Source organism: Hibiscus syriacus, unplaced genomic scaffold (assembly GCF_006381635.1).
Source record: "Hibiscus syriacus cultivar Baekdansim isolate YM2019G1 unplaced genomic scaffold, ASM638163v2 tig00110450_pilon, whole genome shotgun sequence".
Classification (NCBI taxonomy): domain Eukaryota; kingdom Viridiplantae; phylum Streptophyta; class Magnoliopsida; order Malvales; family Malvaceae; genus Hibiscus; species Hibiscus syriacus.
Window position 1 is genome coordinate 4,979,757 of NW_024062743.1, and position 72,089 is coordinate 5,051,845.

General features: G+C 33.4%; 1 protein-coding gene and 2 long non-coding RNA genes across 5 annotated transcripts; all 3 read right to left on the reverse strand.

Annotated features, from left to right (window-relative positions):
• Positions 1–16,762: 16,762 nt before the first annotated feature.
• On the reverse strand, positions 16,763–28,944 carry LOC120126149. Its single transcript, XR_005516435.1, has 3 exons — positions 28,933–28,944; positions 25,553–25,619; positions 16,763–16,818 (listed from the first exon to the last, which is right to left on the reverse strand). It is a non-coding gene; the product is annotated as an uncharacterized LOC120126149 (long non-coding RNA).
• Positions 28,945–37,783: 8,839 nt separating this feature from the next.
• Positions 37,784–42,216, reverse strand: LOC120126097. 3 transcript variants are annotated; one of them, XR_005516429.1, is made up of 5 exons: positions 42,066–42,216; positions 41,572–41,657; positions 41,378–41,475; positions 38,986–39,056; positions 37,784–38,041 (listed from the first exon to the last, which is right to left on the reverse strand). It is a non-coding gene; the product is annotated as an uncharacterized LOC120126097 (long non-coding RNA). The 3 variants fall into 3 exon arrangements; XR_005516430.1 differs by lacking the exon at positions 38,986–39,056 and having other exon boundaries at positions 37,966–38,041; positions 41,577–41,657; XR_005516428.1 differs by lacking the exon at positions 38,986–39,056 and having other exon boundaries at positions 37,966–38,041.
• A 3,507-nt stretch (positions 42,217–45,723) lies between these two features.
• Positions 45,724–46,410, reverse strand: LOC120126174 (protein SHI RELATED SEQUENCE 3-like). The gene is made up of 2 exons (XM_039144446.1): positions 46,059–46,410; positions 45,724–45,989 (listed from the first exon to the last, which is right to left on the reverse strand). Exons 1-2 carry the CDS (start codon positions 46,408–46,410, stop codon positions 45,724–45,726), a joined length of 618 nt encoding a protein of 205 aa, XP_039000377.1.
• Between the last annotated feature and the right edge of the window lie 25,679 nt (positions 46,411–72,089).

The following is a 72,089-nucleotide window of genomic DNA, read 5'->3' on the forward strand; positions in this document are numbered from 1 at the left end:
AGGTAATTTTGATATTAGCTCTTAACTAAAATAATTATAATTTAAAGATACTATGGTTAATTGTTTTCCCGAACATTCTCTAATCTTGAAATGATTCCTTAACAGATTTCTAGCATATCGATCAAACCCTCTTGGGGTTAAAAACCGGTTATCAACATTTCCTAAGAAAAACTAACATTTATTATGCATGCACATCAGTAATTTTTACCGGATCAATATGTATTTTTAGAGTTATTAACCAACTTCCAGGGACAATTCTTGTCATCTTACAATATAAGGGTATTTTCGTAATTTTACCCAACCAGAGTATTCTCATAAATTCTCATCCGAGTACCTTTAATATTTAACCTTTTTTGATATAAAATATAAGTTACAAATCCAGGGATGATTCCTTTATCACTAATCATAAAACTTGTAATTTAATTCTAACAATCTCTCAATCTCCTATATTAATCATCTGAACCATAATCAGTTGTCAAATTTCTACTGTGTTCGGATCGAGTGTAGAAATTCATTAACTACAAAAATGAGACCAACATTATCTTATTAATGCATATATCAATATTCACATGTTCCATAGAGCATAAATAGGCAGTAAAGTATTACCTCGATTTTTATGTCATACTAATCGACCATTAAATTCCATTCAACCTCCCTCGATCTTGAAATCATCTTCCAATAATTCCTCAGATGCATATCAATAGAAATTACGTAAAAAACAGAGCTTAATTCTGAAAAACGGATCGAATCGGATGATAAATCAATGAGAAACAATTTACCGAGTTCGAATTTGGCGAAACGAACTTCAGATTTAGGACGTCGAAAACATAAAATATGACTTTTCAAAAATTTTGAATTTTCAATCAAAGTCAACGGGTTTGACTGGCAATTTTGAGGCCTTCGGGTCTGAATTTTGAAAAACAGACTACGAAATCGGACTCGAACCGTCGAAAAACGTCAGGATAGGTATATCCGGTCAAGTTAATGGTCGTTTAATGCCCGGTCAACGCCGGTCAAAGTTTTTGTCAGCTGTGGTCAACGCCGTTCAGCGCCGGTCAACGGTCAACGTAGGTCAATGGTAAACAATCGACCAATTTACACAAATATCACCCTAGCATAAATTAATTACAAAATTAGCCACCTTGTATAAATATTTACGAAACTAACAACCGAATTTTATACAAATAGCACCCAAACAGAAATTAATTACAAAATTAACACCCAGACAATGGCCACTCTCGGCGGGTGGAGCGTGCGGCGTGTGAACAGTGATACTGTGTCAGAAAATTCCAGGAAAAATTCCTAAAAATTATTTTAAGGCATTTTGATACACTTACCAAGCTCGGTTCACAATTTTGATTGGCGGAGAGCTCGATTCTTAAACGTTGGAAACTTTGACGGCCTCACCCATCCACGCGCCGGCGACGACGGAGAAACGGAGAACACCGGTGGGCTCAGAACGATGCAAGGAACATGATGGTGCAGGAGGAGTCGTAAACAGATGACCGGATCGTCGTGAATCGACGAAAAACCAACTGAAATTGAGTTATTACCGACGATACTTCTGACTGAAATTAACGACGAACATAGATGATTCAAGACAAGAGGTTTGAAGGGGTTTGTTCTTCGGTCAACAACAAACACGATGGTGGTTTCGGTTTGTCGATCGAAGGTCGGACGGTAAGTAGATTGGAGTTGAAAGTAGGGTTGTTGGAGAGGGAAAACTGGAAAATTTTTTATGCTGAACCTGCACATGGGGGAGTTTATAATTTATCATATAAAAAATGGTTAAATCATGGGTTTAGTCACTAAATTTCCTGTAATTCTTAAAATGGTCTGCTAACTTTGAAATTTTACAATTTAATCCATTGTTTCTTTCAAAATACCAATTAAATCCACCACTTTATAATTTTATAAATCTTTAGCCCCTAAATTGGGGTGTTACAATTCTCCTCTCCTTAAAAGAATTTCTTCCTCGAAATTCATTCATGTCACATAATTGCATAAATGAAACTTCCATTAGTTTTTTTTCATAGCTTCAAGTACCTTTTACAAAAGTACGTGTCCTCTACTAATCCTTAACTAGCTGAGTATAAATTGTCATCAGAATTCTCCCTCAGTCCAAGTAAATAATCAAAATAACTTTATCCTTGTGAAATCAATTCAGCCTTGGTTACGTGAATAGGCTCATAGAGCAGCAGCATATCTCAATTTCATTTCTGGAGTCTGGATAGCATTTCTGGGATAATTAACTCTCACATGGCTCGTGAGGTAATTTACAGCGTTTAGAAAGATGTTACTGATTTTTCTTTTTGTACAAGTATATCCTTAACAGATATAAACTTCAGTTTACTCGTTACAGATAGGGACTCAGCCCTGGAATTCCGGCTCATAGAGGTACGATTGAAGTTTAGGGGTATGTACTGATCAGACATATTTTACCATTCCACCGACTGATCTATCTTGAAAAATTTTGACTCAAACCATAGCTTTGATATCACTAAATGTAACCCCCCCCAGACCGGTGCGGGTAACCTGATCCAATCTGGAGTGTCACATTAGGGCTACCGGAGCGACCCATTATAAAAACAGCGGAAAATTTAAAAATAAAACTTATTAAAACATGTAACTTATAAAATGATTTATCAGTATGCAAAAATCAAACAGATTTTCAGTCTCGTATATAAAACAAAATACAATTAGATGCCCCCTAATCACATGTACCATACTCTGCAAGCAACGCCGGAAAACATCCCTTACAGAAGTTGATAGCTACACTGGTACAATTCTTTTAACCTGCAATGTTGAGTAATAGAGTGAGCTTCGGAAAGCTCAGTAATACAAAACTACCAGATGATGCTGAAGAACGTTCAGATACAGATAAACATATCTTTCCTTATTGGTTCTGAACATTTACAGATTTTTATGCTGAGCGGAGATACTATTGATATTTCAGGTAGTAACGGACAATGAGCTTTTATTTCAGAGAAATATTTTGGATGACTGAGTTCAAGAGATCATAATAGGTTATCTAGTGTGTTCCCTCAAAACCAGTGAAAAGATACAGATTATTTTAAAACATATTTTTTTAAAAATTCAAAAACCATAGTAATTTCCTCATCCGTCATGAGCAAAATGTGTAGGTTAGCATACAACCCGTCACGAACAGTAAGGCCCTGAGCACAAAGCCAAGGAACCTGCAAGTATTCAACCCCGTCACGAACAGTAAGGCTCTCAGCACAAAGCTGAGGAAACTGCAAGTATTCTTCCTCCAACTATACCCCCAATAAAACATGTTCCGTCCGTAAACGGATATATTAAAAATCAAAACCTAGGTCAAGTCAAGTATCATATTAGAATCCATGTCAGGTATCATAACAGAATTCAAATAAGAAATCAGATAAAATATTCATGTGATTAGGGAACACACCAGAGTTTACAGATATTATTCAGAGGTACTGGATAATCTAATCAAGTAGAGAAACACAGATCTTCAGTATGTCGATAGAATATCAGAATTTAGAATCACGATTGGAAGAGATCAATAACTGATGGAATCATCAGTTATTCAAAATGAGACTTGAGCTGATAAGGAAGAAATAAAGGTACATGACCTTTACAATCTACTTCAATTACTCGGATTATCGAACAACTCTAGATGAATAGCTCCCATAACTAATACTTATCAACTTGTCAATTCAATATCCTTCCAAATTATTTACTCTTTAATACCAAATATTCTTATCCATAGATCATCTTCTGAGTAATCATTGAACAGATCTTAAGGAGATGAACATATATTCTAATGGTCTTTATTTCATTTCCATATTTTAACTGTATCAGGAAATGTCGACGTACTTGATTTGTGGATCATAATCCATAGGGATGATACATCACGTAAGTTCATCCGAGTTTTCAGACTTATTCCAATCTCTTACTTCAGAATTTTCCAGAGTAATTTCGGACGTTTCTGAATTTCGGATACATATTGTTCTTCTGTTTAGTTCAGTTTGGTCTTCGTGGTTGATTTGTCGAACAAATACCCAATTCTTAGTACCGAATGCAATCTAGAGTTGAGTTGAGGTAAATACTTCTAAAATTATCATTGATCTAAACTTGAGTAGACGAACACACATTTAAATAATATCTATATAGTTCAGGTACTGACATATGATTAAGGTTGATCGGCTCACTTAAGCTATATTCCATAACTTTTATAGGTAGTCCAATACCTTTTCTTATTTGGATTCCTTAATTAATCCAAGACATTTACTTAGTATAGGCCATAAGGGTATTTTGATAATTTTGGTGTTCAATTTTATATCATTCATTTCAGAGCTCGAAGATATCCAATCATTCCTGAGCTTGGTGATATTCTTGGGCCATTTCCATTACAGGGGTATTCTGATCATTCTATAGATCTGATGTATTTCAATTATTTCCTTTCATCATGTCTTATTATTTAATTCCAATTTATCATTTATTTTAGTCCCTTCGAACAATTCTGATAAAAGAGCACCCCGATAAATTGTTCTTCAGGTATTTACTCGTAACTCGAATATTTTCGGGTCAAGTGCCTTCTCATATTTTTACCAACGGAATATCAAGAATTTTTCTGCACTAAGTCAGGATCTTAACAATCAAATTCGTACTTAATCGAGTTAAGTACAAATCTTTAAAGTACTTTCTCATTCAGGGTCAACTCAGACTATTTTACCTCTCAAGGGCATTTTCGTAATTTCTTAACCAGATGATTTCGATATTAGCTCTTAACGAAAATAATTATACTTTAAAGATCCTATGGTTAATTGCTTTCTCGAACATTCTGATCTTGAAATGATTTCTTAACAGACTTCTAGCATCTTGTTCAAACCCTCTTAGGGTTAAAAACCGATTATTCACATTTCCTAAGCAAAACTAACATTTTTTATGCACATCAGTAATTTTTACCGTATCAATATGTCTTTTCAGAGTTATTAACCAACTTCCAGGGAAAATTCTTGTCATCTTACAATATAAGGGTATTTTTGTAATTTTACCCAACCAGAGTATTCTCATAATTTCTCATCTGAGTACCTTTAATATCTAACCTTTATTGATATAAAATATAAGTTACAAATCCAGGGTTGATTCCTTTATCACTAATCATAAAACTTGTAATTTAATTCTAACAATCTCTCAATCTCCTATATTAATCATCTGAACCATAATCAGTTGCCAAATTTTTACTGTGTTCGAATCGAGTGTAGAAATTCATTAACTACAAAAATGAGACTAATTATATTTTATTCATGCATATACCAATATTCACATGTTCCATAAAGCATAAATATGTAGTAAAATATTACCTCGATTTTTGTGCCATACTGATCGACCATTAAATTCCATTCAACCGCCCTCGATCTTGAAATCATCTTCCAATAATTCCTCAGATGCATATCAACAGAAATTACATAAAAAAACAAAGCTTAATTTTGAAAAACGGATCTAATCGGATGATAATTCAGTGAGACACAATTTACCGAGTTCGAATTTGGCGAAAAGAACTTCGGATTCGAAAGATAAAATATGACTTGTCAAAAATTTTGAATTTTCAGCCAAAGTCAATGTCAACGTGTTTGACTGGCAATATTTAGGCCTTCGAGTCCGAATTTCAAAAATCGGACTCGGAACGTCGAATAATGTCAGGAAACGTATTTCCGATCAAAGTCAAAGGTCGTTTAATTCTCGGTCAATGTCATTCAACGCCGGTCAATGGTCAACGCATGTCAATGGTCAACAATCAACCATTTTACACAAATATCACCCTAACAGAAATTAATTACAAAATTAGCCATCTTTTGTAAATATTTACGAAACTAACACCCAAATTTTACACAAATAGCACCCAAACAGAAATTAATTACAAAATTAACACCCAGACAATGCCCACTCTCGGCGGGTGGAACGTACGGCGTGTGAACAGTGATACGATGTCGGAAAATTCCAGGAAAAATTCCTAAAAGTTATTTTAAGGAATTTTGAGACACTTACCAAGCTCGGTTCACAATTTTGATTGGCGGAGAGCTCGATTCTAAAACGTCAAAAACTTTAACGGCCTCACCCCTCCACGCGCCGGCGACGACGGAGAAACGGAGAACACCGGTGGGCTCAGAACGATGCAAGAAACACGATGGTGCGGGAGGAGTCGTAAATAGATGACTGGATCGTCGTGAATCGATGAAAAACCAACTGAAATCGAGTTATTACTGATGATACTTCCGACTGAAATTAACGACGAATGGAGATGATTCACGACGAGAGGTTTGAGGGGTTTGTTCTTCGGTTAACAACGAACACGATGGTGGTTTCGGTTCGTCGATCGGAGGACGGACGACAAGTAGATTGGAGTTGAAATGAGGGTTGTTGGAGAGGGAAAACTGGAGTCACTAAATCTTTAGCCCTTAAATTGGAGTTGAAATGGTTAAATCATGGGTTTAGTCACTAAATTTCCTGCACTTCTTAAAATAGTCTGCTAACTTTGAAATTTTACAATTTAATCCACCATTTCTTTCAAAATACCAATTAAATCCACCACTTTATAATTTCTTAAATCTTTAGCCCTTAAATTGGAGTGTTACAATTCTCTCCTCCTTAAAAGAATTTCTTCCTCGAAATTCATTCATGTCACATAATTGCATAAATGAAACTTCCATTATTTTTTTTTCATAGCTTCAAGTAGCTTTTACAAAAGTACGTGTCCTCTACTAATCCTTAACCAGCTGAGTATAAATTGTCATCAGAATTCTCCCTCAGTCCAAGTAATTAATCAAAATAACTTTATCCTTGTGAAATCAATTCAGCCTTGGTTACGTGAATAGGCTCATAGAGTAGCAGCATATCTCAATTTTATTTCTGGAGTCGGGATAGCATTTCTGGGATAATTAACTCTCACATGGCTCGTGAGGTACTTTACAATGTTTAGAAAGATGTTACTGATATTTCTTTTTGTACAAGTATAGCCTTAACGGATAGAAACTTCAGTTTACTCGTTACAGATAGGGACTCAGTCCTGGAATTCTGGCTCAGAGAGGTACGATTGAAGTCTAGGGGCATGTACTAATCAGACATATTTTAACATTCGACCGACCGCTCTATCTTGAAAAATTTTGACTCAAACCATAACTCTGATACCACTAAATGTAACCCCCCAAACCGATGCAGGTAACCTGAACCGATCTGGAGTGTCACATTAGGGCCACCGGAGCGACTCACGATAAAAACAGCGGAAAATTTTAAAAACTTAATAAAACATGTAACTTATAAAACGATTTATCAGTATGCATAAATAAAACAGATTTTCAGACTCGCATATAAGACAAAATACAATTACATTCCGCCTAATCACATGTACCATACTCTACAAGCAACGTAGGAAAAACTCCCTTACTAAAGTTGATAGCTGCACTGGTATAATTCTTTTAACCTGTAATGTTGAGTAATAGAGTGAGCTTCGAAAAGCTCAGTAATACAAAACTACCAGATGATGCTGAAAAACGTGCAGATACAGATAAACATATCTTTCCTTATTGGTTCCGAACATCTACAGATTTTTATGCTGAGCGCAGATCCTATTGATATTTCAGGTGGTAACGGACAATGAGCTTTTATTTCAGACAAATATTTCGGATGACTAAGTTCAAGAGATTATAATAGGTTATGTAGTGTAGGTTCCCCATACCCATACAACCCCGTCACGAACAGTAAGGCCCTAAGCACAAAGCCAAGGAACCTACAAGTATTCAACCTCGTCACGAACAGTAAGGCTCTCAGCACAAAGCCGAGGAACCTGCAAGTATTCTTCCTCCAACTATACCCCCAATAAAACATGTTCCGTCCGTAAACGGATATATCAAAAATCAAAACATAGTTCAAGTCAAGTATCAGATCAGAATCCATGTTAGGTATCATAACAGAATTAATATCATAAATCAGATAAAATATTCATGTGATTAGGGAACACACCAGAGTTTACAGATATTATTCAGAGGTACTGGATAATGTTATAAACCATAGAAACACGGATCTTCAGTATGTCGATAGAATATCGGAATTTAGAATCACGATTGGAAGAGATCAATAACTGATGGAATCATCAGTTATTCAAAATGAGACTTGAGCTGATAAGGAAGAAATAAAGGTATAAGACCTTTACAATCTACGTCAATTACTCAGATTATCAAACAACTCTAGATGAATAGCTCCCAAAACTAATACTTGTCAATTCAAAAACATTCCAGGGTATTTACTCTTTAAAACCAAATATTCTTATCCATAGATCATCTTCTGAGTCATCACTAAACAGATCTTAAAGAGACGAACAAATATTCTAATGGTCTTTATTTCATTTCCATATTTCAACTATATCAGGAAATGTCGAAGTTCTTGATTTGTGGATCATAATCCATAGGGATGATACATCACGTAAGTTCATCGGAGTTTTCAGGCTTATTCCAATCTCTTACTTAATCCTCAGTCCTTGAGGTTACCTAGTTCATTTAGAAGTCAAGTCTATTCCAATTACTTCAAAATTTTCCAGAGTAATTCTGGACGTTTATGATTTTCAGATTCATATTGTACTTCCCTTTAGTTTAGTTTGGTCTTCGTGGTTGATTTGTCGAATAAATATCCAATTCTTAGTACCGAATGCAATCAAGAATTGAGCTGAGCTGAATACTTCCAAAAATATCATTGAGCTAAACTTGAGTAGACGAACACACATTCAAGTAATATCTATGTCGTTCTGGTACTGACATATCATTAAGGTTGATCATCTCACTTGAGTAGTCCAATACCTATGCTTATTTGGATTCCTTAATTAATCCAGGGCATTTACTTAGTATAGGCCATAAGGGAATTTTGATAATTTTGGTGTTCAGTTTTATTCCATTCATTTCAGAGCTAGAAGATATCCAATCATTCCTGAGCTTGGTGATATTCTTGGGTCATTTCCATTACAGGGGTATTCTGGTCATTCTACAGATTCGATGTATTTCAATCATTTCCTTTCATCATGTCATATTATTTAATTCTAATTTATCATCTATTTTAGTCCCTTCGAACAATTCTGATAAAAGAGCACCATGATAAATTGTTCTTCAGGTATTTACTCGTAACTCGGATATTTTCGGGTCAAGTGCCTTCTCAGATTTTTACCAACGGAATATCAATAATTTTTCTGCACTAAGTCAGGATCTTAATAATCAAATTCGTACTTAATCGAGTTAAGTACAAATCCTTAAAGTACTTTCTCATTCAGGGTCAACTCGAAATATCTTACCTCTCAAGGGCATTTTCTTAATTTCTTAACCAGATAATTTCGATATTAGCTCTTAACGAAAATAATTATAATTTAAAGATCCTATGGTTAATTGCTTTCCCTAATATTCTCTGATCTTGAAATGATTCCTTAACAGACTTCTAGCATCTTGTTCAAACCCTCTTGGGGTTAAAAATCGGTTATCCACATTTCCTAAGCGAAACTAACATTTCTTATACACGTCAGTAATTTTTACCGGATCAATATGTCTTTTCAGAGTTGTTAACCAACTTTCAGAGACAATTCTTGTAATCTTACAATATAAGGGTATTTTCATAATTTTACCCAACCAGAGTATTCTCATAAGTTGTCATCCGAGTACCTTTAATATTTAACCTTTGTTGATATAAAATATAAGTTACAAATCCAGGGTTGATTCCTTTATCACTAATCATAAAACTTGTAATTTAATTCTAACAATCTCTCAATCTCCTGTATTAATCATCTGAACCATAATTAGTTGCCAAATTTCTACTGTGTTTAGATCGAGTGTAGAAATTCATTGACTAGAAATATGAGACCAACATTATCTTATTCATGCATATATCAATATTCACATGTTCCATAAAGAATAAATAGGTAGTAAAGTATTACCTAGATTTTTGTGCCATACTTATCGACCATTAAATTACATTCAACCACCCTCGATCTTGAAATCATCTTCCAATAATTCCTCAGATGCATATCAACAGAAATTACATAAAAACGGAGCTTAATTCTGAAAAATGGATCAAATCGGATGATAAATTAGTGAGAAATAGTTTACCAAGTTCGAATTTGGCGAAACAGACTTCGGATTCGGATTCAGAATGTCGAAAACATAAAATATGACTTTTTAAAAATTTTGAATTTTCAGTCAAAGTCAATGGGTTTGACTGGCAATTTGAGACCTTCGTTTCTGAATTTCGAAAAACTGATTGCAGAATCGGACTCGGAACGTTGAAAAATGTCATGATAGGTATATCTGGTCAAAGTCAAAGGTCGTTTAATGATCGGTCAACGCCGGTCAAAGTTGTGGTCAGCAGTGGTAAATGCCGTTTAACGCCGGCAACGGTCAACGTAGGTCAATGGTCAACTATAAACCATTTTAAACAAATATCACCCTAACAAAAATTAATTACAAAATTAGCCACCTTCTATAAATATTTACGAAACTAACAATCTAATTTTACACAAATAGCACCCAAACAGAAATTAATTACAAAATTAACACCCAGACAATGCCCACTCTCGGTGGGTGGAGCGTGCAGCGTGTGAACAGTGATACTATGTCAGAAAATTAACACCCAGCATTTTGAGACACTTACCAAGCTCGGTTCACAATTTTGAACGGCAGAGAGCTCAATTTTGAAACGTCAGAAACCTTGACGGCCTCACCCCTCCACGCACCGGTGACGACGGAGAAACGGAGAACATCGGTGGACTTGGAATAATGCAAGGAACACGATGGTGCGGGAGGAGTCGTAAACAGATGACCGGATCGTCGTGAATCGACGAAAAACCAACTGAAATCGATTTATTATCAACGATATTTCCGACTGAAATTAACAACGAATGGAGATGATTCACGACGAGAGGTTTGAGGGGGTTTGTTCTTCGGTCAACAACAAACACGATGGTGGTTTTGGTTCGTCGATCGGAGGACAGACGGCAAGTAGATTGGAGTTGAAAGGAGGGTTGTTGGAGAGGGAAAACTAGAAATATTTTTCTGCTAAACCTGCAAACGGGGGAGTTTATAATTCATCATATAAAAAATGGTTAAATCATGGGTTTAGTCACAAAATTTCCTTCACTTCTTAAAACAGTCTGCTAACTTTGAAATTTTACAATTTAATCCACCGTTTCTTTCAAAATACCAATTAAATCCACCACTTTATAATTTCTTAAATCTTTAGCCCCTAAATTAGGGTGTTAAATTTCTCCCCTCCTTAAAAGAATTTGTCCTCAAAATTCATTCATGTCACATAATTGCATAAATAAAACTTCCATAAGTTTTTTCATAGCTTCAAGTAGCTTTTACAAAAGTACGTGTCCTTTACTAATCCTTAACCAGTTGAGTATACATTCTCATCATAATTCTCCCTCAGTCCAAGTAAATAATCAAAATAACTTTATCCTTGTGAAATCAATTCAGCCTTGGTTACGTGAATAGGCTCATAGAACAGCAGTATATCCTAATTTCATTTCTGGAGTCGGGTCGGCATTTCTCGGATAATTAACTCTCACATGGCTCGTGAGGTAATTTACAGCGTTTAGAAAGATGTTACTGATTTTTATTTTTGTACAAGTATAGCCTTAACGGATAGAAACTTCAGTTTACTCGTTACAGATAGGGACTCAGCCCTGGAATTCCGGTTCAGAGAGGTACGATTGAAGTCTAGGGGTATGTACAGATAAGACATATTTTAACATTCGACCGGGCGGTCTATATTGAAAAATTTTAACTCAAACCATAGCTCTGATATCACAAAATGTAACCCCCAGACCGATGCGGGTAACCTGATCCTATCTGGAGTGTCACATTAGGGCTATCGAAGCGACCCACTATAAAAATAGTGAAAAGTTTTAAAAAAAAACTTATTAAAACATGTAACTTATAAAATGATTTATCTGTATGTAGAAATAAAACAGATTTTCAGTCTCGTATATAAAACAAAATACAATTACTTGCCCCCTAATCACATATACATACTCTGCGAGCAACGCCGGAAAAAAATCCCAAACAGAAGTTGATAGCTGCACTGGTACAATTCTTTTAACCTGCAATGTTGAGTAATAGAGTGAGCTTCGGAAAGCTCAGTAATACAAAACTACCAGATGATGCTGAAGAACGTTCAGATATAGATAAACATATCTTTTCTTATTGGTTCCGAACATCTACATATTTTTATGCTGAGCGGAGATCCTATTGATATTTCAGGTAGTAACGGACAATGAGCTTTTATTTCAGAGAAATATTTCGGATGACTGAGTTGAGGATATCAAAATGGATTATCTAGTGTGTTCCCTCAAAACCAGTGAAAAGATACAGATTTTTTTAAAACATATTTTTAAAAAATTAAAAAACCATAGTAATTTCCTCATCCGTCACGAACAAAACGTGTAGGTTCTCAATAACCATACAACCCATCACGAACAGTAAGGCCCTGAGCACAAAGCCAAGGAACTTGCAAGTATTCAACCCCGTCACAAACAGTAAGGCTCTCAGCACAAAGCCGAGGAACCTGCAAGTATTCTTCCTGCAACTACGCCCCTAATAAAACAAGTTCCGTCCGTAAAGGGATATATCAAAAATTAAAACATAGTTCAGGTCAGGTCAAGTATTAAATCAGAATCCATGTCAGGTATCATAACAAAATTCAAATAAGAAATCAGATAAAATATTCATGTGATTAGGGAACACACCAGAGTTTACAGATATTATTCAGAGGTACTGGATAATCTTATCAAGCTGAAAAACACAAATTTTAGTATGTCGATAGAATATCGGAATTTAGAATCACGATTGGAAGAGTTCAATAACTGATGGAATCATCAGTTATTCAGAATGAGACTTGAGCTGATAAGGAAGAAATAAAGGTACGTGACCTTTACAATGTACATCGATTACTCGGATTATCGAACAACTCCAGATGAATAGCTCTCATAACTAATAATTGTCAACTTGTCAATTCAATATCCTTCCAGGGTATTTACTATTTAATACCAAATATTCTTATCCAAAGATCATCTTCTGAGTCATCACTGAACAGATCTTAAGGAGACGAACATATATTCTAATGGTCTTTATTTCATTTCCCTATTTCAATTGTATCAAGAAATGCAGACGTACTTGATTTGTGGATCATAATCCATAGGGATGATACATCACGTAAGTTCATCCGAGTTTTCAGGCTTATTCCAATCTCTTACTTAATCCTCGGTCCTTGAGGTTACCTAGTTCATTTAGAAGTCAAGTCTATTCCAGTTACTTCATAATTTTCCAGAGTAATTCCGGACATTTCTGAAATTTTGGATACATATTGTACTTCCGTTTAGTTCAGTTTCGTCTTCGTGGTTGATTTGTCGAACAAATATCCAATTCTTAATACCGAATGCAATATAGAGTTGAGCTGAGGTGAATACTTCCAAAATTATCTTTGAGCTAAACTTGAGTAGACGAACACGCATTCAAGTAATATCTATGCCGTTCAGGTTCTGACATATGATTAAGGTTGATCGACTCACTTAAGTTGTGTTCCATAACTTTTAAAGGTAGTCCAATACCTATGCTTATTTGGATTCCTTAATTAATCCAAGGCATTTACTTAGTAGGCCATAAGGGTATTTTGGTAATATTGGTGTTCAGGTTTATTCATTCATTTCAGAGCTCGAAGATATCCAATCATTCCTGAGCTTGGTGATATTCTTGGGTCATTTCCATTACAGGGATCTTCTGGTCATTCTACAGATTTGATGTATTTCAATCATTTCCTTTCATCATGTCTTATTATTTAATTCCAATTTATCATCTATTTCATTCCCTTCGAACAATTCTGATAAAAGAGCACCCCGATAAATTGTTCTTCAGATATTTACTCGTAAGTCAGATATTTTTGGGTCAAGTGCCTTCTCAGATTTTTAGCAACGGAATATCAAGAATTTTTCTGCACTAAGTCAGGATCTTATCAATCAAATTTTTTCTTAATCGAGTTAAGTACAAATCTTTAAAGTACTTTCTCATTCAGGGTCAACTCGGAATATTTTACCTCTCAAGGGCATTTTCATAATTTCTTAACCAGATAATTTCGATATTAGCTCTTAACGAAAATAATTATAATTTAAAGATCCTATGGTTAATTGCTTTCCCGAATATTCTCTGATCTTGAAATGATTCCTTAACAGACTTCTAGCATCTTGTTCAAACCCTCTTGGGGTTAAAAACCGGTTATCCACATTTCCTAAGCAAAACTAACATTTCTTATCTGCATCAGTAATTTTTACCGGATCAATATGTCTTTTCAGAGTTGTTAACCAACGTTCAGGGACAATTCTTGTCATCTTACAATATAAGGGTATTTTCGTAATTTTATCCAACCAGAGTATTCTCATAATTTGTCATCCGAGTACCTTTAATATTTAACCTTTGTTGATATAAAATATAAGTTACAAATCCATGGTTGATTCCTTTATCACTAATCATAAAACTTGTAATTTAATTCTAACAATCTCTCAATCTCCTATATTAATCATCTGAACCATAATCAGTTGCCAAATTTTTACTGTGTTCGAATCGAGTGTAGAAATTCATTAACTACAAAAATGAGACCATCATTATCTTATTCATACATATACCAATATTCACATGTTCCATAAAGCATAAATATGTAGTAAAGTATTACCTCGATTTTTATGCCATACGGATCAACCATTAAATTCCATTCAACCGCCCTCGATCTTGAAATCATCTTCCAATAATTCCTCAGATGCATATCAACAGAAATTATATCAAAAACGGAACTTAATTCTGAAAAATGGATCGAATCAGATGATAAATCAATGAGAAACAATTTACCGAGTTCAATTTTGGCAAAACAGACTTCGGATTCGGATGATAAAATATGACTTTTCGAAAATTTTGAATTTTCAGCCAAAGTCAAAGTAAACGTGTTTGACTGGCAATTTTGAGGCCTTCGGGTCTGAAATTCAAAAAACGGACTGCTGAATCGAACTCGAAACGTCGAAAAATGTCAGGATACGTATATCTGGTCAAAGTCAAAGGTCGTTTAATGCCCGGTCAACGCCGTTCAACGCCGGTCAATGGTCAACGCAGGTCAATTGTCAACAATCGGCCATTTTACACAAATATCACCCTAATAGAAATTAATTTCAAAATTAGCCACATTCTACAAATATTTACGAAACTAACACCTGAATTTTACACAAATAGTACCCAAACAGAAATTAATTAAAAAATTAACACCCAGACAATGCCTACTCTCGGCGGGTGGAGCGTGCAGCGCGTGGACAGTGATACGGTATCGTAAAATTCCAGGAAAAATTCCTAAAAGTTCTTTTTAAGGCATTTTGAGACACTTACCAAGCTCGGTTCACAATTTTGATCGGTGGAGTGCTCGATTATGAAACGTCAGAAACTTTGACGGCCTCACCCCTCCACATGCCGACGACGACGTAGAAACGGAGAACACTTGTGGACTCGGAATGATACAAGGAACACGATAGTGCGGGAGGAGTCGTAAACAGATGACTGGATCGTCGTGAATCGACGAAAAACCAACTGAAATCGAGTTATTACCGATGATACTTTCGACTGAAATTAACGACGAACGGATATGATTCATGGCGATAGGTTTGAGGGGGTTTGTTCTTCGGTCAACAACGAATAAGATGGTGGTTTCAGTTCGGCGATCGGAGGTCGAACGACAAGTAGATTGGAGTTGAAAGGAGGGTTGTTGGAGAGGGAAAACTGGAAATATTTTTCTGCTGAACCTGCGCACGGGGGAGTTAATAATTCATCATATAAAAATGGTTAAATCATGGGTTTAGTCACTAAATTTCCTGCACTTCTTAAAAATATTTGCTAATTTTGAAAATTTACAATTTAATCCACCGTTTCTTTAAAAATACCAATTAAATCCACCACTTTATAATTTCTTAAATCTTTAGCCCCTAAATTGGGGTGTTACAATTCTCCCCTCCTTAAAAGAATGTCATCCTCGAAATTCATTCATGTCACATAATTGCATAAATGAAACTTTCATCAGTTTTTTTCATAGCTTCAAGTAGCTTTTACAAAAGTACGTGCCCTCTACTAATCATTAACCAGCTGATTATACATTCTCATCAAAATTCTCCCTCGGTCCAAGTAAATAATCAAAATAACTTTATCCTTGTGAAATCAATTCAACATTAGTTACGTGAATAGGCTCATAGAGCAGCAGCATATCTCAATTTCATTTCTGGAGTCGGGATAGCATTTCTTGGATAATTAACTCTCACATAGCTTGTGAGGTACTTTACAACGTTTAGAAAGATGTTATAAATATTCCTTTTTGTACAAGTATAGCCTTAACGGATAGAAACTTAAGTTTACTCATTACAGATAGGGAGTCAGCCCTGGAATTCCGGCTTAGAGAGGTACAATTGAAGTCTAGGGATATGTACTGATCAAACATATTTTGACATTCGACCGGCCGGACTATCTTGAAAAATTTTGACTCTAACCATAGCTCTGATACCACTAAATGTAACCCCCCGGATCGATGCAGGTAACCTGATCCGATATGGAGTGTCACATTAGGGCCACCGGAATGACCCAATATAAAAACAAAAAATTTAAAAAAACTTATTAAAACATGTAACTTATAAAACGATTTATCAGTATGCAGAAATAAAACAGATTTTCAGACTCGTATATAAACAAATACAATTAGATGCCCCCTAATCACATGTACCATACTCTGCAAGTAACGTAGGAAAAACTCCCTTATTAAAGTTGATAGCTGTACTGGTATAATTCTTTTAACCTGCAATGTTGAGTAATAGAGTGAGCTTCGAAAAGCTCAGTAATACAAAACTACCAGATGATGCTGAAGAACGTGCAGATACATATAAACATATCTTTCCTTATTGGTTCCGAACATCTACAGATTTTTATGCTGAGCGCAGATCCTATTGATATTTCAGGTGGTAACAGACAATGAGCTTTTATTTCAGACAAATATTTCAGATGACTGAGTTCAAGAGATCAGAATAGGTTATCTAGTGTGTTTCCTCAAAACCATTAAAAAGATACAGATTTTTTTTTAAACATATTTTTTAAAAAAATTCAAAAACCATAGTAATTTCCTCATCCGTCACGAACAAAATGTGTAGGTTCTCTATACCCATACAACCCCGTCACGAACAGTAAGGCCCTAAGCACAAAGCCAAGGAACCTACAAGTATTCAACCTCGTCACGAACAATAAGGCTCTCAGCACAAAGACGAGGAACCTGCAAGTATTCTTCCTCCAACTATACCCCCAATAAAACATGTTCTGTCTGTAAACGGATATATCAAAAATCAAAACATAGTTCAAGCCAAGTATCAGATCAGAATCCATGTCAGGTATCATAACAGAATTAATATCAGAAATCAGATAAAATATTCATGTGATTAGAGAACACACCAGAGTTTACATATACTATTCAAAGGTACTGGATAATCTTATCAAGCAGAGAAACACGGATCTTCAGTATGTCGATAGAATATCGGAATTTAGAATCACGATTGGAAGAGATCAATAACTGATGAAATCATCAGTTATTCAGAATGAGACTTGAGCTGATAAGAAACAAATAAAGGTACAGGACCTTTACAGTCTACGTCGATTACTCGGGATTATCGAACAACTCTAGATGAATAGCTCAAATAAGTAATACTTTTCAACTTGTCAATTCAATATCCTTCCAGGGTATTTACTCTTTAATACCAAATATTCTTATCCATATATCATCTTCTGAGTCATCACTGAATAGATCTTAAGGAGACGAACATATATTATAATGGTCTTTATTTCATTTCCATATTTCAACTGTATTAGGAAATGCCGATGTACTTGATTTCTTGATCATAATCCATAGGGATGATACATCGCGTAAGTTCATCCAAGTTTTCAGGCTTATTCTAATCTCTTACTTAATCCTTAGTCCTTGAGGTTACCTAGTTCATTTAGTAGTCAAGTCTATTCCAGTTACTTCGAAATTTTCCAGAGTAATTCCGGACGTTTCTGAATTTCTGATACATATTGTACTTCCGTTTAGTTCAGTTTGGTCTTCGTGGTTGATTTGTCAAACAAATATACAATTCTTAGTACCGAGTGCAATCTAGAGTTGAGCTGAGGTGAATACTTCCAAAATTTTGAGCTAAACTTGAGTAGACGAACACGCATTCAAGTAATATCTATGTCGTTTAGGTACTTACATATGATTAAGGTTGATCGGCTGACTTAAGCTATGTTCCATAACTTTTAAAGGTAGTCCAATACCTATGCTTATTTGGATTCCTTAATTAATCCAAGGCATTTACTTAGTATAAGCCATAAGGGTATTTTTGTAAATTTGGTGTTCAGTTTTATTCCATTCATTTCAGAGCTCGAAGATATCTAATCATTCCTGAGCTTGGTGATATTCTTGGGTCATTTCCATTATAGGGGTATTCTGGTCATTCTACAGATTCGATGTATTTCAATCATTTCCTTTCATCATGTCTTATTATTTAATTCTAATTTATCATCTATTTCAGTCCCTTCGAACAATTATGATAAAAGAGCACCCCGATAAATTGTTCTTCAGGTATTTACTCGTAACTTGAATATTTTCGGGTCAAGTGCCTTCTAAGATTTTTACCAACGGAATATCAAGAATTTTTTTGCACTAAGTCAGGATCTTAACAATCAAATTCGTACTTAATCGAGTTAAGTACAAATCCTTAAAGTACTTTCTCATTCAGGGTCAACTCGGAATATTTTACCTCTCAAGGGCATTTTCATAATTTCTTAACCAGATAATTTCGATATTAGCTCTTAACGAAAATAATTATAATTTAAAGATCCTATGGTTAATTGCTTTCCCGAACATTCTCTGATCTTGAAATGATTCCTTAACAGACTTCTAGCATCTTGTTCAAACCCTCTTGGGGTTAAAAATCGGTTATCCACATTTCCTAAGCAAAACTAACATTTCTTATGCATATCAGTAATTTTTACCGGATCAATATGTCTTTTCAGAGTTGTTAACCAACTTTCAGGGACAATTCTTGTCATCTTACAATATAAGGGTATTTTCGTAATTTTACCCAACCAGAGTATTCTCATAATTTCTCATCTCATTACCTTTAATATTTAACCTTTGTTGATATAAAATATAAGTTACAAATCCATGGTTGATTCCTTTATCACTAATCATAAAACTTGTAATTTAATTCTAACAATCTCTCAATCTCCTATATTAATCATCTGAACCATAATCAGTTGCCAAATTTTTACTATGTTCGAATCGAGTGTAGAAATTCATTAACTACAAAAATGAGACCATCATTATCTTATTCATACATATACCAATATTCACATGTTCCATAAAGCATAAATATGTAGTAAAGTATTACCTCGATTTTTATGCCATACTGATCAGCCATTAAATTCCATTTAACCGCCCTCGATCTTGAAATCATCTTCCAATAATTCCTCAGATGCATATCAACAGAAATTATATCAAAAACGGAACTTAATTCTGAAAAACGGATCGAATCGGATGATAAATCAATGAGAAACAATTTACCGAGTTCAAATTGGCAAAACGGACTTCGGATTCGGATGATAAAATATGACTTTTCGAAAATTTTGAATTTTCAGCCAAAGTCAACGTGTTTGACTGGCAATTTTGAGGCCTTCGGGTCTGAATTTCAAAAAACGGACTGCTGAATCGGACTCGGAACGTCGAAAAATGTCAGGATACGTATATCCGGTCAAAGTCAAAGGTCGTTTAATGCCCGGTCAATGGCGTTCAACGTCGGTCGATGGTCAACGCAGGTCAATTGTCAACAATCGGCCATTTTACACAAATATTACCCTAATAGAAATTAATTTCAAAATTAGCCACCTTCTACAAATATTTATGAAACTAATACCCGAATTTTACACAAATAGCACCCAAACAGAAATTAATTACAAAATTAACACCCAGACAATGCCTACTCTCGGCGGGTGGAGCGTGCGGCGTGTGGACAGTGATACGGTATCGGAAAATTCCAGGAAAAATTCCTAAAAGTTCTTTTTAAGGCATTTTGAGACACTTACCAAGCTCGGTTCACAATTTTGATCGGCGGAGTGCTCGATTCTGAAACGTCGAAAACTTTGACGGCCTCACCCCTCCACACGCCAACGACGACGTGGAAACGGAGAACACCGGTGGACTCGGAAAGATACAAGGAACACGATGGTGCGGGAGGAGTCGTAAACAGATGACTGGATCGTCGTGAATCGACGAAAAACCAGCTGAAATCGAGTTATTACCGACGATACTTTCGATTGAAATTAACGACGAACGGATATGATTCATGGCGAGAGGGTTGAGGGGGTTTGTTCTTCGGAACAATGAATACGATGGTGGTTTTGGTTCGGCGATCGGAGGTCGAACGACAAGTAGATTGGAGTTGAAAGAAGGGTTGTTGGAGAGGGAAAACTGGAAATATTTTTCTGCTGAACCTGCGCACGGGGGAGTTAATAATTCATCATATAAAAATGGTTAAATCATGGGTTTAGTCACTAAATTTCCTACACTTCTTAAAAATATTTGCTAACTTTGAAAATTTACAATTTAATCCACCGTTTCTTTAAAAATACCAATTAAATCCACCACTTTATAATTTCTTAAATCTTTAGCCCCTAAATTGGGGTGTTACAATTCTCCCCTCCTTAAAAGAATATCATCCTCGAAATTCATTCATGTCACATAATTGCATAAATGAATCTTTCATCAGTTTTTTTCATAGCTTCAAGTAGCTTTTATAAAAGTACGTGCCCTCTACTAATCATTAACCAGCTGAGTATTCATTCTCATCAGAATTCTCCCTCGATCCAAGTAAATAATCAAAATAACTTTATCCTTGTGAAATCAATTCAACCTTGGTTACGTGAATAGGCTAATAGAGCAGCAGCATATCTCAATATCATTTCTGGAGTCGGATAGCATTTCTTGGATAATTAACTCTCACATGGCTTGTGAGGTACTTTACAGCGTTTAGAAAGATGTTATAAATATTCCTTTTTGTACAAGTAAGCCTTAACGGATAGAAACTTCAGTTTACTCATTACAGATAGGGACTCAGCCCTGGAATTCTGGCTTAGAGAGGTACAATTGAAGTCTAGGGATATGTACTGATCAAACATATTTTGACATTCGACCGGTTGGACTATCTTGAAAAATTTTAACTCTAACCATAGCTCTGATACCACTAAATGTAACCCCTCAGACCGATGCAGGTAACCTGATCCGATATGGAGTGTCACATTAGGGCCACCGGAACGACCCACTATAAAAACATCGAAAAATTTAAAAAACTTATTAAAACATGTAACTTATAAAACGATTTATCAGTATGCAGAAATAAAACAGATTTTTAAACTCGTATATAAAACAAAATACAATTACATGCCCCCTAATCACATGTACCATACTCTGCAAGCAACGCCGGAAAAACTCCCTTATTAAAGTTGATAGTTGTACTGGTATAATTCTTTTAACCTGCAATGTTGAGTAATAGAGTGAGCTTCGAAAAGCTCAGTAATACAAAACTACCAGATGATGCTGAAGAACGTGCAGATACAGATAAACATATCTTTCCTTATTGGTTCCGAACATCTACAGATTTTTATGCTGAGCGCAGATCCTATTGATATTTCAGGTGGTAACAGAGAATGAGCTTTTATTTCAGACAAATATTTCAGACGACTGAGTTCAAGAGATCAGAATAGGTTATCTAGTGTGTTTCCTCAAAACGATTGAAAATACAGATTTTTTTAAACATATTTTTAAAAAAATTCAAAACCATAGTAATTTCCTCATCCATCACGAACAAAATGTGTAGGTTCTCCATACCCATACAACCCCGTCACGAACAGTAAGGCCCTAAGCACAAAGCCAAGGAACCTACAAGTATTCAACCATCACGAACAGTAAGGCTCTCAGCACAAAGACGAGGAACCTTCAAGTATTCTTCCTCTAACTATACCCCCAATAAAACATGTTCTGTCTGTAAACGGATATATCAAAAATCAAAACATAGTTCAAGCCATGTATCAGATCAGAATCCATGTCAGGTATCATAACAGAATTAATATCAGAAATCAGATAAAATATTCATGTGATTAGAGAACACACCAGAGTTTACATATATTATTCAAAGGTACTGGATAATCTTATCAAGCAGAGAAACACGGATCTTCAGTATGTCGATAGAATATCGGAATTTAGAATCACGATTGGAAGAGATCAATAACTGATGAAATCATCAGTTATTCAGAATGAGACATGAGCTGATAAGGAAGAAATAAAGGTACAGGACCTTTACAGTCTACGTCGATTACTCGGATTATCGAACAACTCCAGATGAATAGCTCAAATAAGTAATACTTGTCAACTTGTCAATTCAATATCCTTCCAGGGTATTTACTCTTTAATACCAAATATTCTTATCCATATATCATCTTCTGAGTCATCACTGAACAGATCTTAAGGAGACGAACATATATTATAATGGTCTTTATTTCATTTCCATATTTCAACTGTATCAGGAAATGCCGATGTACTTGATTTGTTGATCATAATCCATAGGGATGATACATCACGTAAGTTCATCCAAGTTTTCAGGCTTATTCCAATCTCTTACTTAATCCTTAGTCCTTGAGGTTACCTAGTTCATTTAGTAGTCAAGTCTATTCCAGTTACTTCGAAATTTTCCAGAGCAATTCCGGACGTTTCTGAATTTCTGATACATATTGAACTTCCGTTTAGTTCAGTTTGGTCTTCGTGGTTGATTTGTCAAACAAATATACAATTCTTAGTACCGAGTGCAATCTAGAGTTGAGCTGAGGTGAATACTTCCAAAATTATCTTCGAGCTAAACTTGAGTATACGAACACGCATTCAAGTAATATCTATGTCGTTTAGGTACTTACATATGATTAAGGTTGATCGGCTGACTTAAGCTATGTTCCATAACTTTTAAAGGTAGTCTAATACCTATGCTTATTTGGATTCCTTAATTAATCCAAGACATTTACTTAGTATAAGCCATAAGGGTATTTTTGTAATTTTGGTATTCAGTTTTATTCCATTCATTTCAGAGCTCGAAGATATCCAATCATTCTTGAGCTTGGTGATATTCTTGGGTCATTTCCATTATAGGGGGTATTCTGGTCATTCTACAGATTCGATGTATTTCAATCATTTCCTTTCATCCTGTCTTATTATTTAATTCTAATTTATCATCTATTTCAGTCCCTTCGAACAATTATGATAAAAGAGCACCCCGATAAATTGTTCTTCAGGTATTTACTCGTAACTTGAATATTTTCGGGTCAAGTGCCTTCTCATATTTTTACCAACGGAATATCAAGAATTTTTCTGCACTAAGTTAGGATCTTAACAATCAAATTCGTACTTAATCGAGTTAAGTATAAATCGTATAAATCCTTAAAGTACTTTCTCTTTCAGGGTCAACTCGGAATATTTTACCTCTCAAGGGCATTTTCATAATTTCTTAACCAGATAATTTTGATATTAGCTCTTAACGAAAATAATTATAATTTAAAGATCCTATGGTTAATTGCTTTCCCGAACATTCTCTGATCTTGAAATGATTCCTTAACAGACTTCTAGCATCTTGTTCAAACCCTCTTCGGGTTAAAAACCGGTTATCCACATTTCCTAAGCAAAACTAACATTTCTTATGCACATCAGTAATTTTTACCAGATCAATATGTCTTTTCAGAGTGTTAACCAACTTCAGGGACAATTCTTGTCATCTTACAATATAAGTTTCGTAATTTTACCCAACTAGAGTATTCTCATAATTTCTCCCAGTACCTTTAATATTTAACCTTTTTTGATATAAATATAAGTTACAAATCTGGGTTGATTCTTTATCACTAATCATAACTTGTAATTTAATTCAACAATCTCTCAATCTCCTATATTAATCATCTGAACCATAATCAGTGCCAATTTTACTGGTTTCGATGTAGAATTCATTAACTACAAATGAGACCATCATATCTTATTCATACATATCACATATTCATTCCATAAAGCATAAATATGTAAAGTATTACCTCGATTTTTGTGCTATACTGATCGGCCATTACTTCCATTCCAACCGCCCTCGATCTTGAAATCATCTTCCAATAATTCCTCATGCGGGAGGAGTCGTAAATAGATGACTGGATCGTCGTGAATCGACGAAAAACCAACTGAAATCGTATACTGACGATACTCTCGACTGAAATTAACGACGAACGGATATGATTCATGGCTAGAGGTTTGAGGCAGTTTGTTCTTCGGTCAACAATGAATACGATGGTGGTTTCGGTTCGGCGAACGGAGGTCGAACGACAAGTAGATTGGAGTTGAAAGGAGGGTTGTTTGGAGAGGGAAAACTGGAAATATTTTTCTACTGAACCTGCGCACGGGGGAGTTAATAATTCATCATATAAAAATGGTTAAATCATGGGTTTAGTCACTAAATTTCCTGCACTTTTTAAAAATATTTGCTAACTTTGAAAATTTACAATTTAATCCATCGTTTCTTTAAAAATACCAATTAAATCCACCACTTTATAATTTCTTAAATCTTTAGCCCCTAAATTAGGGTGTTACAATTCTCCCCTCCTTAAAAGAATGTCATCCTCGAAATTCATTCATATCACATAATTGCATAAATGAAACTTTCATCAGTTTTTTTCATAGCTTCAAGTAGCTTTTACAAAAGTACGTGCCCTCTACTAATCATTAACCAGCTGAGTATACATTCTCATCAGAATTCTCCCTCGGTCCAAGTAAATAATCAAAATAACTTTATCCTTGTGAAATCAATTCAACCTTGGTTACGTGAATAGGCTCATAGAGCAGCAGCATATCTCAATTTCATTTCTGGAGTCGGGATAGAATTTCTTGGATAATTAACTCTCACATTGCTTGTGAGGTACTTTACAGCGTTTAGAAAGATGTTATAAATATTCCTTTTTGTACAAGTATAGCCTTAACGGATAGAAACTTAAGTTTACTCATTACAGATAGGGACTCAGCCCTGGAATTCCGGCTTAGAGAGGTACAGTTGAAGTCTAGGGATATGTACTGATCAAACATATTTTGACATTCGACCGGCCGGACTATCTTGAAAAATTTTGACTCTAACCATAGCTCTAATACCACTAAATGTAAACCCCGGACCGATGCAGGTAACCTGATCTGATATGGAGTGTCACATTAGGGCCACTGGAACGACCCACTATAAAAACAACGAAAAATTTTAAAAAAACTTATTAAAACATGTAACTTATAAAACGATTTATCAGTATGGAGAAATAAAACAGATTTTCAGACTCGTATATAAACCAAAATACAATTACATGCCCCCTAATCACATGTACCATACTCTGCAAGCAACGCCGGAAAAACTCCCTTATTAAAGTTGATAGCTGCACTGGTATAATTCTTTTAACCTGCAATGTTGAGTAATAGAGTGAGCTTCGAAAAGCTCAGTAATACAAAACTATCAGATGATGCTGAAGAACGTGTAGATACAGATAAACATATCTTTCCTTATTGGTTCCGAACATCTACAGATTTGTATGCTGAGCGCAGATCCTATTGATATTTCAGGTGGTAACAGACAATGAGATTTTATTTCAGACAAATATTTCAGACGACTGAGTTCAAGAGATCAGAATAGGTTATCTAGTGTGTTTCCTCAAAACCATTGAAAAGATACAGATTTTTTTTAAACATATTTTTTAAAAAAATTAAAAAACCATAGTAATTTCCTCATCCGTCACGAACAAAATGTGTAGGTTCTCCATACCCATACAACCCCGTCACGAACAGTAAGGCCCTAAGCACAAAGCCAAGGAACCTACAAGTATTCAACCTCGTCATGAACAGTAAGGCTCTCAGCACAAAGACGAGGAACCTGCAAGTATTCTTCCTCCAACTATACCCCCAATAAAACATGTTCTGTCTGTAAACGGATATATCAAAAATCAAAACATAGTTCAAGCCAAGTATCAGATCAGAATCCATGTCAAGTATCATAACATAATTAATATCAGAAATCAGATAAAATATTCATGTGATTAGAGAACACACCAGAGTTTACATATACTATTCAAAGGTACTGGATAATCTTATCAAGTAGAGAAACACAGATCTTCATTATGTCGATAGAATATCATAATTTAGAATCACGATTGGAAGAGATCAATAACTGATGAAATCATCAGTTATTCAGAATGAGACTTGAGCTGATAAGGAAGAAATAAAGGTACAGGACCTTTACAGTCTACGTCGATTACTCAGATTTTCGAACAACTCCAGATGAATAGCTCAAATAAGTAATACTTGTCAACTTGTCAATTCAATATCCTTCCAGGGTATTTACTCTTTAATACCAAATATTCTTATCCATATATCATCTTCTGAGTCATCACTGAACAGATCTTAAAGAGACGAACATATATTATAATGGTCTTTATTTCATTTCCATATTTTAATTGTATCAGGAAATGCCGATGTACTTTATTTGTTGATCATAATCCATAGGGATGATACATCACGTAAGTTCATCCAAGTTTTCAGGCTTATTCCAATCTCTTACTTAATCCTTAGTCCTTGAGGTTACCTAGTTCATTTAGTAGTCAAGTCTATTCCAGTTACTTCAAAATTTTCCTGAGTAATTCGGACGTTTCTGAAATTCTGATACATATTGTACTTTCGCTCAGTTCAGTTTGGTCTTCGTGGTTGATTTGTCGAACAAATATCCAATTCTTAGTACCGAATGCAATCTAGAGTTGAGCTGAGCTGAATACTTCCAAAATTATCATTGAGCTAAACTTGAGTAGACGAACACGTATTCAAGTAATATCTATGTCGTTCAGGTACTGACATATCATTAAGGTTGATATGCTCACTTAAGTTGTGTTCCATAACTTTTCAAGGTAGTCCAATACCTATGCTTATTTGGATTCCTTAATTAATCCAAGGTATTTACTTAGTATAGTCCATAAGGGTATTTTGGTAATTTTGGTGTTCAGTTTTATTCCATTTATTTCAGAGCTCGAAGATATCCAATCATTCTTGAGCTTGGTGATATTCTTGGGTCAATTTCATTACAGGGGTATTCTGGTCATTCTACAGATCCGATGTATTTCAATCATTTCCTTTCATCCTGTCTTATTATTTAATTCCAATTTATCATCTATTTCAGTCCCTTCGAACAATTCTGATAAAAGAGCACCCCGATAAATTGTTCTTCAGGTATTTACTTAACTCGGATATTTCGGGTCAAGTGTCTTTTAGATTTTTACCAAGGAATATCAGAATTCACCAAGTTGGCTTATTCAATCTCTACTTAATCCTTAGTCCTTAGTACTTTCATTTAGGTCAACTCAGACTATTTTTCATGTAATTCCGGACGTTTCTGAAACTGATAATTTGATTTTAGCTCTTATGAAAATATCCAATCTTAGTACCGAATGCAATCTAGAGTTGAGCTGAGCTGAATACTTCAAAATTATCATTGAGCTAAACTTGAGTAGACGAACACGTATTCAAGTAATATCTATGCGTTCAGGACTGACATATCTTAAGGTGATATCACTTAAGTTGTGTTCCATAACTTTTCAAGGTAGTCCAATACCTATGCTTATTTGGATTCCTTAATTAATCCAAGGTATTTACTTAGTATAGTCCATAAGGGTATTTTGGTAATTTTGGTGTTCAGTTTTATTCCATTTATTTCAGAGCTCGAAGATATCCAATCATTCTTGAGCTTGGTGATATTCTTGGGTCAATTTCATTACAGGGGTATTCTGGTCATTCTACAGATCCGATGTATTTCAATCATTTCCTTTCATCCTGTCTTATTATTTAATTCCAATTTATCATCTATTTCAGTCCCTTCGAACAATTCTGATAAAAGAGCACCCCGATAAATTGTTCTTCAGGTATTTACTTGTGTAACTCGGATATTTTCGGGTCAAGTGTCTTCTTAGATTTTTACCAACGGAATATCAAGAATTTTTATGCACTAAGTTAGGATCTTAACAATCAAATTCGTACTTAATCGAGTTAAGTACAAATCCTTAAAGTACTTTCTCATTCAGGGTCAACTCAGACTATTTTACCTCTCATGGGTAATTTTGTAATTTCTTAACCAGATAATTTCGATTTTAGCTCTTAACGAAAATAATTATAATTTAAAGATCCTATGGTTAATTGCTTTCCCGAAAATTCTCTGATCTTGAAATGATTCCTTAACAGACTTCTAGCATCTTGTTCAAACCCTATTGGGGTTAAAAACCGGTTATCCACATTTCCTAAGCAAAATTAACATTTCTTATGCACATCAATAATTTTTACTGGATCAATATGTCTTTTTAGATTTATTAACCATCTTCCAGGGACAATTCTTATCATCTTACAATATAAGGGTATTTTTGTAATTTTACCCAACCAGAGTATTTTCATAATTTCTCATCCGAGTACCTTTAATATTTAACATTTGTTGATAAAAAAATATAAGTTAAAAATCCAGGGCTGATTCCTTTATCACTAATCATAAAACTTGTAATTTAATTATAACAATCTCTCAGTCTCCTATATTAATCATCTGAACCATAATCAGTTGCCAAATTTCTACTGTGTTCGGATCGAGTGTAGAAATTCATTAACTACACAAATGAGACCAACATTATCTTATTCATGCTTTTACCAATATTCACATGTTCCATAAAGCATAAATAGATAGTAAAGTATTACCTCGATTTTTGTTCCATATTGATCAACCATTAAATTCTATTCAAACGCCCTCGATCTTGAAATCATTTTCCAATAATTCCTCAGATGTATATCAACAGAAATTACATCAAAACGGAGCTTAATTCTAAAAAACGATCGAATAGGATGATAAATCAGTGAGAAATAGTTTACCGGGTTCGAATTTGGTGAAACGGACTTCGGATTCGGATTTAGGAAGTCAAAAACATAAAATATGACTTTTCGAGAATTTTGAATTTTCAGTCAAAGTAAAATTCTACGGGTTTGATTGGCAATTTTGAGGCATTCGAGTCCGAATTTCGAAAAACGGACAACAGAATCGGACTCGGAACATCGAAAAATGTCAGGATAGGTATATCCGGTCAAAAGTTCTGATCAACAGTGGTCAACGCCGTTCAACGCCGGTCAACGGTCAACGCAAGTCAGCGATCAACAATCGACCATTTTACACAAATATCACCCTAACAGAAATTAATTACAAAATTAGCCACCTTCAGTAAATATTTACGAAACTAACGTCCGAATTTTACATAAATAGCACCCAAACAGAAATTAATTACAAATTTAACACCCAGACAATGCCCACTCTCGGCGGGTGGTGCATGCGACGAAGACACAAATAGCACCCAAACAGAAATTAATTACAAATTTAACACCCAGACAAATTTTAGGGCATTTTGAGACACTTACCAAGCTCGGTTCACAATTTTGAACGGGAGAGCTCGATTTCGAAACGTCGAAAACTTTGATGGCCTCACCCCTACACGCGCCGACGACGGAGAAACGGAGAACACTGGTGGACTCGGAACGATGCAAGGAACATGATGGTGCGGGAGGTGTCGTACACGGATGATCGGATCATCGTGAATAGACAAAAAACCAACTGAAATCGAGTTATTACCGATGATACTTCCGACTGAAATTAACAACGATACTTCTGACTGAAATTAACGACGAACGACGATGATTCACGACGAGAGGTTTGAGGTGTTTTGTTCTTCGATCAGCAACGAACACGATGGTGGTTTCGGTTCGTCGATCGAAGGTCGGACGGCGAGTAGATCGGAGTTGAAATAGGGTTGTTCGATAGGGAAAACTGGAAATTTTTTTCTGCTGAACCTGCGCACGGGGGAGTTTATAATTCATCATATAAAAAATGGTTAAATCATGGGTTTAGTCACTGAATTTCCTGCACTTCTTAAAATGGTCTGCCAACTTTGAAATTTTACATTTAATCCACCTCTTCTTTCAAAATACCAATTAAATCCACCACTTTATAATTTCTAAATTTTTTAGCCCCTAAATTAGGGTGTTACAGTTTGCTAAAGAATAAAATAAAATAAAAATAAAATGAATAAAAATAAAATAAAAAATATAACGAATAGGTTGTCTCCCATTAAGCGCTTTTGGTTAACGTCGTTAGCTCGACGACCTGATTCAGACTATAGGTTTCGAAAGAAATACTTCCTCCACTTCATACGCTTTCTCCAATTAAGAACTTCTTTATGAGAAATTCTATGATCGTATAATTCTTTTATTTTTTTTCTTGTAGATTTTGACTTTCTCATAGGCATTTCTTCGGATCTTTTTTAGCTTTGAAATCTTATCCGAAATAATAACCAGTGAAGTACCATTTTCTCCTTAAAAGGCATTCTTTAAGTGTTTCGACATTTGTTTCAATTCTACCTCAGGTGCCTTGATCCTTCATCTTTGGTGGGAGCTTTCGTTGAAAAATTGCAGACATATTCTCCCAAATTTACCTTTTCGTGCCCCATTAATTTCCTCTTTGTGGTGTAAAGTTCTTTTAAAAATCGAGCATACCTTGGTACTTTTCGAATTAATTCAATAAGAGGTATGTTGACTTGAACTTTTTGGAACACCTCTAAGATCTCCCTTTCTTCTGCTCTTTTATCATGCTTCATTAGTCTTGATGGGAAGGGTGGTGGCGTGATTTCATGAGAAGAAAGAGAAGAATGTGAGTCAGGCGTACCATGTATTTTTAAAGGTAGTGTGTCCTCCTGTTCTTTCTGATGTGCGACTTTTTTTATTGGAACTTCTGGTGAGATAACTTTTCCATTTCAGAGTGTGATGGAACTAACATTCTCTCTCGGATTTAACTCCGTTTGAGAAGGTAGTCTTCCTTGTGATTCTATTTTCCCATAGTTTGAGCTAGTCAGCTTACTTGGTTATCTAACTCTTGAAGATGTGTTTCAGTTCGGCTTTGGAATTTTTCCTGGGATGCAATGAACTTTTCTTGTAAGATTTCCAACTCCCTATAGTTCCTCCAATGATGGATTTTGTATTTGCTGTTGAGGAGGAGGTCTTGGTTAATAAGTTTGTCCTTGATTTGCCGCATAGCTGAAGTTTGGGTAGTCTCTCCATCCTGGATTATAAGTATTATTGTATAGGTTGTATTGTCTTTCTGGAAGACCTGGAAAGCTCCCTACTACATTGATTCATGCATTGTCTCTTTCTTGTATCAACAGACAACAATTCGTCGGATGATCTAGCTTTCTACATATGCCACATGCTCTTATTGCTCCAGATTTTCCTGCAACAAGTGAATTAACTATTTCAGTTAATTTATCTAACTTATTTTCAAGGGAAAATGTACTTATCTCATGAACCCGTTGGCTGGGTTTACTTGAAAACTGTTGAGAGTTGGCTGCCATGGTTGAAATCAATTCCCTTGTTGTTGTTGGGGTCATGTTGATTAATGCTCCTCCACTGGCTGCATCCACCATTTTCATCTTCATTGGTAAAAGGCCTTCATAAAAGTATTGAAGTAACGTTTTCTCACTTAATTTGTGTTGCAAATAACGTGCATAAAGCTTTTTAAATCGCTCCCAATAGTCATAAAGACTTTCTTCAGTCTTTTGTTGAATGGAAAGAATTCTCTTTCGTAACTCGCTTGCTTTAGCTGCTGGAAAGAACCTGTCAAGAAAATTCATCATGTCAGCCAATGAATTAACTGAATTTGGATGTAAAACAATTACAGATCTTTAGCCAAGTCGTCTAAAGAGAAAGGGAAAACTCTCAATTTAATTTGATCCTCGGTAACTCCCTGTGGTTTCATGCTAGTGCAAACCATGTGGAGTTCCAACAAGTGTTTATATGAAACTTCAGTGGGAAAGTCGTGGAAAGTGAGAAGAAGATGAATGAGTCCCGTCTTTAATTGAAATGGAGTCCCGCCACTAGGAAAATTGATGCATAATTGCGTATGAGTGACAGGAGTTGTGGCTAGTTCTTGGATTGTTTGTTTTTCTTTTGCCATCGGAATGTTGTATGTGTCTACTTCAGAGTCTGTCTCCGGATTTGATTCTACTTCTGAACTATGCTCTTGTTTTTCTTGTCGTTTTCTCTTTTCTCGAAGCGTTTGTGTGGGATTCTTCATTCTCGTGTTTCGATCTCCGGATCTTGATCTACTAATTCACCTGGGTTCCTTTTGGTCATAAATCAAAAACTAGAAAAATAAATCAGTACTTGTCGTTAGTCCCCAGCAACGACGCCAATTTGATAACCATCAGTTTATTATCAAAATAATTCATGGCTTCTTAATAAATAGAAAGGAAAAGGTAATATAGAGAAGTAGGGTCGATCCATAGGGACTATGGTTTTTGTGATTTAGTAAAACTGTTTCTTGATTTTAGGGAAAGATAGAAATCCATGTAAAGTTGAAAATGTATAATAAAATAAAATAAATAATAATATAATATAATATAATAATAAATAATAGTAGTAAAGATAAAAAATGGTTTTTTAAAAGTTGTTTTTAAAATAAAATATAAGAATTAAATAAAAGAAAATAATTAAATAAACAAATTAAAGAGATTAAGATAAAGAGAAACTTATAGTGAAAGCAACCTCATACTTCAGCTTCGCCTCAAATTCCTCGGATCATCGAAATATATTTTTACTTCAAGATTCACGTCGGCTTACAAAGACAATTCTTCGATGCCGACTCAGATTGTGTCGTTTCAACAATAACTGATTCCGATCTCAGTTTCCTTTTAGCAAACAATTTTTCTATGTGTGTTCTCAGGAATTTGAATATGCTTCAATAAGCAAATCCTTCTTCAAACGTTAACAAGAACAATATCCAAACTAATGTCGAAATGGTTTGGATTTGAAAAGTAAGCTTAGAAAAAATAGAAAAATCCGAAGCGATTTAAGTAACTTACAATTCTCACGTTTGGAACTGAACCTTCGCTTTAGTCTTCGGCTTGAAAGAAAATTAGCTAAGCATGACCAAAGTCATACTTAGCATAATTGAAAAGTATGCGAAAAATAGAGAGAAAGCTAAAGAGAAAAAGAAGATTTTATTCTCAGATGAGAGAGATAAGTTTCTAGACTTATCCTGAGAGGGTATTTATAGCCTTCAAATTCCTAAAAAAAAACCTAAAACATCTCAAATCCTAATTAAAACACTTACAACTATTTAAACTGAAATACCTAAAAAATAATATTTAAAATAATACTCTAAATCCTAATTAAAATAATAAAACCTATTTAAACTAAAATACCTAAAACAAAGATAAAATATTAAAATAATATCCTAAAACTTAATTAAAATACTAAAACCTATTTAAACTAAAATACAAAGATAAAATATAATGTTTAAAATATTATCCTAAACTTGAGTTTAATTCAAATCCGAATTCCAGTCAGCCTTATTTCCGAAAAGAAAAAAAAACAGAATTCTGTCCTTTTTGTGCAATTTTCAGAATCTGACGTCCTACACAGAAAATGAATCAAAACGAACAATTAAGCCAAAAAACGAATGATTAAGGAGTAATTTAAAAGCAAAATATTAACTAAATTAAGCACTTATCATGGTAGAACAGATAAAAGCGAAAAGACAAGCCATTTAATCTATGCTCATGACGTTTCAAACAAAGGAGTCCAAAGGATGATTTTTTTAACCAAAAAACATGATGAACCAATGGAGTTTTCTTAGAAGAACATCAAGCATAGACACCATCCATGAACGTTGTCGGGTTTGTTTTCTTTATCTCCTTAAGTCTGATTTTCTTTTTCACTAATCTGATAGTGATTATAGGTAACAAAAAGAGACCAGTTTGTGAAGGAACCCCACCGAAAGATGCAATGAAACAAAGAATATGTCATATTACAAGAAGTCTTGAAATTGATCAAATCCTTAAATATTGTTGTCCCTAGCGCACTGTTCGAAAACCATACGGAAAGAACATGGTTCAAGGTTGTTCTTTTTCAATCATAGTCCACAAGTGATTTTTCAATTCAAGATCGTTCTTGTGGCATTCATCCATTCCACTGTTTATAATGCTGGTTATTAGCTCTTTTATAGCTTAAGTGTCACGTTCCATATCCTACCATTTCACTTACATTATATTATGTTGTTAGTTCCTAGCTCCATATAGCTAGTGTGTCTCAATCCATCATCCTTTAATCTTCACAAATACACCATATTTCCTCAATCATGTTTCCATTTCACTTAGCCCACAACCCTATTAACTACCATACTTCAATCTAACCACAACAACCATTTTATTATACGTCTTATATTCATAATTTATTTCACTATCTTTCATTTATATTTTATAAGTTTCCATTTCTAGAATTCAAAGCATTCAAGTTCAACACTTACTAGGTTCATAATCAGGTAACATCATATGACTCAGTAATATTAGAACCGGGATCATATCTTGAACTGAACATTAACCCAATTTTTACCCAATAATTGAGTGTAAGTAAATGAATAATTTATTCATTTATTTATCATGATTATCTATTTTTGGTATTGACAAATAGTAAAATTATGTATGTTGTATTCTCATTTTATATTATACTACTAATTAATCACTACTTCTAGTAATAATTTAATGGTTCAATAAAATACTCCTTAGTTAAAAGATAATCTCTATATCTGATGCAATAACTTATAGCTTGGAATTTGGAATATGACAATATATATTCACATAAAATTCTTGATTTTAAAGATTTATTTATTCAATTGATTTAAACTAAAATTTATAACTCTAAATTTAAGATGTGACACACACACACATATATATTCACATAAAATTCTTGAATCATAAGTAATAAAGAGCAATACCAAATGTTATGATAACAAAGAGCGATAACAGTTGACCTAAACATCTAAAGGTTGACATGAACTGAAATTGACCTGAAATGACCGAAAAATCAAATATTAGATCGAACCAAAATAAATCAATCTGATATTAACCTTACTCAAAGACAATCGACCCGATTGTAACAAGAAGCAAAAACCAACTAATTCGATTTTAACCCGACCCAAAATAAAATCGAACTGATTTGAATGACCCGATTGTCACCTCTAGTGTTGGTGCATCAGGTGGATCATCAGGTTGTTATGGTATGTTACGCAAGGTGTCGACACTACAATTGATTCATCATTTTGTTGTGGCATATCTAATAATACAATTGTAGGAGAGGATGCTGAGGAAACATTGATTAATTCCATAGAAGAATTTTGTGGTATAGGGATTGTAGTTCGTGCAATAAAAGAGAATAAGTGAGGAATAAATTGAACATGACAAGAGACATAAATTTTGTTAGTTTCTGTCTAGATCCAAACATTTATAATTAGACTGCGTCCTAGAGTATCCAAGATAAACACATTCATCGAACGACGATTCAAGTTTATGATTTTTATAATCGTAGCTAATGAAAGCATAAGCATATGAATAGTTAAAGCTTATCTGTAACACCCCATACCTGGTTACGAAGGATTCTCCAGGTACCTGAGCGTACTTTAGAATCCAATCATGTTGGACAGAACAATAACACTAAATATGCATAATAAGTGAAAGTGATTAAAACTAAATAATTATCGTCATTTAATACGAGGTAGCGAGCAACAAAAATATTAATCACAACATTTACACAATCGAACTACGCAAGATAAACAATATTCATAATGCAAGGGTAATTTGGTTATTTCACATCACATGCTTCATAAGTAAACTTCTCATTTTAACCTTACCAATATTCATTATTAATCATAATTTATAGTATGCAAATTTTTATATCAACCGGATGTCAAACAAGGACCTAATTGAACATAACTTTCTTGGGGACTAAAACATAAACACTTTAAAAGTTACACAAGAACAACAAACATGTAATTGACACTCCCATCATGCAATTAAGTATATTAAAGGATTACAGTACAAGTCTCGTCAAATTCTAAGTTAAGGTCTAATATTAACTAGCAAATCAATTTTTTGACCACTTTGAAGACACAAAACACTTTCTAGTCAAACTAGGAGTTAGGAACACTTAAAACCTTTAATAAAAGCAATGTTTACCATTTTTTCGATCTTTTTCCACGGGTCGATCCTTTTTGAAAAGGGATTGACTCTTTCTTTCAAATGATAGATCCTTTTTCTGAAAAAGTGCATAATTCTCATAATCATGTAATTTCAAGCCACTAAACTTCCACATAATTGATCCTAGGGACTAGTTACATGCTTGAACACATTCAAACCTCATCATACATGTCAGAATACACTTGTAGCATGATTCATAACACTTTTAGCAATCAAAGTCAAATTTTGCATAAAAGTTCACTATTGGCACAAGTCACCTAGTCTAATTGAGCATTTGGGTCATTTTATGCATCCTATGAATCTAACACTTTTATTACACTTAGTGTTACTTATCTAAACTCAACAAACAATTCTTTAAGGCACAATTCAACATTTGATTACTTTGACACCTAGGCATGCTTACTAACATGGATTTAACACCAATTACAATAACAACCAATCTGAATCCATCAAGCTAAATCAAATTCAAAATAATCAAATGTACATCAAAATCAACTGAAGTTCATCCCAACATTAAATGTATAAACCCCATGGATCCCATATTGTCCATTTATTCAAAACCACAACATATACGCTTGTGCAATAATTTCCTTGATTGATCACCCGAACTCACTCTTCAATTCATCCTCTAGTCATCTAAAAAATTGTTAAACAATGACTGCGAGCAGAAATCTCACTGAATAAGTAGCATTCTAAGAGATGCACACAAGAAGACTAAAGGAAAGATCCTACATGCATTCTCTCCTCTCTTGTTTTTACCTCAATAATCATACCAACATGTCATGCTTCAATGCTCATATGATCCACCACAATTACATACATAATTCAGACTGCTCTCATGCTTGGTATCATCATATTCCTTGCAGTAAATCATACACATGCATGCACAATTACCTTTCAAGCAAAGTCAGACACAATGTACACATTGGTGCATTTAAGATCAATGGCCTTTGTTCAAAATACAACTCATTCATTGGATAAATGGACTCCATAAAACTCCCCTTCATTTGTGAACGAGGTCCAAATCCATGTGTTTGCAGAGCAAAGCTCAATTAACCAACTTTTCCTCGTAATCTTCTTAGAGCAAAGCTCAATTAACAAACTTTTCCTCGTAATCTTCTTAGACCAAAGCTCAACACACCAACCTTACCCCGTATAACCCTAACACGTATAGAAAATATAGAGTACTCTTTCCTAGGCATGCCTTTCATATCGGAAGGTCCTACTAAGAACATAAGTATAACACCCATAACTCGTATACGTCTTGAAATATGAGTTAAAGATGTCACATTAATATTTTAAACATTCTTTCTACATTAACCTTTAAAATTTCGTTCCGTTTAACAATTTAAAACTACTTAAAAAATCACGTATAAATATAAAATAATAATTTATATTGCCAAAACAAAATCGATTTTAGGCAACAAGTAGGCAGTTTAATGTTGTTTTATAATCTATGTAAATCTGCCTAGACACCGCTTAATTTTAAAAACCATTTTAAATATAATATCATATATATTATTCATCCATAGATTCGAATATAACTAACACTAACCAAACTAGAATTTACTATTATAGACCATTCTAAATAAATTCGATAAAGCAAACAGACAGTATAATATACATGTCAGTAAAAGTTAAAAGAACATCAGAGATGCCTTACTGATATTTTTGGTAGGTGGTGTTTCCAAAAAGATGCTCAAGAGGCTCCTACCTCACGTATTTTTACTAATCTGAACCTATGCATGAAAATTTTCACGTGATAAGTAAAACTTAGTGAGGCAGTAACACGACTAAGGTGAGATAAAACACAAAATATCATAAATAATTAAAAACATTAAAATGTAATTTAAATAAAATCATTGAACTTTCAAAATGAACTATTCGAGTCATTTTCCTCTTCAGAAACTCGAAAATCATCATCTCATGAGTTATCAAAATCATGTAAACCAATATTAGATATAACAACTATTTCATATTTTTTCATTCGTACATATTTCAGAACTTCCATTTTCATTTTCATATTCTTTTCTTTCAGATACATTTTATAACTTTCAGATTTTTTTCATATCTCGATGTATATGTAAGAGAATGCAAGGTACGTGAGTCGGACATAATACTCGCACTAAGCACCAACAGTGCCATCATCGCCATCAGAATATGCACTGCAAGTGCAGCCATAACACTTGCACCAATGATGCCATTCATAATGTACACGAATGAATCATATCGGAGTTAGACTCTACTTTACTCAACTTAACGGCATGCCAAGTGTACCAACGACTCCCAATGCAACATACAATTGGCTCTTAGATCATATCATATTCATTTATTAATCATAAATTTCAAATCATAACCATTTTCATTCCATCAATATAAAAATTTTAACTTGGGTAGTTCATAACCCAAATCATCCATAATTTAAATATAGATATCATATAAAATACTTTAGGCAATTCATGTCCAAAGATCATTTTAGAGATTTCATTCAAATATATTTTCAGAAAATATCATTTATGGAAATATTGGTTAATTCACACCCAAAAGTCATTAATAAAACCTTTATGTAAGCATTACGAAAATATTCCATAATTAGAATTAAAATTTATACTTTAAAATAATATGAAGTTTAGTCACAAGTCTTCGTCGATCAAGATAAATAATTAAATAAGATTGCTCTCACCTCTGACTCACTACTGATCCTTTTCTATTATATCCTTTTGCTCTGGTGCTTTGCCTTTCACTTTCAAGTCACTAGAATCACAAGTTTTGTCGTAATTTATACGACATCACATACATAACACGATTTTCAAACTATATGTTAGTATTATACTAACATAATCTAATTACGATAAAATAAATTCTACAAAACACAATCGGTCTTAAATCTATATAAAACTAAATCATAATTTCATCATAACTTCAAACTTTCCAAAATAGTTATTCAATTCTATAAACAATCATCTTCATCACCGACCCTTTAACTTTCATAAACTTTGCATCTAAATCACCATTATGAATTCTATTTAGAATTCACATCAACTTTTTCATTTAATTTAAAACGTTTTTTCACCATTTTACTTATTCCAAACCAAACATTAAAATTTCCAGCATGTAAATAATAAATTCAATCCAATAGTTTAACAATTGAAAACTTGTAATTTCATCCTTAATTTTCCCTAACCTTTTCGAATTCAACCATTAACATTACCAACTTGCAAATCGATCCTAAACATATAATTAAATTTGAAAATCAGCATTCAAGAAATAATTTCCATCATTGTAATTTTATACTCAAATAGTACCATCACATTTATAAACTTGCAATCAAGTCCCTAAATTTATAAGCATCCGAATTCCGCCATGGAATTTCAAAAAAAAATTGTACTTTGATCCCAAATCAATGTTCTAACTTAAAATTTCAGCAGTCCATAATTAAATTCAACATTGAATACCCATAATTGCACAATTTCTCATCAATGTCTCATAATTTCCAAAACTTGCAAAATATTCATTTTACAATCTCAAGGTTCCAAATTGATCCAATTCAATCTCCAAATCACATAGAATTCATCCAATATCCATTCTAAACAATAGAAAAGTTTTCAACATTTTTCCCTTATTTTTATCCCTATGACCGAATATCCCAAAATAACTAGGGTGAACTTTTCACTCAATTTCAAACATGAATTCAACTTCCTAACATCAAGTTCATGCTATTCTAATCTTCATAACATCGAATTCAATTAAAATGCAATCCATCATCATAAACCCTAGCTTGGCTGAAATTTATATATTGACTTACACTTGATTTTAATCATTAAACATGCTTTAGAATTACTCTACAACATCGAAACATGTTGAAACTCAACATCCAAACATGATTTTTATGAATTTTTTATACCAAATGATAAAGAATTTCAAAAGGATTAATTCTCTATCTTATAGCGTAACTCAAAAAACAACCATGTAACTTCAAAAATCAAAACAAAATTCTTACTTTGGGTGGCTACGAAGTTTTGGGCAAAAGGGGAAGATAAGCTGAAAATTTACTTATTTATTTTTCTAGTAATTGTCATTTAAAACACTTGGCACCATTCTAATATAGTTGAATTTAAAATTCAATTAATGCGAAATTCCACTTTCACCCTCAATGAATCACGATAATTACCAATTTCCATTGAAATATCTTCCATTAAAATATCTCATAGTGAAAGATGATCCAACTTGAAGTTTACTTTCTAGTTTAGCCATGTAATTTTTAAAAATTATAATTTAGTCACTAAATTTCCCAATTTCAGCTAAATAGGGAAAATTAACTTTGATTTCACAAATACATGCTAAATTTTGTTGTTCTAAATTATGGAAATAATATTTCCAACCTTTCTCTAGCATCCTTCAAATTTTCATAAAATTATAGTTCTATCCGTTTATCCAATTTCTTATCGGGTTTTACTACTTTATAACTTTAAATACAAATCCAGAATCAAAATTCTGATACCCGTGAAAATTTTATTTTGGAACAAATTATCTATTTATGGGCCAAAATATATAACTTTTGAAAATTATATTTTTGAATCCCTGAACTTTCACAAAGTATATATTTTGGCCACTAAACTTTCAAACATACATTTTGGTCAGTGGCCAAAACTTGGGGTATTACAATAAGCCGTGTAATCCAAGTTATCAAGAGTGGTAGTCAAATGGTGCATAGCCTATATGCATATAAATTTCAAACTCATTTCAAAACACTAAACAAAATTGGTTGTCATGATCAACCCTGTATGGAAGCGCGTTGCTCACCCATACACGGATAGTGAATTTGGTCCACTTATCCTTACACATTCATATATATACACATACATTTCAAAAGCACATTGGAAATCTCTATGCACCACTCGCAACGCATTATCAATGCATAATCAATATTCAAATGTCAATGCACATACCACGTTAATTACTTGCAGCAACATTTATATTCACATACATCGGAGTTTGGTCTATAATAATCACACTACACTACACCTTCAATTACACTTGCACATATCCATCCATTAAGAATAAAAGTTGCTTACCTCGATAACGTAACTAACTGATTCCACCCTCAAATGCTAATCAAACGACTATCCACAATTGAAGCACCATTTTCCTCAATCACACACGAATTAGGAACCTTAGAAAGCAAGTCAACATGTCACAAAAACATCCAAAATAGAGCGGAAAATTTTGCTTCAGAAACATAACGAAAATAAACTGAAAGATCGAAAACCTTACTGATTACGCGATCTAAACCCCCTAACTCAATCACACTACTTCCACTTGATCAAGATAGCCAATAACACTCAAAATCAACACCTAAACACTCAAATAACACAAAAACAACAATAATCAACACAATTTCTTGGATTCCCGAAAAAAGTCCAAATCAAGCTTGTTTTACAGATTTCTTTATTAAAACCATAAGCAATTGAAAAACTAATTTGGTATGATAATAATATCATCATAAAAACCTCAATCGTCAGAATAAAACCTTGAAATATGTTCAAGAAAAATAACTCATTAAATACCTCAGAAAAATCAAGTTTAATTCTCAATACTTTTTTTTAAAAGAAATTGATCAATCAAGATCATCAAAATATTTAGTCATTAATCATTGAAGAACAATAAGAAACCATGCAAAAGAGAATTAACTTGCTGAAAATGAAGAAAGAAAGATAAAGAAGATAGAAGAGAATAAAGAAGAACAAGAAGCTATGTCAACACCTAAGGAATGGATGGCAATTGGATGGCAATTGAATGGAATTGAATCAAGGATGAATTTAGGATGAAAATCAAGAAGAAATAAAAAAAATCAGCTTGCAATTGGAACCAATGAAGAAGGAAAGATTCAGCCAGAGACACTTTTGGGAGAGAAAATAGGAGAAAAAGAATTGTGATTGGATAAAAAGAATGAAATGAACGGTTAAGGAAAAACGAAATGAAAACTAGAAACAATTTAAGAGAATGAATGTAGACAATAATTAAGACAAAGGAGAATAAAGATACGACTGAAAAAGGAGGGGGAAGATACAAAAATAGCCTTGGTAAAATTGCTTCATAGATTTCAATATTAGATCCTTGTTACAATTTAGTCACTAAATTCATATTTCAAATTTATTCAATTTAGTCACTAAACAAGAAATTATCATATTATTAAAAACATATTTAATATTCCAAAAACCATTGAAACAATGATAATAATATTTATAAATTTTGAAAACTGAAAATATCATAAAAAATCCAGGAAAATACCTAATCATTGACCTGAACTACTAACCCTAACTTTACGACGTTACATTATCATTGTTCGATGATCGTGGATAAAGTATGGAGGATGGTAAAATATTATCCAGTATCAGTGTTTTCATCCAATTGATGAGATAAACAACTGCTTGAAAAAAAATGATGTCAATACACTGCTGGAAGTAATGCAAAGTGAAGTAGAGAAAGATCAGTCTCCACTATGTGACGATGTCTCTGTTCAGTAGTCCTATTGTATTAAGGAGTATGAGGTGATGAAGTGAAGTGTGAAATGCCTTCCAAATTTAGAATAGATAAGATTTTAACAAACTCACATCCATTATCAGAGAATAAGGACATAATAGTCTAGTTGAAAAAACATTCAACAAGCCTTTTAAATTGAGGAAAAATTGTTGTAACATAGATTCCTTCTTCATCGGATATAACCAAATATACTTGTGAAGTGATCAACAAACACTATATAATATGAATATTCATCATAACACATGTGTTTAGTGCTCCAAACATTAAAATAAAGTAATTCAATAGGGCGAAAGCTTACCATATTGTTGTCAGTGTGTTACATACACGAAGAGCAACAACTATTGGACGATATCATCGCCTGATTGATTGTCAATGGAAATAAATAGATCTGTATCAAAAACAAGATAGTCTGCCAAGGTAAGATCAGAGGAAATATCCTGCATGCCTTTCATGTAGTCAGAAATAAATATGAGACCACGTAGATTGCAAGCCATCTTGGATTCTCGAGCATATTTTGTGACTAGTGTATATTATTTCATTTTAGCGGTGATAATGGATGAAATGAAGGGTTGAAATAGGTCATCTCAACTACCAAGAAGAGCACTGATAAAAATTTGATCTTGTTGATACCATTGCAGATATCCAAGATTAGCAATTTTTATTGCGCCATCGGTAAGATGAGATGGATAAGGTTGCGATCTATCAATATAATTGATTAACCAAAGCAAATGATAGTGGTCCTCACTTTCGATGCCAAACAAAAAAGTTGGCAGACGTAAGTTTAATTGGAAAGTAGATTGGCGTATTGAGATGCACAATATTATTGGTTGTGGAAGACAGAGACATGGGAGGATATCCGATTTGAAGAAGAGCGAAGGAGGAAAAAATAATAATCAAGTAGAGAAATTATATTAGGATCTGATTACCATGGAAAGTATTTCAATATTTGGTGAATGTAATATTTACTAGTGGTGAGTATATATAGATTACAAGGAAACCAAATTATACAAAGATAAGGAAAGTCAAAGGTTACACAAGATAAGGTTTATTACAAGGTAAAATTGGATTGAATAGGATTAAACAATAATCTAATATTTATCTTTGATATTGCATACTTTTGACATATAGAATAATCTATTTATCTTGATCTCATCAAGTAGTTTCAGTGGCCATTTGACAATGAACGTTTAAATATCATACAGTCTCTAGTGCTCGAACTTGAGACCTCTAAGAATAACAATCATTTCTTAAACTACTGAGGTAGCTTGGTTCGTGCAAGTTAAGATGATACTTAAATAATATAAATTGCATCTTAATATTTCTTTCCTTTATCAACATCCTTGTTCAAAAAACAAAACTTGTGTACAAAAGAATGACTTTATTAATTTAAGGGAAAAACATATCAACACCTATTAATTATCTAGATTTCTAAATCAAAGAATAATGCACACTTAAATGCTTGAATCCATGTTCTTATGTGCTTTATAATAACAAACATGTCAATCGAAGTAAGTTTTTATATGAAAGAAAAAAATACGTGCTTGTAGGATTATAATCATTGCATACTTTAGGCATATACAATAATCTTGCTTATCTTCTATTATGTCTTGCACACGAATCTCATTTCCTATAATAATCCCAATATTTTTTTCTTATTTTTAATCCTATTTGTAGGTTTAAGGGAGGGACAATTAATCATTCATTTCATGATATTGAAGAAGCAATATTTTTCTACCATCTATAACTAATTTCTTGTTCAATTAAGTCATGATCCAAATCCCAAACCTTAAATCAAAAACTTTCATCATCACAAAACATAAATCCACTAGAGTTCTGATTTGTCTAAATTAGGCACTGTATAAGTTCTGTTCAGTGCTAGTATGAGAAGGTCAAACCTACATGTGACATGATCATCTCCTGTGTCTTATAATTTTCATTATTACAATTTTCAAATGATAAAACCATTAAAAGCAATGAAAACAACGTAAAAACTGAAATTGTCTCATCAGAGCCAAGAATTACACATTAATGACATCATTCTTTTACAAACCGATTCAAATTTTATCTGTTTGATTCAAATTTTATTCTATTTAAAATTCCAATACCCGAATTTGACCTAAAAGGAAAAACTCCCTACTCTAACTTGATTCACCCAAAATATTATATATTGTTTTACAATATTAAATAAAATATATATTATAGAAGTACAAAACGTCGAAATTTTTTCATGATCTTAATTAGTTTATGTTTCTTCCCCTTGTGATAAGTCTATAAGACTATCAAAAGGAAAAATCTCTCTAGATGTCTAGAAACTCATTCATACCTAGGATTATATAGATCATTACTCTCAGACTAAATATAACGTTACATATATATTTGCAGAGAATCATTGAATTTATTTGCTAAATAGCAATGGTTTCAACTCTAGGAGAAGTCACATCCATGCACATCACTTCAAGTGGCTGAATTTTATTTTCTTTGCAGCTGATATAATAAATGCCTAAAAAACCGATCTGCCTACGTATAAAATAGGTTGTGAATATACAAAAAAAAGTAAAAGGATATTACTGCTCAATCGTATCGAAAACAACCATAGCGTACGCATACTTAGTTTCTATTATCATTTTGTTAACATCATACAAACTGCAAACTCGTAAAAAGCACCAGAGATAATTAAGATAACAATGAGCTAAATGGGGAACATTGGAGACACATGCATGTAATGATGTAAACATAGTACTAAACTACGGTTTCTGTTAGAGACACATACTTAGTTTTATGTTGCAAATTCAGTTTGTGGCGTCGCGATAACCCTTAAACTGTTATGACAAGAACGTTACAATGCACTGCGGCTGCAATTTAATACTATGTCCGTAATTCAAGGGCTTGCTGGTGGGAAGAACTGCATACCGGCATTGAAAGGGTCAAGCATAGTTGATTCAGGATTTTGTTGCTGAGATCTTTCGCCACCACGGGTTTCGGGGCCTTGATCGTAAAGGATTCCCTTGAATACATGCCCGGCGATGTTCACAGCCGTTTGATAAGCGTACTGATTCTCATCTAAATCGTCCACAGCGTTTACTTTTACACAGCGGAAGTCTGCTGGATAGCTCACTTCAGGAGGGAAATTATACAGTTCCAACCCTAATTTTCAAAACTCCGTCAACATTAGAAACAAATAAAGAATAAAGTAAAGAAAAGGTATAGGGGCACCTTGATTCTCTCGTTGGTGTTCATTTTGCCGTTGTTGTTGCTTCTCTCGCCTTGTACCAGCAGGAATCCAAGTACTTTTAACATGAGTTTGGCAGTGGAACCCTCGGCTTCTGCAACAAGTCCGGCATCTGAAATGGGGACAGTCTTTCTTGGCCTGGTTTCCACAATCCTGGCAGCTGATGACTCCTCCTTGTCTCGTATTTGTAAACCCTACTGTTGCTCTTGAAGACGACTCGTCATACTGTGGCCATATCTCAAACCCTTTGTTGCACATCTCCTCGCTTCTGTACGGATTCAGGTTTTCCTCTTTGTCTTCTCCTTCTGGTCCACCTACATAGAAGAAGCCTGCCATTTGTCACACTCTAAAGCTGAAACTCACCTCAATTTGGACCAAATTCCATACAGAAGCACATATTTAGGTCTATATAGCGTAGCGGAAGATTTCGAAAATGTAATTATAAAAAAATAACGGTGAGAAGATAAATCATATTAATAAAGGTGGATCACAACTGTAATTTAATGGAGAATGGTTAATTACGACAATAATAGGTTTTAAAAATATCCTACAGTATGTTATTGTTATTAAAATTATTATATTTTATAATAAATTATATGAATTAAAAAGAAAAATTACAACTATAATTATTGCAGTAACTACAATAACACCCATTATATTAACAATCATAATAAGTACAACACAGCTACAATTTAAATTAACACGCCTACCACACAAATGAGTCAAAAGGTAAAAAGGGAAGGCTAAGATTTGAAAGAGCGGGAGAAAATTAGGGAAAAAGAAAAGCAACTGTTAAAGTACCTATCAGGTCCCTCTGTTATATATATTATATCAGTTTAGTTCTTTTACTATTAAATAGATCAATTTAACATCGCTGTTATAGAGGTCGATTAAAATTAGTCATTTTACTATTTAATGGATTAATTTAATCCTTCTATTAGTAAGAATAGTCAAATAAAGCCAATTTATTTTACAGAATTAACATTTATTAAAAATAATATTAAAATTAGTTCTTCCTTTCGTAGTTCAACTCCAAAAAAAATCAATTTGCAAAACTGTTAAAGCTATAAAAATATTATTTTTGTTTAGTAACTTATATTCTCTCAACAGAAATATTAATCTTTATTAAAAATTGGCATTAATAATATTTTTCACAAGTATTGAATATTAGCGGAGCCACAACTTGGTGAGGGTGAGCATGTGACCACCCTGAAATCTAAATTTTCTTCGATTAGTTATTTATTTTATTGATAGTGTCCAACCCTGAAATTTTTCGTGTCCACCCTAAAATTTTATTTTTATCCATTTCATTTAAAAAATTTATGTTATTAATGTATGTGTGCCCATCTTGAAAATATATATTTAAATCCGCAACTTAAATTCAAATACTATAATATCTGATAACTATCGTTTTGCTATCAAAATAATTTTGGCTTCTTAATAAGTAAAAAGTGAGAGTAGTATAGAGAAGCATGGTCGATCCACAGGGACTCTGGTGTTTATGATTTAGAAGAAGATAGAAATTTAGATAAGGATAAAAAGATAAAAATAAAATAAAATAAATTATTAAATATAAATTATTTTAAAAGGAAGATAAGGATAAATAATAAATAATAATTATAAGATAATGATAAAGATAAGAAGGGGGAGTTTTTAAATTGTTTAAAGAAATATAATGAGATAAAAATTAAATAAACAATAAAATAAATAAAATAAATTGAGATAAAGAAGACTTATGGTAAGAATAGCCTCAGACTTCAGCTTTGCCTCAAATTTCTCGGATCATCGAAATAAATCTTTACTTCAAGATTCATGTCGGCTACTTGTCTACAATGAAAATTCCTTGTGATTATGCTTTGTATGCCGAATATCCAAGTGCACTCTTAAATTTTGGTTTGTGAGTTGATCTAAACAACAACAATGCTGTAGATCTTAAAACGTTGAAGTTTGAAAAGTTGTCGACTTGAATTATGTTGTTTCAACAATAACTTATTCTGATATCAGTTTCCTCTTAGCAAACAATTTTGCTACATGTGTTCACAGGAAGTCGAATGTGCTTCAATAAGCCGATCCTCCTTCCCACGTTAACCATAACAACATTCAGACCAACGCCGGCTTTTGGTTTAGAAAATTGTTTTGATTTGAAAATAAGCCCAGAAAACAAAGAGAAAAATCTGAAGCGATTTAAGTGCCTTACAATTCTCACGTTTGGAATTGAGCATTCGCTTTAGCCTTCGTCTTAAAAGAAAATTAGCTAAGCATGATCAAAGTCATACTTATCATATTTGAAAACAAAACTTTAAAATAAAATAAATAAATAAATTTTGAAAACTTTAAAGAAAATAGAAGAGAAAATTTTATAAAGCTAGAGATAAGAAGAAGAGTAAATTCTCAGTTGTTGAGAGATTTGTTTCTAGGATTACCCTGAGAGGGTATTTATAGCCTTCAAAATCCTAAAAACAATGTAAAGATAATCCTAAAATAAAGAAAATAAATCCTAATTAAAATACTTAAAACTATTTAAACTAAAATACCTAAAACAAAGATAAGATAAAATAATATCCTAAATCCTAATTAAAATACTTAAAACTATTTAAAATAAAATGTCTAAAACAAAGATAAGATAAAATATAATATTTAAAATAATATCCTAAAACGGGAGTTTAATTCAAATCTGAATTGCAAAAACGTGCGGCTGATCCATTTGTTCTTCTAGAAGCGTTGACTGGACCTTCTAGAAGGAGTTGACATCATCGCCTCGTCAGATGTTTCATGCCCAAAGTTAGGCCCACTAATCCAGCATTGACTCCAAAAATAAAAAAAATGCAAAATTATGTCTTTTTGTGTAATTTCCAGAATCTAGAGTCATGCATAAAAAATGAATCAAAACGAACAAATAAGCCACGAAAACCATTAATTACGGAGCAATTCAAAAGCAAAATAATAACTAAATAAAAAACTTATCAAATTCCCCCTCACTTATTCAATGCTTGTCCCCAAACATTCATCGATTAATACATTAAAATCATAAGTTGCCATCTTCAAGTTCAATTTCTTTCTCAAACTTCCAATCGAACTAAGTCCATGACGATTTCGAATTTAAGTTACCATCCAGCAAAGACATAGCTAATAAAATTTAAAGCAAGCAAGATATCCCAATTAATTGCCAACTTCAATAAAACATGACTCGATACCTCACAAAGTTTCACACATATCCACTCAAAGTGTTTGGGGTAAATGAAATCGTTCAAACCAAAACTAATCAAAATATTACCATAAACTTGGAATCCAATCAAGTATCCACTACTAAAAATGAACATAATGCAATAATCAAGGGGTATTTAAACAAAGTGTAACGGGGCTTAGGTTAGGGTAGGGAAAAAGCCATGATGATCGGGTTAAGTACCAAGACAAAAGATTAATACAATTAGGAACAATCCACAAACTTAACATAAAGCACAATAAAACAAGGAAAAAAATAAATGAAAGGCAATTGAAATGATCGATTTTCCTTCTTCTCTTTTTCTTTTCTTTTTTTATTTATATTCGAAACAGTGAACATTTTTTTCTTTTTTTTTTGTTGTTGTTCGAAAAACATTTTTTTCGACTGTTTTTCGTGGAACAAGAGTGATACAAGATCTCAAGTCTCGGTGAGGGTGTGAAAAGAGAGGAAAAATAAAAAGAAAGGCTCCGGGTTAAATTATGAGGTGTAAAACAAAGAAAGGGAAATATGCTCAAATGTGGTTTACTAATGGATGTAAATGGATAGTTTTTTTTTGGGAAAAGTTGGTTTATCCTAGGTGCCCCTATCACATTAAAACAATCTGTTCAATATTTACTCTCGATATGCCTTGTGATTACAAGTTCTAGAACATCCTAATTAATCCGGCACACTCAAGTCAAACAATGAGCAAGAAAGAAAATGTATGCTCATTAGGCTCAAATCTCGCAAGAAAAGTTTATATACACTAAGTCAAGTTCAACTCTATCAACAAAAGCATGAAATATCAATACTCAACAAAAAAAATTCACCAGCTATACTAATCACCAATCATGCAAATTAAATTTGATCTAAACATGGTCACAATCCAAAAAAAGAAAGAGTATAAAGTGAAGTTCAAGAATAGAAACCAAATATCCGAACACATCAATATCAGAATAACTCGATTTCAAACAATAAAACAAGTCAAAGAAAAAATTTGACATGCGTATCCTCCCCTCACTTATTTCGTTTTGTCCTAAAATATATATCAATTTAAAAACAAAGAGAGGGAAAAGTAATACTCCTCAATCTAGTGGCTACCGCGGCCATGACCACGTTGAGATGAGCTGTTATAGAGTAGAATGTCCGATCGAGAAGCCACCAGAAGATATATTAAAATTTTTGCAAAACAAAAATCAAGAAAAGATAGATCATTCCAAGATTTTATTCTAAAGGAAGTAGACTTTAAGAAAATAACTCAATCAAGCTTTATCCCTTTTTTTTCATTGTTAAAACCAAAATTGTACTATTGTATTTTTTTTTCTCAAACCAAAATTGTACTGCTATTTTTTTTTACATTCCATTGTTCTGTTCGAATATTTCTGCAATGTTCTAACCAAATCAGTTTTTTTGCACTGTTCAGTTCGAATATTTCTGCAAAGTTCTAACCAAATCATTTTTTTTCACTGTTCTGTTCGAATCTGCTGTGTATTTTTTTGTACTGTTCGAACCAAGTCTGATTTTTTCTGCACTGTTCGAACCAAATAAGTTTTTCTGCACTCTCTGAACAGTGTATTTCGAAATTCTACTTCCTTTTTTCCTCGAATGATTCTTCCTTTGTTTGCTGCCACATGATCTCTTCACGCCTCCTATAAAGCGCCTTTGTTTAACGTCGTTAGCTCACCGAACTAGTTTTTTCAAACTGCGGGTTCCTCTAAATTGATTTCTTTGATTAGACCAACCGGAGCATTGTCATAATACGGTTTCAACCTTTGACCGTTAACTTTAAATCAAACTCTTGAGTTATTTTCAACTTCAATAGCACCATGAGGAAATAATGGAGTTACTGTAAACGTCCGAGCCATTTTAATATGAGTTCTTTTGTAAAACGTGTAAATTTGGAGTTAAATAACAAAACCTTTTGATCGAAAGAAAAAGCTTTAAAAGAAATTCGATTGTCATGAAATTCTTTTATTTTTTCTTTAAATATCCGAGCAGTGTCTTAGGCATTTTTTCGGTTTTTCTCAAGTTCTTGAATATGTACTCTCCAAGCTTTACTAACCGCAACCATGTCCATATTACACTTCTTAACAACCCAATAAGCCTGATGTTCTAACTCAACTGGTAAATGTCATGGTTTACCGAAAACAAGTCGGTGTGGTGACATCCCAATGGGACCTTTATAAGCGGTTAGATATGTCCAAAGTGCGTTAGTTAATTTTAAACTCCAGCCTTTTCGATTTGGTTAACAATTTTTTCAATAATTGTTTTAATTTCCCGATTTGATACTTCAGCCTGTCCATTTGTCTGTGGATGGTAATTGGTAGCAATTCTTCGAGTTACTCCAAATTTCTTCATTAGCAACTCGATTACTCCCCTGTAGTTTTAGTATCATTATTTCGATTGGCCTTAGCTTTCACCCATTTAGAAATATACTATAAGACTAAAATAATATAGGTATTTCCAAATGACGAAATAAAAAGACTCGTATAATCGATTCCCCAAATATAAAAAATTTCACAAACTTGTACAAAAGTAATAGGTATTTCATTCCTATGGCTTAAATTACCTGTACATTGACATCTTTCAAAAGTTTTACAAAATAGATAAGAGTCTCGAAAGATGTTAGGCCAAAGGAAACCACATTCAAGAATTTTATGGGTTGTATGTTTTGGTCCAAAATGACCACCACAAGAGTAAGAGTGACAAAATTGTAAATTAAATTTACCTCATTTTCAGCAATACATCGTTGAATTATCTGATCCGATAAATTCTTCCATAAATAAGAATCATCCCAAATATAGTATTGGGATTCATGCTTAATTTGATTGATTTTAGCTTTTGGTAAATCTAATGGCAACTTACTTGTGGCCAAATAATTGACCATATCTGCAAACCATAGAGTTATGCTTTGTGTCACCATCAGTTTTTCTTTAGGAAATTCTTCTCTAAGTGGTGGGTCAGATGTAGAAAGGGGAATTCGACTCAAGTGATCCACTACTAGATTTTTTCATCCCTTTTTGTCTTTGATTTCCAAGTTAAACTCTTGTAAAAGAATGATCCATCGATAAGCCTTGGTTTTGCTTCCTTTTTGCTCATCAAACACCTTATAGCTGCTTGATTAGAAAAAAACAGTAATTTTAGTGCCAAGAAAATAAGATCTAAAATTTTCTAAAGTAAAAATTATAGCAAAAAGTTATTTTTCCGTAGTTAAATAATTTTTCTGAGCCGAATCCAAAATTCAGGATGCATAGGCTATGACATGTGGCTATTTCCTTTTTTTGGCCGAGAACGGCTCCAATGTTAGTATCTGATGCGTCACACATAAGTTCAAAGGGGTAATTCCAATATGGTTGTTAAATAATTGGGGCTAAAATAAGCTTTTCCTTTAATGAAACGAATGACTCCTTGAATTTTGAATCAAAATTAAAGTCTTGATACTTTTGGAGAAGATTGCATAAAGGTTGTGATATCTTTGAAAAGTCTTTAATAAACTTGCAGTAAAATCTTGCATGGCCAAGAAAAGAATGAATTTCCCTCAAAGTTGTGGGGTAAAGAAGTTAGCGTATAATATTGTTTTTAGCTTTATCAACTGCAATCCCTTTTGAGGAAATAATATGACCTAAAATTAACCATTTATCAACCATAAAATGACATTTTTCATAATTTAAAACAAGGTTATACTCTAAGCATGTTTTAAGAATATTAGTTAAATTATCAAGGCATTTACTAAAAGAATTACCATAAACCGTGAAGTCATCCACAAAGACTTTGATGCCATTCTCCGCATAGTCAGAAAATATACTAAATATGCATATTTAGAAGGTGGTCGGTGAGTTACAAAGACCAAAAGGGCATTATTCTATATGCAAATGTACCATAGGGACAAGTAAAGTCATTTTTCTTGATCCTCGGGCGCTATTGGGTTTTGGAAAAAAACTTAAAAAGCCATCAAGGTAATAATAATGAGTTTTTCTAGCTAATCTTTCAATCATTTGGTGTATAAAGGGAAGAGGAAAATGATCTTTTCGAGTATGATAGCTCAACTTCCTGTAATCAATACAAAGTCTCCATCCATTTTGAATTCTTGTTGGCACTAACTCCCGTTCTTGATTTTCGACCACTGTGACTCTCGTTTTCTTAGGAACCACATGAATCAAACTTACCCAATTACTATATGATATCAGATATATTACGTCAGCATAATGGAGTTTCTAAATTTCCTTCTTTACTACTTCCATCATCGGTGGATTTAATTGGCGTTGTCCTTCTAGTGATGCCTTTACTCATTCTTCGACTTTGATCTTGTGCATGCAAGTCAAGGGACTTAATCCTTTAATATCGACAATGGTCCATCTTATGGATTCTTTATGAGAATGCAACACCGTTACTAAAGCTTCCTCTTCTTCTTCGTATAATTTACTTGAGATGATCACCGATAAAGTTCTATTTTCTCCTAAAAAGGCATATTTCAAATGTTTCGGTAATTGCTTTAATTCTACCTTATGTTCCTGTAAAACATAAGGTAAAATTTTAATTTTAGAGGAGGGTAAAGATAAATCATAATTGATTGAATGAATATTTTCAAACTCTCTTTCTTCATCTTTGTTGCAAAGTTCAGGATCCTTGGAAAGATTATAAGAAAAATTAGGTTCAATATATTCATCAATTAAAGGATCTATAATATCAACATAATTAATTCTTTCAACTCGATACGAGTATTTCATCGCTTTACAAACATCAAATTCATTGATCTCACCATCAAATTCCATTGTCAGTATACCACTTCTAACATAAATCTTTGTATGTGCGGTGCTTAGGAAGGGTCGACCTAAGATTACTTCGGAATAAGAATCCTACCTATCATGTTCCATGTCAATGATATAGAAATCTGCAGGAAAAAATAATACATCGACCTTTACTAAGACATTTTCCATCACTCCCACTGGATAGATCACGGACCGATCAACCAACTGTATGGTTATTCCTGCTTCCTTCAAAGGCTTGTTAGAAATCATTTTATAAATAGAAAATGGCATAACATTGATTGAAGCCCTTAAGTCACACATTGCAAGTTTAATTTTAAAATTACCTATTTTACAAGGTATAGCGAACATACTGTTATCCTTCATCTTGGGTGGGAATTTTTGTTGAAAAATTACGGAGACGTGTTCTCCCAAATTTATCTTTTCCTATCCCATTAATTTCCTTTTTGTAGTGCAAAGTTTGTTTAAAAACCGAGCATAACGTGGTACTTATCGAATTACTTCAAGAAAAGATATGTTAACTTAAACTTTTTAGAACACTTATAAGATCTCCCTTTCTTCAGCTCTTTTATCACACTTTATCAACCTTGATGGGAAGGGTGGTGTAACACCCTAACCCCGGCCTGGACGTTATGCCCAGATCTAGGTGATCTCGTATCACATTCAGAAATTCTTTTTATATTTAAAAACCACGTTGAAATCCATGTCTCGGTATAATATGAAATCTATCCATAATAAGGATTTATGTGATAAACATATTTTAGAAAACCGTATAAAACACATACATATCAAAATACCATAAATACAAATATATCAAGACAGTAGTAACACATGTCACCAAAAATATAGTAGAAAGACAAATAGAAATATACTGTTTTACAGAAGTAACAGTAGTCGATCTCCCCGATGACAAGTCTACTAGTTTACGTTTCGCTGTTATCTGAAAAGGTTAAATTTAGAAAATGAGCTTAAAAAGCCCAGTGTGCTCTATACAGTGTATAAAAACATGCTGATAAAATATTTCAGAAAAATCAGTTTATCAAACATGTTTTAAAAATATGAACACTACCCCCACCCGATCACATCCAAAATGTGTAGGTTCCCCTAAACAATACAACCATCGTCACGTGTAGTAAGGCCCTGAGCACAAAGTCGAGGAGCCTGCAGGTATACTTCCTCCAATAATACCCTCAATGACAGTAATAAACATGTATGTATTCAAGTGAAAATGGTGACTAATCAATTAAAACTTGAAAATGTTTCATGCTTGGAAATCAAATACGAAAATACAGAAATCAAAATCAAATCAGTAATATACGGTAAATCAGATGTCAATAAACAATATTCAGAAACCAGGTATCATGTCGTAAAAATATTCGCAATTCTCACCAATCTAAAACAGTTTAAATGGTAGTTTAAAATAGTAATGTCACACTATCAGTAAATACACCTGTAACAGTCTGAGTAATTGGATAGGGAAGTCTACTACTGAGTCTGTCGGTCAGGATCAGCGACAACGCTAGATCATATTAATCAGATAAATCCATATCGGAATCCTAATATAAATAATCTTAACCTTTATTTATATAATTTACGAAAACCTACGGGTAATTCTCATAGAACGCAGTTTGGGCGAATCTAACAGACGGAAAACACCAGACCTAATTGATCATCGGTAAGGTGAAACACGAGTACCTTCATAATTTCGGTTAATGGGCTCAATTCAGGGCTTTCTGGTTAGAATTTGGCAAAACAGACTTCGGAATCGGACTTAGGATGTCGAAAAACATAAAATATGAGTTTTTGAAAATTTTGACTTTTTGGTCAAAGTAAACGATCAACAGTCACTGTTGGACTAAGTCTGATCGGGTCAGGTCAGCGGGTTGGTCGGATCGGGTTAGGTCAGCGGGTTGGTCAGAAACGGGTCGGGTTAGCGGTTTGGGTTGTGTTAAGGGGTTTCAAAGCTATCCACCACACGGTTAACATTCACCACGCATAGGGACGGTGCGTGGGGCGCGTGCGATGGCCTAAGGGCTCCGAAAAATTCCACAAAACTTTCTACAGCTATTTTAAGGGATTTTAAGACACTTACCAAGCTCGGTTCACAATTTTGAATAGTATATAGCTCGAATCTGAAACGTTGGAAACTTGATATTCCTCACCCCTTCACACGCCAGTGACAACGGAGATAAGAAGGACACCGGTGGACTCAGGATGATGCAAGGAACACTATGGTGCGAAAGGTGTCGAAAATGGAGCAACGATCAACGACATATCCAAGATTAAAAGATTTTTGCTAAAAGAGAAAGTTTGAAGAGAGAAAAATATGGTTTCCAAATGACGAAACTGGCCAGGTTTGGGGCTATATATTTCCCTAAAGAAGAAAATGGTGAAATTACATTATAGATCCTCCAGCTTTTGATACTTTGAATTTGAATTCGATATTAACCCAAAATTTCACTTTGGTCCTGAATTTATAAAAAATTAATTTATTTCTCAGAAAATTTTAGGCTCTATTTTGGGGTGTGATAGGTGGTGGCATGATTTCATGAGGAGAAGGAGGAGGATGTGCGTCAGATGTACCTTGTATTTCTAGAGGTGGTGTTTTTTCTTGTTCTTCCTAATATGCGACTTTTTCTGTTGGAACTTCGGGTGAGATGACGGTTACACTTCGGAGTGTGATGTCACTAACATTATCTCTCGGATTTAACTTCATTTGAGAAGGTAGTCTTTCAAATTTCCCCATAGTTTGATCTAGTCGGCTAACTTGGTTATCTAATTCTTTAAGATGTGTTTCGGTTCGATTTTGGAATTTTTCCTGGGATGCAACTAGCTTTTCTTGGGACGTAACCAACTTTTCTTGTGAAATTGCTAACTTTCCTATGATTTCTTCCAATGATGGCTTTTACGTTTACTGTTGAGGAAGAGGTCTTGGTTGATAAGCTGGCCTTTGATTCACCGCATAGTAGATATTTGGGTGGTCTCGCCATCCCGGATTATAAGTATTGCTATATGTGTTGTATGGTCTTTGTGGAGGACCTGGAAAGTTTCCTACGACATTGATTTCTACATTGCCACCTTATTGTATCATCGGGCAGTAGTCCGTCGGATGGTCCAACTTCGTGCATATCCCACATGCTCTTGACACCCCAGATTTTCCTGCAACAAGCGAATTAACTATATTAGTTAATTTATCTAATTTATTTTTCAAGGGAAAAGGTATTTATCTTGTGAACCCGTCAGTTGGGTTCACTTGAAAACTGTTTAGAGTTGGCTGCCATGGTTGAAATCAATTCTCTTGCTATTAGTGGGGTCATGTTGACTAATGTTCCTCCACTGGCGGCATCTACAGTTTTTATTTCCATTGGTAATAGGCCTTCATAAAAGCATTTAAGTAACATTTGCTCACTTAATCCGTGTTGCGGACAACGTGTACAAAACTTTTTAAATCATTCCCAATAGTCATAAAGACTTTGTTCGCACTTTTGATGAATGGAAGAATGCTCCTTCGTAACTCACTTGCTTTAGCCACTGGGAAGAACCTGTCAAGAAATATTCGACTCGTATAAGCCTATGAATTAACTGAATTTGGTGGAAAATAAAATAACCTATCTTTAGCCAAGTCGGCTAAATAGAAAGGGAAAGCTCTCAATTTAATTTGATATTTGGTAACTCCCTGTGGTTTCATGCTATTGCAAACCCTGTGGTCTCATCTTTAAATGAAATAGAGTCCCACCACCAGGAAAATTGATGCATAATGGTGTCTGAGTGACAAGAGCTGCGACTAGCTCTCAGATTGTTTGTTATTCTTCTGCCATCGAGATTTGATCTTCGTTATATGTGTCTATTTTAGAGTTTGTCTCTAGATTTGATTTCGTTTCTGAACTATGCTCTTATCGTCTCTTTTTTTTTTCTCGAAGCGTTTGTGCGTGGATTCTTCGTGCTAGTGCTTCAATCTCCGGGTCAAGATCTACTAATTCACCTAGGCTTCTTCTGGTCATAAATAAAAAAACAAATAGTTCTTTCCATTAGTTCCCAGTAACGACACCAATTTGATACTATTGTTTTGTTATCAAAATAATTTCAGCTTGTTAATAAATAAAAAGTGAGAGTAGTATAGAGTAGAGGGTCGATCCATAGGAACTCTGGTGTTTCTGATTTAGTGGACTTTTTTTGATTTAGAAGAAGATAGAATTTCATATATGGATAAAAAGATAAGAATAAAATAAATAATTAAACATAAACTATTTTAAAAGGAATATAAGGATAAAATAATAAAATAATAAATAATCATTATAAGATATTAATAAAGATAAGAAGGGGGAGTTTTTAAAATTTTTAAAGAAATATAATGAGATAAAAATTAAATAAACAAATAAATAAAATAAAATAAACTTAGATAAAGAAGACTTATGGTAAGAACAACCTCAGACTTCATCTTTCCCCCAAATTCTTCGGATCATCGAAATAAATCTTTACTTCAAGATTCATGTTGGCTACTTGTTTACAAGGACAATTCCTTGTGACTATGCTTTGTATACTGAATATCAAAGTGCACTCTTAAATTTCGGTTTTTGAGTTGATCTAAGCAACAACAATAACAATTTTTTAGATCTTAAAACATTGAACTTCGAAAGCTATCGACTCAGATTATGTTATTTCAACAATAACTGATTCCGATCTTAATTTACTCTTAGCAAACAATTTTGCTAAGTGTGTTCACATGAAGTCGAATGTGCTTCAATAAGCCGATCCTCCTTCCCACGTTAACCATAACAACATTCAGACCAACGCCGACTTTTGGTTTTGAAAATCGTTTTGATTTGAAAATAAGCCTAGAAAACAGAGAGAAAATCCTAAGAAATTTAAGTGCCTTACAATTCTCACGTTTGGAATTGAGCCTTCGCTTTACCCTTCGGCTTGAAATAAAATTAGCAGAGACATAATTAGCATATTTGAAAACAAAACTTTAAAATAAAATAAATAAATTTTGAAAACTTTAAAGAAAATAGAAGAGAAAATTTCATAAAGCTAGAGAGAAGAAGAAGAGTAAATTCTCAGTTGTTGAGAGATGTGATTCTAGGCTTATCCTGAGAGAGTATTTATAGCCTTCAAAATCCTAAAAACAACTTAAAGATAATCCTAAAATAAAGAAAATAAATCCTTATTAAAATACTTAAAACTATTTAAATTAAAATATCTAAAACAAAGATAAGATAATTAATATCCTAAATCCTAATCAAAATACATAAAACTATTTAAACTAAAATACCTAAAACAAAAATAAGATAAGATAAAATATAATATAATATTTAAAATAATATCCTAAAACGTGAGTTTAATTCAAATCCGAATTGCAGAAACGTGCGGCTGATCCATTCGTTCTTCTAGAAGCGCTGACTGGACCTTCTAGAAGGTGCTGACTTCATCGCCTCATCAGATGTTTCATGCTCAAAGTCATGCCCACTAATCCAGCTTTGATTCTAAAAATAAAAAAATGCAAATTCTGACTTCTTAGTGCAATTTCCAGAATCTAACGTCATGCACAAAAAATGAATCAAAACGAACAAATAAACCATAAAAACCAATGATTACAGAGCAATTCAAAAGCAAAAAAATAACTAAATAAAGCACTTATCAATATCAAATTGAGTATTCCTGTGGCTTGGATTGAGAGGTAACCTTCTTACTATCGTCGAGAGGGTTCCACGTCATATGACTCTTGATAATAAATGCGACATTTGTAAACATGACTCGAAAGATGTATTACATGCTTTACGTGACTTCTCAAAAGCTTGGGGATATTGGAGTATCGACCGAATACACTCTGCGAGTTCAGTTCGTTGCCTATGGAGGACCGGTTTGAAGAGAACATGAGACGACAAGTCATTTTATGGACAATAATGTTGGATTAAAATCTATAATTATGAGCATAAACTTATAATGTATATTGTTATCATAAAATATAACATAAATTGATTAATTTTGTTATAAAATTATAAGGTATTAGAAGTATCATGAAAATAAATTGTAAATACTATGAAAGATGTATTTATAATTTGATGAGAGACAGATAATAGTTTATTCTTAAATCAGGTATATAAAAGGGTTATTGTCCCCTAAAAATAGATAATCTCGTGTTTTCTCTTATTCCCGTTAGAGTTTGTACTTAAGAGAATTCTATCTTCTTGAAAGATCACAACCAAATATATACTCAAAGATTTCAATATATCGATTAATTCAAATACGCTTCCATATCTAGTATTTTTTTTATGACTTAGCATGATTAAATCCTAATTTGTTTGCATATTTATTATGATTTGGTTCTAACAAATGACATCATTGAGAATAAATTTATTTTCTATTATTTTAGATAGATTGATATTAAAAGATTTTAAGATATTGATTATAATCTATTATACGAATATTATTTTTTTCGTATATATCCGTTTTAATAAAGTATTTATTGTGGTTTTGAAAACATTATAGTTTTCAAATATTACTTGTGGTTTTGCGCACATCAATTTAATATGGATTGTTTCCTTCAAGTATTAAGGATTTAGACACTTCAAAGATTCCACTGCGAATCGATAAATGAATTTTGTGGCTGACATGGGTATTTAAAACCAATCAAGACACAATTTAGATAAAGATTTTAGGATATGAGCATGAATTGTTTTTTTAATTGTGGGAATTTAGCAAATCAAGGCCAATATTTTTTTATATTCTTTTAATGATAAATTAGCTATCCGATTATATATTTTATGCATTAAGGTATTTGGATAAACATTAAGCGATTTTCATTATGTTGTTTTTTTGGGGGTGACTAGGTTCTATATTTGCCGAAAACATGATGAAAGAAATACATGTTTGGTGAATTCAAAATAAATTGAATTATTGTGCTTTGTGCTGTTATGGATTCAATTTATGGTATTTGCTTCGCATGGTTATATTTAGTTGCCTCAAATGATATTATGATGATATGTTATCTATTGCATCTCATTGTTTTCACCATGATTTATTTGAGGATTTAAAATCACCATTGTTGATACGGGAGGAATCAACAATTGGATATAGAAAGAGGAGTAGAAACTCAACAAATTATTAAGAAATAGTCAAAGATTTTAGATTTTCGGTTTCTTAAAACATCGTTTAGACAACCTTAATATGGTTTGAAACCATGATGTGATTAGAAAATTCATTTTTTACTATTATGGACTATATAATATATATATTTGACAACAACAAAACCCTATTCCCATATACAATGGGGTAAGGGGGAGGTAGGGTAGTAGGCTGCCTCCAACGCTAGGTTGAGAGCAGCTTCCGTGGAAGACCTTCGGCAGTCAGAAAATTAAAAATAAAGATAAAATGCAATGCATTTATAAATAAATAAATACATAGTTGAAAAGTCTTCATATCCAGTGTTCATATGCGCGTTTGTAATGGGAAGTAATCCCTGCAAATAAATCCTGCGAAAAAATATCTGCATATAGACAGAAACGTAAGACCCGGCTAAATTTTAAAAGAGGAAACATGAAGAGAATGATACACAGAAGTCAACGATAGCAAGCTACGAGAAGGAATAAAGTCCAGTGGTTTAAAACCTAAAACTAAGGCTACACTACTCCGCTACCCTAGTTCTAATCCTTCATAAATTCCAATGACAGAAACATATAAAAAGTAGAAGTCATGGAAATTACTACAAAGGCATTAAAAGAAGACAGAGGTGATACACCCTATGGATGTGACCCGCACTACTCGGCTACCCTGATCTTAAGTCTCCATACTTTCTTATCAGAGGTCATGTCCTCGGTAAGGGCTAAATCCTTCAAATCAGTTTTTTATAGCACTATGTAACCTTATTTTGGGTTATTGTGGATACTATAGTGCAATCAGAAATTTCAATTTTGACCTTTGATTGTTATAGAAATATTAAATTTGAATACTAATTTTGAGGCGGCTTAATTTTGACCTCATGTAACGACTTCCAGAACCTTGAAGTAAACATTGGGTCCCGATAAGATATTATTGATATAGGCACTCCATGCAGTCTGACTATTTCTTTAATATACAACTCCTCAAACTTATCCATCGGGTAATCTACTCGAACTGGAATAAAATGAGATGTCTTGGTCAATCGATCCAAACCTATATGGATTCCTTTTTGCCTGGCGATAAAGGTAGCCCCGAAACAAAATCCATGGTTACTCGCTCCCATTTCCACTCAGGAATGGATATCGGTTGAAGCAATTCGGAGGATACTTGATGTTCATCTTTCACTTGATGACATGTCAAACATTTTGCCACAAACTCCGATATAACTCTTTTCATACTAGGCCACAAATAATGACTTTTTAAATCATGATACAACTTATTTTCGCCTGGATGCATCGCCAAAGTACTATAATGTGCTTCATAAAGAATATATTTCTTTAATTCATTATTATCGAGAATACAAAGTCTTCCCCAATAATATAGATATCCATCCACTCTTATTTCGAAGTCATTGGTCTCATTCTTTTCAACTTGTGCCATTGATCACCAAGCATTTCTCATCTTGACTTTGTGACTCTTTTATCCAATCCAAAAACATCGACTTTAACCTAAGCTCAGCAATCAAGGAACCATCCTCATTTAATAACATATGCATATCCAAGCACTATAGAGAGGCAAAAATCTTTCGGCTTAGTGCATCGGCTACCACATTCACCTTTTCAGGATGATAATCGATAAATATATCATAATCCTTTAAAAGCTCGATCCATATTTTTTGCCTCAAGTTTAGTTCTTTCTAAGTCAACAAGTACTTTAGACTCTTGTGATCCGTATAAATATGGTATCGTTCACCATACAGATAATGACGCCAGACTTTCAATACAAACACAACGGCTGCAAATTCCAAATCGTGAGTCAGATAATTTTTGTTATGATTCTTGAATTGTCTTGAGGCATAAGCCATAACTTTTCCATCTTGCATTAGCACACACCCCAGTCCATTATGGGACGCATCACTGAAAACAACATAGTCTTTTCATGACTCAGGTTGTACCAAAACGGGGGCCTTTGCGACTATTCTCTAGAGCCTTTCAAAACTTTCTTGACATTTCTCTGTCCAGATAAATGGCATATCCTTTCGTAACAACTTAGTTAGCGACAACACTAACATTGAGAAGTTCTTCACAAACCATCTATAATAACCAGCAAGCCCCAAGAAACTCCGAACTTCAGAAACATTCCTTTGGGGTTGCCAATCCACTATAGCTTGGATCTTTCTAGGATCTACTCTTATGCCTTCTGTGGAGACTATGTGACCAAGGAAAGCAACTTCGGCTAACCAAAATTTGCAATTTGATAATTTAGCATACAACTTCTTCTTGCGGAGTGTCTGAAGAACTAATCGAAGATGAGCATCATGTTCATCTCTTGACTTAGAATATACCAAAATATCATTTATAAATATCACCACGAATTGATCCTAGTACGGTTGGAATACTCAGTTTATCAAGTCCATGAATATTGCAGGCACATTAGTCAAACCAAATGGCATCACTACATATTCATAGTGCCCATACCGAGTCCAAAAAGCTTTCTTTGAAATATCATCCTCTTTTATCTTAAATTGATGGTACCCTGACCTTAGATCTATCTTAGAAAACATTGTTGCTCCTTTCAATTGATCAAACAAATCATCGATCCTTGGAAGAGGATACTTGTTCTTTATTGTTACTTTATTTAACTGGCGGTAATCAATACATAATTGCATAGACCCGTCCTTAATTTTCAGAAACAACACAAGTGCTCCCCAAGGAGAAACACTGGGTCTTACAAACCCGTTATCGAGTAACTCTTGCAATTGGGATTTTAATTCTCTCAATTCAGTCGGAGCCATTATATATGGAGCTAAAAAATAAGTTCGGTACTCGGATAAACCTCAATCTTAACTTCTACCTCAGAATCTAGAGGCAATCCCGATAACTCATCGGGAAAAACATCTCGGAATTCTTTAACCATGGAAATATCATTTACTCTTACCTCCAGAATTCGAGTATCTATCACATTGGCTAGAAAAACTATACATCCTTTTCGACATCATTTTCCTTGTAGTCATGGCTGGTATCACATTTGATGGTGATTTCGCTCTTTCGCTGATCACTACAATTTCTAAACCTTCAACATCTTTAAAAACAAGCATTTTTTACGACAATCGACCCATCCATAATTTGAAGACAACCAATCAATGCCTAAAATGATTTCAAATTCATCAAAGGGTAACTCCATCAAGTTTGCCGGAAACACAATCTCTTGGATCTTTATAGGGCATTTTCTACATACTCTAGTTACTATCGCACTATGACCCATATGTTTTACCACTATAATTTCACTCATAATTGGTTCTAAAAGGATCCCTCTAACTCTAACCAATTTTTTATTGATGTATGAGTGTGTAGAACCAGGATTAACTAAAACAAATATAGGCTCATAAAAAAGATGAAAAATACCTATTATGATTTCAAGGTCATCCTGATCCTCATTATTCTTAATATCGTAAATCCTAGCGACTCCCCGAGTTTCTTATCTCTACATTAAATCTGATTGTCTCCTGGATCTACCCCTTCCCTTGTTTATATTTAAGGCTGCCACCAATCTTTCAGATTACGCTGAATTGTCCCCAGATTTCTTAGGACAGTTTCAAGTAATGTGACCAGTGTTACCACATTAGAAACAAGCTCCACTGAGAAGTCTGCATGCCCCACTATGCAATTTACCACATGTTTGACATGGAATTCTTCCCCCAGATGCTCTACCAGAGCTAGAACCAAAAGGCTGAGATTGTCTATTTTTCTGTGAAGCTACTGCAGAACTATCTCTATTAGTATATGTGGAACTCGAGCCTTTTCCTCTTTTAACATGATGGGGAGTGGAAGACATTCCTACTCTTTTCCCCATCTGAACACTCTGCTCTGCAGCTAACGTTTCCTCTTGAGCTCTTTTAGTAGCTTTGGTTAGGTTTATGAATTCTTGTAATCTTGGCAAGTTCAAGGCCAACATCATCTCTTTCAACTTTGGCCTCAACCCCTCTATAAACCAATCACGTATTGCTTTATCATTTGGAACTACTTCAATAGCAAAACGACTCAAGTTGTTGTACTCGGCTTCAAACTCATGTACGACTCGATCACCTTGCTTCAGATTAAGAACTGTAATAGCATTACCCGGTCTGAACTGTTCACCAACATAATTGTTCTTAAATTATTCCAGGGAGAATTGTCATGTCACTTTCTCTAGTGGTAATTGTCATGTCACTTTCTCTAGTGGTGCATACATCGTAGTATTTGACCACCATACTCGAGTTGATCCTCTAAGTAAAGATACATCTCCTCTTAACTTTTCTGGATCTAAACATTGAAGACTTTCCATTATTATTATAACATCATTTAACCATAGATCGGCCTCCATAGGACCCTCACCTTCTTTTCCCTGAAAATCGAGAGCTCCCAAAGTCTTCAGCTCTTTTGGAATCAACATTCTCGGTACTGGAGGAGTAGGGGGAGGTTAAATCGAGTCAGTATGGCATCAAGAGTTTGCATGAAAGTTCCAAACTCAGGCATCAAAATCGCTTGATGTGCAATTGCACTTGTATTTTCAGAGGGGAGAGGCTGTGCACTATTAGCCTCATAATATTTGGGGTATTACAAAAACAACACATAATCATTTAAGTCAAAAAATCATGCGTGCATGCAAATAAGAAACCATTATAAAAAAGTAAAAACATTTAAACATTTAAATGTCTTCAATTTGTCATCATTGCTCCCATTCACCTACAAGATATATTTATTTGGATTTTGGTGTCCAAATTACTTTGGATCCTTGAACTTTATTTTCAATGCTCGTTATTCCCTTGTCTAATTCTAAAATGATTTTTAAGTTTTAAATGACAAGTATGTTCCTTGTGACCATGAAAATGGCAATGTGAGCATTTTGCTATTTTTGAACATGATGAATTGTTTCAAGAAATTAATTCCTTTTCTTTTGTTAAGTTATCAAGCTTAAATTTCAAATCAAAATTTTCTTTTTCTAAATCATTGATTTTCATTTTTGAAAGCTCAAAGTCAAAATTTTCAAAATTTCATTTTATTTTTCAAAATAAAATCATTTTCAATTTTGAATTTTGAAATTAATTTCTTATATTTGGAAATTATGGTCTCAAATTCCAAATACAACTTATCATAGGTATCTTGTAACTCTTTAAATGAATAAAAATTTAAATTACAAGAGTTAGAAGTTACCATTGAATCTTCTTCAATGGCCATAAGGCATAGATTGTCTACTTTATCATCGGAGTTGTCTTCATCACTCTAAGCCACCACAAATGACTTCTTTTTGCTTGATCCCTTCTTTATTATGATAGGATATTTATACTTAACATGTCCCATCCTTTGGCATTGAAAACACACCGGGGGAACTTTCTTCTTACTAGATTCATACTTCACTTCTTCTCCATTGAAAGTCATGAATTTTGTGAATTGTTTGAAGAACTTGTCCATTTCTTCATCTTCCTCTTCGTCCACCTCTTCACTTGAGTCTTGATTACTCTTTTTGATGGATTTGAAGGTGTTTTTCACCTTTTACTTTTTCTTGTTCTTCTCTTCTTCTTCTTATTCATTCATTCTTTAAACTTTCACCTCATGAATAAGTAAAAAACGAATGAGCACATTGAAGGTATATAATTCCAAATCCTTGGCTTATTCAATGGCATTGGTTTTTCCCTCCCAATATGTAGGTAACGAGGCAAACATTTTTCTCACCATCTATTCATTTTGAAAAACCTTCCCAAAGTTCTTCAAGTCATTGATAATCATTATAAACTGGTCGACGTTATCTTGATGTCTTCATCAGCCTTCATCTTGAAGTTTTCATAGTTGAGGGTGAGAATGCCAATCTTGGACTTCTTCACTTGGCTTGTTCATTCGTGGGTCACCTCTAATTTATCCCAAATTTCCTTAGCATTAGAGCCTGAAGATACTCTACTATATTCATCTAAGACAAGAGCACAAAACAGAATGTGCATGGCTTTGGCATAGTGTTGAGTAAGCTTTCTATCTTCACTTGTCCACTCCCTTCTATTTCTTAGAGGCACGGGAGAACCATCGATGATGGCATCCCAAATCGCAAGGTCTATGGATTGGATGAACAACATCATCATATTCTTCCAATAGGAGTAATTTTCTCCATTGAAGTAGGGTTGTCTATGGATGGAGTGAGAATCCTCAAGGTAGTATTGGTCGGAAGTGGAAGTCATCTTCTCGGTTGCTTCTATAATTTAAGGAGAGCTTCAAGGATCTTCATAAGGAAATATTTTAAAATAAATAGTTATTAGGCAGTTTACACAATGATAGGAAACAATATATAATTGTCTAGTTGATGCCTGAAACTAATATTGATTTGGATGTTTGAATCTTATAATATGATTTTAAGTGATTGTATATCTATTGGAAGAATTAAATTAGATAAGTTTAAAAAAAAAATCAAAGTTGTATTGGTTTTCAATTATAATATGTTTGTAAATTCTATGTAACATCTTTGACTTGTATTTGGGTACGTATACAGGTTAAGGGTGTTAAATTTATTGGTATCAGTGCTGCATGTTTAACCAATTCTTAGCTTAAATCGAGTTTATTTTATGATTGAAAAAGTATGCATGCCACTAGGATGTCATTATTGCTAATATGATGTTTATGTGATTCAATTGATGCCACTTCTTACCAGTGTAAGCAAATAAGTGTAATGTATGTACTAGATAGTGTAATAGAGGTTTTGAAGTAAGTGATAAGATAAGAGTTTCGAGAAAAATTGATAGTTAATGTAATGCAATTAATTAAAATCCTTCTGATTAATCTGATTATGATGGTGCACCGACACTATTGAAAAAGCTAGTGCAAGAATAGAGAATCCTCAGTCTTGTTACTATACTGAGTTGAATAAAGAAAGAAATATATGATAGAATTAATTTTAAGTGAATATGAATAACTACCGTTTAGGCCAGAGAGCACAAGGGAGTCGTATATGTAGGATAGTTTGTTACAGATTCATGTAATTGAGTTTTTATTTGATTTAATACTATTCGAAGGTAATTTTTTGTATAGATTTGTTGCCTTCGACCATGCCATAATGAATCATCGCTTAAAGGGATTGATTTAAAGAACTCGAAAGGTTTTGAGATTGTAGTGGTAAGTAAATATGTTATCTGATATGATTTTAGCAGTAACTATCAAGAAGTTATTGCTACAAGGTTGTTAAGTATTCCTAAATAATATGAAGGATATGTAGATTTTCAAGGTTAGGTTGGAAGATATCCCAATTGTTTGAGAGTATTTAGATATGTTTTTATAAGAGTTACCTATTACCTTCAAATTAAGGTGTAGAATATAAAATAGAGATGTTACCAGGTACTACATTTATTTCTATAACTTTGTATTGAATGACTCCGACTGAGCCAGAAAAATTAAAGGTGTAGTTATTAGAATTGTTAAGACTGGGTATTTACAAGACCAAGCATATTATATGTGATGCATCAGTGTTATTTTTTTAAAAAGAAAGATGAGTCTAAGAAATTATGCATGGATTATCATCAGTCAAAATAAGATAATAGTGAAGAATAAGTATCTTCTTTCGAGGATTGATGCTCATTTGATCAGTTACAAGGTGTATTGATATTTTCACTTGATCTCTGATGTTTATGTTGTCAATTAAATATTAAGGAAGAAGATATTCCTATGACAGTTTTAAAATTCAGAATGGATACTATGAGTTTACAGTAATACCGTTTGGTTTAGTGTATGTTCCTGTGACTTTTATGGATTTGATAAACCAAATATTTTAGTTATATTTGGGTTAACTGATGGTACATTAAGATTAAGGAATAACATGATGCATATATAACTCTTTGGAAGAAATAATTATATGTTAAGTTGAGAAAGTGTGAATTATGGTTGTTTAAAGTTGTATTTCTTGGCCATGTGGTTTTGCGAAGAGGATGTGAATAAACCTTAAGAAAGTACATGCCATAATTAAATGATAAATTTCATAGAGTGTTCTCAAGATTTGAAGTTTCTTAATATTTGTTGGTCATTGTTGAGGGTTCATAAAGAACTTTTTGATGATTGTCTTCCCTCTGACCAAACTATTGAGAAACGATACACTATTCATTTAAACTGATAAGTGACAAGAAAATTTTAAGATGTTAAAGAGAATATTGACAGAAGCCCCAGCTTCAGTGTAATTCAATCTGAAAAGAATGGTTTGATTTATAGTGATATGTATCATAATGGTTTAAGATGTGTGCTCATATAGAAGGAAAAGTTATGGCATATGCTTAAAAGCAGCTGAGGAATCATGAAAAAAAGTATCAGACTCGTGACCTTGAGTTGGCTATAGTTGTGTTTACTTCATTGCTACAACGCCGCTATTTATATGGCGGGTGACGCTATATCTATATGGATCTCAAAGGTGAAAAGTATGTGTTAACTCGAAGGAGTCAAAATAAATGAAATGGATTGAATTCTTTAAAGAATGATGATGTGCTTATCGACTACCACCAGGATAGGCTAATGTCGTGGCTAATATGATAAAGATGAAAGACATTTCTGTTATAAAAGTTTTGAATACATGATTGTCTTTAAAGAAAGAGAATTCTTTGATTGTAGAATTAAAGTTATAACCTATGTTGCTAGATTGAGTAAAGGATCTTCCAAGAAAAGATGAAAATGGTTTTGATTGTCAAAGTTAAAACAAGTGGAAAAGGTTGAAACCAAAAGCTTGAAGTTAAGTCTGATGGATGCTTGTATTATTGAGAAAAGAGTCGATCTTAGTGGAAGACATGAAAATAACAAACATAGAGTTTGTTTCTAAATGCTTGTCATGTCAACAAGTTAAAGTAGAGAATTAAGTGCCTTTTGGATTGTTGTAATCGATTTCCATCCTTTAGCTACTAATCAACAAACGACTTATTCAGATTTGAAAACAAAATAGATATGTTATCAAGTTGGTGATAAGTGTTTCTTAATATATCTATCAAAATATTCTCATGTTATCAAACTGAAGGATATTAAGATTCAGTCAAAATTTGACTTATGAAAAAATATAGTACTTAGTAATGTTCGTTAGAGAAATTAAAGGTTGAAAAAACAGAAAGAGATAAAAAAAAGATCTCTCATATGTTATCGAGGATGAATTTTTCTTAAGGGGAGGACAATTGTAATACCCCAAATTTTGGTTAGTGACCAAAATATAAATTTTAAAAGTTTAGTGGCCAAAGTATGAAGTTTGGAAAAGTTCAAGACCACATCATTAATTTTCCCAAAAAATTTATTCCATAAATGAATAGATCATCCCCAAGAATGGCGTTTTGTGGGAATCAAAATTTTTGTACAAGATTTGTATTAAAAGCTATAAGGCAGTAAAGTTTGATATGGAATTGGATTATCGGATCGAATTGGAATTTTACGAAAAAATTAAAGGAAGATATATAAAGGTTAAAAGTATTATTTCAAAATTTTAGAATAGTGAAATTTAATGGGGACCAAGGAATTGAATTTGATTTTCCATATTTAGTTTAATTTGAAAATTTTATTAACTAAATTGCAGTTTTTGAAATTTTACAATGGTAAAGGTGAAAAGTGGATTTTTATTTGTTCATCTTTGACTTTGAAGATGATATAGATAAGATGATGTCATGGATAATGTTTTAGCAATGGAAAAATGAAATTATCATATTTTATTAAGGTTAAATGGTAATTTCCAATTAAATGAATTTTAAATTCATTTATATTAAGTTAAGACAAGTGTATATGTTAATTATAAAGAGAAATAATGACTTTTCAACCCCTGTTCTTGCTCAATTCATGCACCCCCATGGCTAGATAAGGAGAAATTTTATTTTATTTTTAAGCTTATTCGATTGATTTTTGGATTTAGCAATTAGAAAGAAAATTAATCCTCTTGAAATTCTCTATCAACTAGTATAAAAATTTCATGGATATCATGCTTATATGATGAGATTGGAGATTAGGGTTTATGAAGGTCATGTTTGATTTTGAATATTTGAGGGAAGATTATTATGTTTTTATGATATAGATTATTTCTAAAGAATGTGTGATGATTAAAACACTTCAAATCAACCTTAATCATGTTCGGCCCAAACCTAGGGTTTTGAAGAATTTGTGATTTGGTTAAATTATATTAAGGGTTTGATTATAGAAGCCTTGAAATGTTGTTTAGAGGTTGAATCCATGCTTGGAACAAGTTGGAAACCATGGAACCCCTACACTATAAATTTTGGCCACGGTGTTTTGAGGTGAGAAAAAATATGGAAAAATGATACAAGGGTTTCAAATGATGTATGAAGGATTCTACAAGCTTTAGAAAGTTGTTTGGACCATTTTATAATTTTGTAAAAGATAGGTGACCTATTTAGTAATTTTGAGAAGTTATGGGATTGATGTGTAATTGGTGAAAACAATAAGTAATATGTTGGAAATTAATGTTTAAGTGTTAAATTTAACGTTAGAATGTGAAATTTGGACTATTTTGGGAAGTTAGCAAAGTTTGAGTACTAAATGGAAAATATTGTGAAAGTTAGTGACTTAAGTGGTAATGGTGTAAATATTAGGTATTGGGCTGGAAATTAGATGCTCGGAAATTTAATTAAGATGCTAGAGACTTGAATTGAAGAAAAATGGCAAGGAACCATTTTGAAGAAAATGGAAAAGTTGAGATGAATTCTAAAAGAATTCATCAATGGTAGTTAAAATGTAAAGTTCAAAATGTTATGTGAATTTTGGGTGAATTTGGATGAAAAGGGACTTGAATGGTCAACTTGAAGTGTTAAAGTCAACATTTATGTTGTGACATGGAATTAGCATCGAATGAGAATCGAAAGATTTTTAGGAATTTATTTTCTATTGTGTGCCTATGTTAGTGAGATTCTAACATGTGGTTTGAAATTTATATGTCTTATAATGTTGTTCATTTAGATTATGATTGAA

Coding starts and splice junctions, on each gene's coding strand:
- LOC120126174 (XM_039144446.1), bottom strand. CDS start 46,410: ATGGCAGGCTTCTTCTATGTAGGTGGACCAGAAGGAGAAGACAAAGAG. Junction 45,990..46,058: donor ACACCAACGAGAGAATCAAG/GTGCCCCTATAC, acceptor TTTGAAAATTAG/GGTTGGAACTGTATAATTTC.